Genomic DNA, 72089 nt, shown 5'->3' on the forward strand with positions numbered 1-72089 from the left:
GCCTCACCTCTTCCAAGCCCACCACCCAATTCACAAATCCGATCCCACATTTCATTCGGAACCGGCACAACGGCCAATAGCACGAGAGCTTATCAAATACTATAAAACTATTGTACAGTAGGTTTCTTCACCATAACAGAGTGAGAGAAGTGAAGAAGGTTCAATGGCTAGTCAAACCAAACCCAAACCAGCCCTTCCATGGAACGCCTACACCTTCTCCGTCAACACCTCTCGCCGCCCCAACGGCACCGTCAACCGCCGCCTCACCGCTCTCCTCGACCTCAAATCTCCTCCCTTCACCACCAAACCCATCCACGGCGTCACTATTTTATACATGAAGTTCATGATTGCTAATTGTAATTTGTGACTTCTATTAATTAGATTTAAATAATTAAAAAAAATTGTTGCATGCTACTGTTTGTTTTCCGAAGCACTGGAGCACCGAACCACCTGTAGCATATATGATATAGCCCACTGTTTCAATAGTATATGATTAGGGATTTACATTCATTTAAATATTAATATTTGATTTTGCATGTTGTTTGGTTCCAAAGAAATTTGAATTTTCTCTAGTTTATAAATGAACCCAAAGAAATTTGAATTTGAATTTGAATTTAAATCCAAAGAAAATTGGTTAAAATGAACCCAGAGAAATTTGAATTTTCTCTGGGTTGAACCCAGAGAAATTCTTTGGAGAGAAATTCTTTAGGAAGTCCAGAATTTCTCTGGATGAAATTTCAAATGAGCAATTCATTGAAAACAATGCCCACCAAGTGTTTTCAGAAAAGTACCAAAGCTGTGTTATCTGAAATTATGTCTTTAATTTTCTTTCAATGGACTGTTTGGCTTCTGAGAAAATCAGAATTTCTCTAGGAAGAGAATTTCTCTGGTGATGGATCCAAAATTTCTCGGGTGATGGCTTCTGAGAAAATCAAAATTTCTCTGGGAAGAGAATTTCTCTAGGATGTATCCAGAATTTCTCTGGGAACAAAATTTCTCTAAGATGGATCTAGAATTTCTATTTATTACAAATATGTGACGTATTCTCAACTGTGAATATGGATTGCTATGAGCGCTTGCCTTTTGGAAGTGCTTGAGCTCGTAGATTGGAAGGAAACTTTCTTTTGCATGCTAAGGTGGCTGCTTAGAGTGTAATTTGTGCTCTGCTATTGATATATCTACAAATAGGTTGCTGGAGTTGTGTCAAGTAACTCCTGCTGTTGTTGCTGTCAATGGTAGCCCAATTTTGAAGGTAATTAGGTTCCTGTCATTTTGTTTTGTAACCCAGTAGATAGGTGGCCCTCAAGACAACCTTGAATAGCTTGGGGTTTGCCCTTGTAGATTGTACTTTTTTTTCAACAAAATCGAAATTTCTCTGGAGAAAAACAGAGAATTTCTCTAGGTTGAAGAGAATTTTTCTGGACAGAATTTCTCTGGATAAAATTTCTCTGGACCAGAATTTCTCTGGATCAAATTGATGGACCTTAGACATTATAAAAATATTAGATGTCTTTTATACTATAAAGTCTTAATATCAGGGACCCTAAAACAAAAACCCCTAACCTTAAATCATAGTTTATTTGAAACTTTTCAGCTATTCAATTTAAAAATGAGCTTTTTATAAATTATAATTTCTATATATATATATATATTGCTAATTTGAGATCCTTAATTACCTCTCAATAAAAAAGTCTCATCTCATATTAACTTCGCAACCAAAGGAATTGCATTCCAGATCCTTCTCTCAGCTTTGTTAAAATTGTTTCCAACCCACCATTGCAGTAAACACTCCACTGAACCCGGCACAACCCATAATATAGCCCACCACTACAATAAACCAGCCCAAACCTTTCAAACCAATGGACAAGAAGTGAGAACATGCTCAACAAACTCATCCTCCGATTTACAAAAAACACACAAAGCAGATGCATTCTCTTCAAGAACTTCAATATTTTTTTGAAAGACAGAAGTTTTAACTTTATGTTTACAAGCTAGCCACCCAAAGAATTGGACTTTAGGTGGCAGATATTCAATCCACACCAATCTACTGGAACTAACACAATCCCCAAAATCCAATTCACACTGTCTGTATAGAGTTACAACAAATAACCGACCTGTTTGGGATGCTAACCACTTTGGTTTATCCTTGACACCCACTCTTAATGCTGGAGTTGCTCTTAACACATCTATGATTCTACTCTGCTCTTCAACCTCCCACTGGTGCAATGGCCTTCTAGACTTGAGATCCCATAACTCAGAATTCTCTTTAAAAGCAACATAAAACCTCAGTGTTCCATTTTTTATAGTAGAGAGTGAAAAGAGTCTAGGAAATTCATCTTTGAGACAAATATCACCACACCATTTATCATGCCAAAGGCTCACTCTACTTCCATCACCCACTTTAATCTACAGATTATTAGCATAAAATTGTAGCAGATTGTTTCTTTGCTCTGCCACGGTTAAAATATCACACCATATCTTAGAACATCTTATACCTGTAGTTAAATTTGGACCCAATGACCATCTTCCATTTTGTACTTATTGCATAATACCTTTTTCCACAATGCATCCTCTTCATTAGCAAACCTCCACCTCCACTTCATCAATAGGCAAGCATTTACCTCTCTAATTCTCCTAATCCCCAGCCCTCCTTGCTTAATACTCTTTGTTACCTCTTTTCATTACACTAAATGATTTTTTCTCTTTAAATCTGAGCCTCCCCACAAAAAGGAAGCTTGTAATATATCAATTTCCTTTGCTACTCCTTCTGGCATCCTGAATAGTGATAAATAATACACAAGTAAACAAGCTAGCACAGACTTAATTAATGTTAGTCTACCAGCAAAGGAAAGGAACCTCCTTTTCCACCCAGCAATCTGGAGTTTTAACTTATCAATGACAGGTTTCCAGGTCTTCTTTCTACTTGGAGAAGCTCCCAATGGCAGCCCAAGGTATTTCAATGGTAATTTTTGAGTTTTACAATTGAGCACGACAGCAAAATCCTTCAATGCAGCCTCAGAAATACCAATCCCACACACCATACTCTTATGGAAATTAATTTTAAGCCCTGATACCATTTCAAAGCATCTTAAGATTCTTTTCATATTCATCACCTCCACCCCCATCAACTTCACAAAAGAGCAATGAATCATCTGCAATTGAAGATGTGATACCACCATCCCACTGGTGCCAATTTTTCCCTTTGATCAATCCCATCTCCCTTGCTCTGAGCAATAGAACATTCAATCCTTCAGCAGCCAAAATAAATAGAAAAGGTGATACTGGGTCACCTTGTCTGAGCCCTTTTTGTGGACTAAATTCTTTAGTTGGCTATTCGTTCACTAGAACTGATAATCTAGCTGTTGAAATACACTTTTTTGTCCGAGAAATCCATTTTGGGCCAAAACCAAAATTTGATAGCATAGAAAACTAATAATCCCAGTTAATGGAGTCATATGCTTTCTCTAAATCAATTTTAAACAATGACCCCTTCTTCTTGGTTTTTTTTCCACCCATCCACTACTTCATTTGCAATCAAAACTCCATCCAATATATTTCTACCACCCAAGAAAGCTGATTATGTTTCACTAATTACTCCTAGGATCACTGACTTGAGCCTACTTACAAGGACCTTAGATAGAATCTTGTGCATTGACCCTATCAAGCTTATTGGCCTATACTCATTAAGATTGATTGCATTATCCTTCTTAGGGATTAGTGTGATAAAGGAACTATTCAACCTACTGGCCAGTTTGCCCAATCTATGAAACTCCATCATGAAGTTGATCACATCTTCTTTTAAGACCTTCCAGTTCTTTTGGAAGCACATAAAATTGAATCCATTTGGGCCTGGTGCCTTGTTCCCATTGCATTCTTTTACTACAGCCTCTATCTGTGCCTCAGAGAACTTTCCTTCCAACAGTTCAAAACTACTACTATATCTTACACTCTTGAATTCACCAATTAACACAGATCTATTCCTCTATTTTTTTCAAAAATGCCTTTTAAAATATGCCCATACCTCTTGCTTCACTAATTCTGGATCCTCCACCACCACCTCTCCAATTGAAATAGAGTTTATTGCATTCCTATTCTACCTACTGCTTGCCATGACATGAAAGAATCTGTTGTTCCTGTCCCCTTTTAGATTCCAATCCAACCTTGAATTTTGTAACCATGACCATTCTAACATTCTACTAAGTCTCCACAATACACAATTGGCCTCCCTTTTTAGCTTCAATTCTGCCTCCAGCAGTGGTCTATCTTCAGCCAATAAATCCAAAGAATTTAGTTCACTCTAAGCTTTTTTAATCTTTTCTGGAACATTTCCAAACACCTTCTTGTTCCATTTCTTTATTTCCATTTTCAATGCATGTAATTTCCTTTGCAATATGAAACTAGCCTTGCCATTTATTTGTGTCTATTTTCATACTTTCTCCAGGAAAGGGGCAAAGCTAGGATGCAGGAGCCAAGCATTTATAAACTTAAAAGGTTTGGGGCCCCAATCCCTTTCATCCTCCATCAAGACTAGTAGACAATGATCAAAGATGATTCTTGGTAGTCCGCAAAGTTTTAACTTAAACCTTTCAATCCACTCAGGGCTAATAAGAAATCTATCAATTTTACTCCATTTATTTCCATCCAAGGCATTACACCAGGTATACTTCCTACCCAGCATTTGTAATTCAGTCACCTCACATCTATCTATGAAGTCATTGAATTCTTTCATACCCTTTTCTCTTCTTGTGCGCCCAGCTCTTTCCCTCACATTTCTGATCTTATTGAAATCTCCACCTAAACACCAAGGCTTAGGAAAGTTTGCTTTCAACTTCAAAAGATTCTCCCATAATTTACCTCTCCTTCCAGTATCATTGGGAGCATATACATTAAGAATAACACAATCAAAAGATTTAAGAGCAGTACCTGATAGTAGAATGAATCCTCTATTACTACAGCATTCTGAGATCTAGAACACATTAGGATCCCATATGCAAAGCAACCCCCCTGCCCTTCCCTCAGCATCCACAACCATGAATTCCATGTTGTCTATGTACCAAAGACTTCGCACCTCCAAACTTGAGATACTTGCTTTTTTTGTTTCTTGAAATAGTGCCAGATCAATTTTTCTATCCAGCAAAACCTTCCTTATCTTTCTCTTTTTCTCAGGCTTACCAATTCCTCTGATATTCCAGCTTAATAATTTCATAACAACATCTTTTTAACTCTTTGATCCACCCTAGAGTAAGTACACATTATACTTCTCTACCTACCTGTGACAACCCAAACTTGTTAATCGTGATTTTAATTAATTAATCATGTGTTAATTCTAATTGAAATAAGTGCCTAGGAATTTAATTTGTGCATATATGTCCAAATTGAAAAATTACCTGTTAAGGTTACAACTTTGAAACTGAAATCGACAATCTTATTGGGTGCACAAATTGAAATTGAGTGCATGGATGGGCTCATGGGAATTTTTAAAGCCATTTGGAAAGTTTAATTTAAAATTGATTCAGTTTACTGAAATTGTCTGTGATTGAATTAATTGAGCCTTAATTGGAACTACTAATTATGTTCTTACATGTTAATTATGTGATTAAGTGCTATTGATTGTTATGAGATTTATTGACTTGCATTGTTTGAACAGATAGGTTAGAATGGAAATTAAACATGTCTGATTTGCTAATTTTAACAAGTTAAAATTAAATAATTTGATGGGAATTAACACCTAATTCACATCAGTATAATTTAATATAGTGTAATTGAGATTATAAGATGATGAGATTAATATAATTTGAGTTAATCGAATACAATTTAACCTAGGAAATGTATTATTATTAAATTAGAGTTGTTCTATTCATCTATCTAATAGGAAACAAAAGGAAGTAATGGATTTTGGTGAACATTAAAAAGACACACGTAGAGAGAGAAAAAGAGGAAGAGAGTTCTTGAGAGTTGAGTTCAAGAAGGAAAAAGAAAAGTAGGAGCTTGAGCTATATGTCAACAAATCACCAAATTAAGGTAAATTTCATCTCAAATTCATGAAATTGAAATGATACACTCCTAATTCCTTAGCATCTAAGTTCAAATAGAAAGGATTTATGGGTAATTAGGAGTTCTCACAGAAGAAATAAAGTTGAGAATCCATATATGATCATAAAAGTGGAAAATTGAAAGAGATAGTGTAATATATTCACATGCATGGCATAATTTTAGTGCAAACACCTATTAGTTTGCATGATCCTTACATGCATGTCATGTTTTCAAGAATCCATGAACAAAACAATTGTTTTCTTGCATAGTTTATGAACTTTAAGGAGGAAATCTCAAAATTTTTGAAAAAGAACATAATTTGTATATATATTGGTGATTTTATATTTGAATATGCTTGAGTCCAAGAAATTTGATCATCTCATGGACAAATTAATTTCATACACATGATCTCTTACTTGGTCTCTCATAATCTCAAAGAAATTCTCATTTAAAAGCTTGAATTGAAGCTTGAACTGAAGCTTGAACGTACATTTTATGATTTATAATTACTTTAAATATTTTCGGTAAATTGAACAATTGAATTTGGTTATAAACTTATGGTTTTTATTTGATGATTGAAAATTAAAATTCAAGATTGTTTTTGTGGATTTTGGGATTGAATTATACAAAGTAAAGAATGAAAGTTAGATTGAACGAGAGAAACCGAATAGAAATCAAGTAATCGAATTGAATAGAATTGTAAGAGTATGATTGTAATTGTGTTGTGCTTGACTTTATTTCTTTAGGTCGAATGCCTAACTATTCGCACGTGTTTCGAGGAGCCCACTGCGAGTAACACTGTTGTAAAGATATGTTCAATCGTATTTATTTTCTGATTGATAAATTATATTGTTTTCTGAAATGATATTTTTTATCGATTGAATGATGATCCTATTTTCTAAACTATATTCGTGGCATCCTTAGCATATTACTATTGTTATTGATATTGTTATCGCTGTTATTACAGAGATCTCTGTCAGTTCCAATTCTTGGAACGATTGTCTATTGTTTGATGGCCATCAACTGATTGCTCGGTCTTTAAGACCTATTGTATTGTTGCTATTGAATGTACCACGTATGACCTGTATGAATCTGATTGATTGAATTGAACGATTGATTGACAAAAAGATATTGATTAAAAATGTTCTATTGATAATCGATTGTTTCAAATACTGTAAGGACATCATTTTTAACCTCTTTACACAGTTGTTATTCATTGGACTCTAGCTCATTGTTTATTATATGTATGTAGGTGATCAAGCACCGGATCAGAGTTAGCGACGGTGACCCGAAACATGTTTTTGTCAAACCAACTATTGTGCCTCACTGCGAGATTCTGAGCTATTGCATGTCAGGGTTTTTTTTTTGGGGGAGGGGGGGATGATTCAGGTTCACCCTTTTGAGATAAGAATGTTTATTGAGTTTGGTTAACCATTTTTGGCAATGAGATTTAATTCCCTAACTTATGTTTTGTTTTGTGTGTAAGTGTTTTATGGACTTAAGTGTTTGTGTATATATATAAACATATGAGAGTTATTTTGTTCATTTAAATCCTCACAGCTCATTAGCTCATTGGACATTATTTTCTATTAGTGATTAGCTTTCACCAGCCCCCTATTATTGTGTTATTGCCATTATTGTTAAGCAAGCCCTCGGTAATTACAGATTACTGGCCGGTTACGATACTAAACCTATTGGGTCAGGTTTGGGTCGTGACACTACCCCTCATCCATCCTCTCTTTATCCAACTCCTCCATTTGGATCAGTTTCTAAAGCACTTCCTCATCTTGGCCCTTGTAATCAATCCCCAAGCTCTTACCCAATTGAAGTGTTATCTGTGCCTCTTGAAGTTTCCCTTTTCCGCAATTAGAATGTACTTTACCAGAAGATGCTTTTGACAGAGCAGCTACTGCAGATCTGAGCACTACCCTTTTGTAGTTACTTTTGCTTGCTCTAGCTCCTACTTGCCCTAATCTTCTAGTAAACCCAGAAAATCCACCTAATATCATATGATTTTTAGCTATCTCTTTTCTCTTCCATTTCTTTTTTCCTTTCTTGGTCTGAATGTTAACAGATTCACTGATAGATACACTAATAGTGTCACTGTCTTTTGACTCAAAGCCCACCACAATAGGCTCATGGTTAGCCCACATGTTGGGCTGAGATTTCCTTAGCCCATTGCTCTGAGTGGTGATGTGATCTTGGCCCAAGATGACTTCGAAATTTATGCCTGGCCTACCCTTTGGGGGATCCACTTAAAAAACCTGGTGTGAGAATCTGCCCATCTACTTTTTTTAGCCTCTTCATTACACAGCTACTACATGCTGCCTTTTTCCTTCATCGTTGTCTCTACCACGCATGTTTCTCTTCTATTTGATTTTCCAATGTTGTCTTCAGTCTCTTCGACTTCTGAGACCTCCTCCCAACTGCCAACTGCCTCCACCTCACCTCTCCCCAGCCTCCTAGCCGCCACTTCTCCTACTGCCAACTCATTTTTATCTTCCACATCATCAACCACCACATCTGCCATGTCATCCTCTTCTACCTCTGGTCTGGGATTATCAATGGGCTAAGAAACACCATTGGCATTGGAGCTAACATACTCCTCATCACTTGTGTTTGTGATACATTTATAGTCAGCTTTAACCTCATTCACAATCTGCTCTTCACAGACTCTTATTGGATATGATCTTCCTTTGCACTCTAGGATTAGGTTTGTGTTAATTAGCTACATAACTTTTGTGGAAATTTTCAACTCTCCACATTGAAATGATGCTGGATCACAGATAGGGGTGAGCAGCGGATATATCGATCCGCCAAAACCGACCGAACCGAACCGATCCGCCGCATTTTGGACGGATGCGTGATGACGAGCGGATGGTTGCGGATTGATTTTCTCCAATCCGCCAATCTGGCGGACGGATGACAGATTTGAGATTCCTTTGGCCGCAACTGAACCGCCAAACCGCGAACACCCCTAGTAATTTATAAGACTTTGTGTTTTCAGTTTGTTTAAATATTCTGTTTGTATTTTCAATTAAAAAAGAGTTTAAATATTCTGTTGAAAAAAAGTTTTCAACTTGAATATCTTTTTTGAATTGAAAAAACTGAATGTATTATTTATCTATATTTTTTTGTTTTTAAATCTATCTCTAAAAATAATAAATAGAAAATATGATATATGCTGGTTGGTTTTTGTTTTCAAAAACAGATATAGATGTAACAATGCAGAGACATACAATTTTTACTACTGCTCTGTTAATGGTTTTGATGGTTTGAATTGTTTTTATATTTTAAGAACCACAGATTGTAATACTTTGTGTGAATGAGGCATGCTGTGATTGTAGTATGTGGATGAAGCATGCAATGATTGTGATATTTTAAAATTTTAAATTTTCTTGCTTTGGATGAGACATGCAGTGATTGTAATATTTTTTTAAGTCATTAACTGTAATGTTTTTTTTTTTTTTGAGGAAGTGCACAAGTTAAATTATGTTAAAAATTTATAAAATTTCAAACCGCCAAACTGATTCGCATCCACCCGCCAAACCGCCAATCCGCTCAATCCACATCCGCCGGATTGGCGGACGGATGCGGATTGAAATCAATCCGCCAATCTGGCGGACGGATGGCGGATTGGAGGTTTCGTGGCTGCAACCGACCCGCGCCCACCCCTAATCACCATCGAAACAAATCACCTCCCCCCGTAATCTTCCACTCTTTCTGAAAGTATCAGTGTTGCATAAGTTTAGTGGTATTTCATAACAACTCAGCCACACAAACCTTTCTTTACTCAAAATAGAGGCCGGTTGACCATTCCTTTATATACTCACTCCCTTCCTGAAACCAATCATTAATCTTACTTCTACTGCGGATCTGAGCACTACCCTTTTGTAGTTACTCTCATACAACCAGCCATTACCTACCTCTTCCACATTAATAGTAGTATTTGACTTACCGACTAATTCCACACCCTTCGTGACCTCTGCAAACGTTCTTCTATCAATTCTTTGGTCCCAGCATTTTTGCTTAGCTCCTTCTATTTGGTTTTTATCCACAACTTTCTCCCTTTGTGCTGACTTAACCCAATTGATGTCCCCATAGTCCTTCCCATAGTTTGCACTTTTCACTGCCAATGCTCTATCATCTACCCATAAACCATTTGCTTTTTGTACAGCCACGTTTGCTGCATCCTTGCAATCAAAACTCACAAAGCCAAATCTTGTGTTTGTTGATTTCCTCCTCTTTTATGGAATGAACACATCCTTGACCACTCCAAACTTTATGAATAACTCATACAAACTTCTAGCCTCCATTGCTTCAGGTATATTGTCCACAAATAAACTGTACATACCCGATCTCCTTCCTGCATTCCAAACTCCTCAAATCCTAAATCTTCCTCTCTGCTTTAGTACTGGGATCCATCTTCTCGGCTGCCTTTGTTTAGTACTGGAATCCATCCTCTCTTTAGGATACTCAAATACCTTATGCTAGGTTATAACTAGTACATAAATAAATAAATAAAAAATAATCATGTGACAGCTTGTTTAATCGACAGTTCAACTTTCTTTTCATAAATTATCACCAAACAAAATCTTGAAGGATTATTTGATTAAACGGATTATAGCGTAAAATTTGAATTTATAATTTCACATTAAAATTTTATTGAACAAAATTAACTGATTTTTTAATTTTACAACCAATAATATAGAATGAATATATAATTGAAGTTAAATATTTTTACATATATATTTTAATATAAACGTGAATCATCTCATTATTAATTCTGTTAATCAAATAGGACCTAAGTTTAGACATTCTCCGCTCAAGGTAAATGTCTTCAAACATGAAGAGGAGAAATTACAAACACTTTTGCTGAAGTTTCTGATAGATACATTTGAATTCTAGCAAAATTAAATTCCAGAGTGTTTTTAGATATGCAATGTACTGAAGGTTTATGACCATATTAAAATCCATCAACAAATTTCAGGCACATGCCACACATATTCAAACAATTAGCAAACTCTTTTCTAAGGTTTCTTTCTATCTTTTTTTTCTTTTTAAATCGGAAAAATAAAATATTTATTGATGAAAAAAAGGCAGTACAAGTAATACAACAAAATTACATCAACAAAGATTCAAAGATAAAAGAAAAAATGCTTAAAAAGGCAAAAGCAACAAGCGAAATATAAGCAAATTTTGAACCAAGCCATGCAAGCCAAATTGGCAAACTGAAGGCATACTACATTCTCATCCTTTGCTTTGCAAGAACCAAATCTCAACTTCCTTCCTTCAAAGCCACCGCCTCCTTCACGACGGACTCTATAATCCAAAACACTGTTTTCCGAACTCTCTAAACCACAAAAATCCAAAGACAGCAACTTCTATGTTTAACCAGTTTGACCAAACAATAGCTGATTATTTTATTTGCTCTCATTAGCATACTCTTCTTGACTTTTTAAGGTTTCTAGCTATGTACTGTGCATGTATCTTAACTTAAACCTTCTCTGCCATATATGGTTGACGGAAAATTCTCTTAGTTACATATTTTTGTTGTATATATTATTTATTTTTATGATAAATATCACTTACTTTTTTAAGGGAGTAACAACAATTTAGGATTCAAAAATAAAATTAAATATTTTTGTGATAATAATATTACATTTTTTGTGATTAGAAAATATTTTGATGAAAAATCGTAGCATTATTAAAAAAAATAATGAAATACAAATTATCATAATTTTATTAAAATATTACGTAACATTACTATAAAAATACATAATTTCCCCCAAACAAGTACATACCAGAGTATACACCCTAACCTGACCAATATTTGACGAGTCCAAATAAACACCACCTAATTATTTGTTTTCATTAGTATACTGAAGCAGTAGATATATGATTCAATCGAAGACCGCTGTGAATGGTCCCCTTCGAAGTCTTGTGGAGGCACTACAGGAAATTGCACTTTTGCCGACCAAAAATTTAGTCAGCAAAAGTCCATTTTTAGTCGACAAAAGTTTTTCGTGACTAAATTTTTTGGTGGCCACTTTGGTCGCCAATGGAGGGTCGAGAAAAGTAATTAGCGATATAAAAAATTTTTAGTCAGGAAAATGTTCTATTTGCCGACTAAATTTTTAATCGCTAAATATATATTTGCTGCAACTAAATCATTTTGTAGCTAAAACACTTTAGTCGTCAAAAGTGATATTTTCCCAACTAAATATGTCAGTCGCTATTTGTACCATTCCCCGAACAAACATGTTAGTCGCCAAAAGTAATGTTTGCACGACTAAAACTTTAGTCGAAAATAGACCTATTTGCGACCAAACCCTTTGGTCGCCAAAATTAATAATTTTACTGACTAATTATTTAGTTGCCAAATGTACCCTTTTGCCTACTAACATTTTGGTCGCCAAATGTGAGTGGTCATACACCGACTAACAACTTTATTCAGCAAAAGTATTACTTACCTTTCCCAACTAATCACTTGGTCGCCAAAAGAGGAAAAACAAAACCAATTTTTGGTTGCCAATTCAATTCTTTTTGTTTATCAAAATATAATAATCCATCAAATCTATTCAATATAACCTATAATTCGCAAGAATCATTCAAACCAACATAATCAACTGAATCACGAACATCCAACAAAATACATAAATCATCAAATCCTTAACCTGTTTAATTGAAGTCATCAACTATTATAAGTTTTCATCCATAAGTAATTCCAAACTACATAATCGTCCAATTAAAAGTCATGTAATCTATATAATCATCCAAAATATAACTAGTAGTCTATCCAAATATTTTTCGTATACATCTATCCAAAAATATATAATCCTTCAAAAAATTTAACAAGTGCCAACTAGTCCTGTACAATTCAACTTCATGCACGAATTCATCCATCTGTAGCAAAGAAAAAGAGATAGTCAAGTAATTTTTTTATGAAAATATTTACACATCAAATGATTATTAAATTGGACAAAAAATGAAAAATGCTAATGGAAAGTAAAGGTAACATGAACAAATTAAATGACTATCAATACCATTTTGTAAATAAAACAACATTCATATGTATATATCCAATCAACATTACAATTTTATCAATATTTTTGGTAAATAAGCAACCTTTATTAGAAAGCATCAAGACGATGCAAAGAATATAGAATTAAGACCTACAAAAGGCCAAAAAAACTAACAAATCAAATCCTCCACAAAATCAACAAAAACCAAAACATTTGGATCGACTGTACCCTTAACCCAACTATGTAACACCAACAATAATCTACTTTCTAACCATAAAACAGAATGACACTCATCTTGAAACACGCGCCTATTCCGTTCCAACCAAAGCAAACAATGGAAAGAAAGCACCCAAGCCTTTCTGCGCCTCTTTCCCACCTGAGGCCCCCCTAACTTTGTAATACGCCTAACACCGAGGCCGGTTGCACCCACACCAAACCAAACAAAGCAACAACAAAATTCCAAAGCCTAGACACAAACGGACAATGAAGAAGCAAGTGATCCACCGTTTCCGCATCCCTACAACACATACAACACCAATTAATCAACACGTGTTGTCATTGAATCAAATTATCAATAATAAGAATACGACCCAAAGCCGCTGTCCAAACGAAAAAAGCCACCTTCATTGGAGAGCCCGACACCCAGACCTCCTGCCAAGGAAACCCACCAATAGTATCCCCTACAAGCGCAGTATAAAATGAAAACACAGAGAAAATGCCTTTAGACTTTCGAACATCCCACACTACAGAATCCACCCCTTCCCACCCCTGCGGCAACCCATATAAGAAGCCCATATTACAATTCTATCAATATCATCATTTCCAATGTTGTTTGGCGTCTAGTTTTAATACCTTCCACATTGGCCTCATCCCCGGACTTTTTCATTTGTGGTCTTTACTCAAATAAGGCTTCTTTTTATTATTCTTTATAGAAATGTCTATTTTTGTTACTATTTCAAGAACTATTTCAAAAAGGTGGTGTTTTGTTGCTCTCACAAGTTTATTTAATCTAGGCCGATGTGACCGTGATGATCTCAGGATTGTTTGGGAGCTGTTTCAAATTTTCGCCCCCACACAGCCCGTTTTTGCCATTTTCTCACATTTTTTTTGTCTAAATCTCTAACCGTGTGTCCTATCAATGCGCCGCTTGCTCTCACAAGTTTTTTAATCGAGGCCGAGGTGATCGTTATGATCTCAGTACGGTTTGAGGGCTGTTTCCAATTTTCACCCCCAAACAGCCCATTTTCTCTTTTTTCTCACATATTTTTTTTTCTAAATCTCTAACCGTGTGTCCTATCGATGCGCCGCTTGCTCTCACAGGTTTGTTTTGTAACGCCCTCAAAATAATACATAAAACCCATCACTTTAGACATGCATTGATATAAAAGAAACCAACCATTTCTATTTATCAGAGTAGTTCTTACAACAGTATTACATGTTAACAACAAAAGCAAATGCCCTAAGGGCTTACAGCTTTCCAAGTCAACACTTGGTTACACAAAAGAAGAGTATTAACTCTATACAAATAAGCCCTTGGCTTGATATACATGTAATACAATCAAAATAAACAAAAGAGTCTTCAACTCTCATCATCACCCAAGCTATGTCCTTGGAGGTGGCATACTACCTGTACCTGAAAAATAATGTCTCATATAGGGTGAGCCAACGCCCAGTAGAGATATGCTAAACACAATATGAGCAGTAACTAAGACATTAGCAATTGATAAATGTTTAATTTCCATAAATCAATTCTTAATCTATTACCATACATGACCACTATGTTCATGTTTCATTTCATTTTCCATTTCTTATCAATTTCACAATTTACATCAACGGCTCAGAACCTGGCCAACCATTTACATGAGATAAAGACTCATAATAAACTTCTCCCATTTCACATTAGATAAGCATACCAGCTATATTAACATTTCATCCGATAAACATATAAGCTACATCAACATCTCAATAGATAAGCATACAAGCTGTATCAGCATTTCAATAGATAAGCATATGAGCTATATCAACACTTCCATAGATAAGCATATAAGCTATATCAACACATTAACTGACAAACATATGAGCTGTATCAGCGGAGTCCATCCCCTATCTCCTCCCAAACAACATCTGGTTTAGAGGTCCATCCCCTATCTTCCCTTAAACTGTGGAGTATGTCCCCTATCTCCTCCCACACACACAACGTATATACACTTAGGTCATATACACAATCAATCAATACATAACATTAATGTATTCTATTAACCGTCATACTCTATGACATATCTAATTGATTAGTTTTAGTTTGCCTAATCATCATGCATTGTCTACAACAATCAAAACTACCCTCCACCGGTAGCCCAAGCAATTATTTCTAAACAGATAATAAAAGCTCCAACAGATAAAATATCAATGTTTCCAAAAATAAGCGATTAATAAATCCAACTTCACTAATCCATCCCATAATGAGCCAATTTCATTATTTCCAACTCAATCCCATATAGCCACAATTTTTCTAAATTAATTATACCAATTAATTTATACAACTGATTAGGGTTTTCTACCCCATTTCTCAATATTAACCCAATGGTTCAAATATCAACAACCAACAACAATAACACCATTTTGAAACCCAAAATACATATTTAAGAATCAAAATGACAAAACCCCCATTTATACTTTTTGAAAGCCTAAGTCCCAAAATCATTTCATCTAACAAAATGCCCAATAATCTAGGTTAAAACCCATAAGAGTGAGTAGGAATCCCTACCTCAAAAGTTGACACCCAACGAAGAAGATGAAGAAAACGGAAATGCTCCAAATCCCGAGATTCTTGGATCAAAAGATAGCCCTCGACGATCAACAACTTTTTTTGTAAAGGCCAAAGGTGAGGAGACAACTCCTACTAGATCAATACCTAGAGAGAATGCAAGGTTCTAGAGAGAGAGGCTCTAAAATGAAGTTTTTGGAAAAGTAAGAGAGAGAGTGAGGATGTAAAAGTGACTTAAAAATGCCAAACTGCCTTCTGATATACGACAGGTCCGCTCGAGCAGAAAACACAACGCTCGAGCGCCAAGAACAAAATGCTGAATTCGCTCGAGCGCAAGAAGTCCCGCTCGAGCTCCAAGACACAAGAATAAAGTACATCCGCTCGAGCGCAAAAACCAATCCACTCGAGCGTAGATTTCCCCCTCCCAGAACTTACACCAAAAATGTACTACCCGCTCGAGCGCCAACAAGCCCGCTCGAGCGCGACCTGCTCGAGCGCAGGAAATCCGCTCGAGCATAGAAATCAATCTCCGCTCGAGCGCTAGACGACCCGCTCGAGCGGAAAGACTGAAAACCTGGCAACAAGAAATTAGACCAAGGCTCAACCCACCTGCTCGAAACATGCCCAACACATCCTAAAACTCAATCAAATGGAATTAAAGGACGACAACAAGGTAGATATAACTACCAACTCCACGAAACCGAGTCTGGAATGCAACAAAACAGTAAAGGGAATACCAGAATCGCTATATGTTTAATCTAGGCTGAGATGGCCATAATGATCTCGAGACGATTTTGGGGCAGTTTACAATTTTCTTCCCCAAACGGCCGTTTTCGCCCTTTTCTCGCATTTTTTTTGTCTAAATCTCTAACCGTGTGTCCTATCGATGTGCCGCTTGCTCTCACAAGTTTTTTTAATCTAGGCCAAGGTCACCGTTATGATCTCTGGGCTGTTTGGGGGCTGTTTCCAATGTTCGCCCCCAAACGGTCCGTTTTTGCCTTTTTCTCTTACATTTATTTGTCTAAATCTCTAACCGTGCGTCCTATCGACATGCCACTTGCTCTTACAAGTTTGTTTAATCTAGGCTGAGGTGACCATGATAATCTCAGGACAATTTTGGGGCAGTTTCCAATTAACGGCCCGTTTTTGCCTTTTTCTCTCACATTTTTTTTGGTCTAAATCTCTAACCGTGTGCCTTATTGATGCGCCGCTTGCTCTCACAAGTTTTTTTAATCTAGGCCGAGGTAACCATTATGATCTCGGGGCTGTTTGGGGGCTGTTTCCAATGTTCGCCCCCAAACGGTCCGTTTTCGCCTTTTTCTCTCACATTTGTTTGTCTAAATCTCTAACCGTGCGTCCTATCGACATGTCACTTGCTCTCACAAGTTTGTTTAATCTATTTCAAGGTGACTTTGATGATCTCGGAACTGTTTCCAATTTTTGCCCCCAAACAGCATGTGTTCGCCTTTTTCTCACATTTTTTTGTCCAAATCTCTAGTTGTTGAATTTCTATTTGATTAATCAATGTGTGGTGTTCCAAATCCTCAAAAAAAATCAGGTGAACTAAGCCACCCTAAAAGGAAATATGAAATAATTAGTAGGTTATTTTTGTAATTGACTATTTTAGTTTGGCTAAATTAGTTGTGTTTGAAAAAATGATTGATTTTTTTGTAATTGGATGTGATATTTGTGAGAAAAAATGAAATAATTATGAATTTGATATAACATTTTATTTTATTAACTATTGTAACCTATTTTATCTTTTAATGCTATTTTAACCCAAAAAAACCAAAAAAAAAAAATCATCCCAAACACCCCTAAAATATCCAACTTCCCAACCAAAGCCACTATAAGCACACCCACACAGGATAACCAGAGTCCGATTTGGCATTTGCATAAGCAGCACAGAGAGACGTCCAGAGAGAAGCAACCATATCTACTAAAATTCTTCTTCCATTTTATTCCCACCCACCTTATACATACATATCTCATCAATACTAGTTTCTCGATAGTTTGATAGTTTTTAGAGAGAGAAAGTGGGTTTACTTCAATTTTGTGGTGGGTTTGGTAATGTTTAGAGAGAGAAAGTAAAAGAAGAAGAGGAAGTTGAAGAGAAAGGAGGTTTTGGTTTTTTTTTTTCATTTCTTTCTTTTTTATGGAGATTCAACACTCCAAACAAACTTCGGCATCTTCCCATTCGGCCAGCGAAGTGTAGCTCGACTTTTTCATGCCCCCTTTCGGGAGACGAATAAGCCCTATAGTATTGGACTCCCACAGTTCTGAATCTGATCTCACAAGTGCAATGTGAAATAGATAAACACAAAAGAGTCCCAATTCGGCAAATCTTTTGAAAAATTGATTTTGAATAAAAAAAAGGCCAAAAATTGACTGCTTTGCTAGATACAAAGTCGCTACCTAAATATTTTTGAAAAATTTAGGAAACCCATGATTCGTGCCAAAGGCCACGTATCTGTCTTCACCAAAATTGTCTCGGCTAGGGAACTTAGGTACAAGAGGGAAAGGTCATGAATTGAGCAACCCCGCTCGCCGGATCAAAGATCGGCATCTACTAATCATGATATGAATCTTATGTACATTATATGCTCTTGTTCCGGTTTATTAGGCTAACATTACTATGTGATGCGCACACACACAAGTATAGACTAACTTGCTAGAATTGGAACACTTGATTCATGTTTTTTTTTAAAAAAAATTGTTTCGAAATATGTACCACTTAAAAAAAGTGATCACATATAAACATTGCTCAAATTATTCCAATTCAAGAAATTAGCCTTCATCCACAGGCATTCAAAACAATTTATCATTTAAGCATTTATCCTCATGGCAAGCATACTAGACATGGCAACAATCACACATATGCGATATGCTAAAGCGAGTAAAGGCTCACCTAGTACTCCAAGCCAAAAAAGAAGAGAGAGTTAGAACAATGCATGATCCTAACTTATGCAATATGACTAATGCAACACATGCGATATGCAATTAATAGACTCGGCTACTTAACATGACATATGAATCAATTTGATAGCATGCAGTATAAGCATGTATTCAAAGAATGTTAAACTAACAATGCAAGTTAGAATGATGAATCGAACCTCGGTGCATGCAAGACAAGTGGATGCAAACATGAAGTATGCTAAACAAAACATGATGCTTTAATCTAACCATCATAAGCTGGTAAATAAAAGGGAGAAAGACGTGGGGTTAGAAGACATACACGTTATTACAACATTACGCCCTCACACAGGAGGGTCCAAATGAATAAACTAGCTAACTAGCTAACTAATTAAAGCTAAGCTAATTATTACAAAACAAATTAAATTAGCTAAACTACTTAACTAATTATTACAAACCGAATGGACTAATTACTTAACTAACTATTCTAGCTAATTAAAATAATTACAACACGGACAAATTAGCAATTCTAACTAATTAATTACAAAATCACTATGTTAAGCACAACACTAATATATACAACACGGATCCCGAGGATCGATTGAGGGCTCATTCATAAATGCAGTTTCCACCCGAAAAAGCTACTGTTTCTGCTGCTGAATGTCTCTGTTGCACAGTAGAACACTTGCATTGATTTCCACCTCCAGACCAACTTTGTTCTGCTTCAAAAGAACATTGTTGAATTTTGCACTGGTGGCCGGCAGAGGGCCTGCTATCCACTGATGATGGCCTGCCGGCCACTGTTGGCTAGGCTTTCTTGCTGCAACAGTAAGCAAATAGAGCAGAGACAGTGTATTCTCAAGGGTTTGTTTGCACAATTTACCCCTTCTTATCATTTGAACAGCTCAAAGGGGTAGTAAACTTGGTTCACAAACCATCAATCTATGCAATTTCATTGCATGATGGCCTATGAACGAAGGTGTGCAAGTTTAATAAGTGTAATGAAATAAGGCTCTCAAAACACCTTCCTATCATGAAAGATCAAGGGAAGTAGTTGACAATGAATCTTGAACTGTTTTCATCACTAATGAGTATGAAACGACTCAAGACTCAAGGGTTCAATTAACGTCTGATTGAACCCAAACAAGTTATTATCTTGCACCTTTTTTAGTCCTCATTTTATTACTTCTTTTAGATTACCATCCATTCTTTAATCAATTGAGTCCAAAAGGTAAATTTAAGTCTTCTAATGGAAAAAAGGCTCAAACCAAGTGTTGTGTTGGGCATGAAAGAGACATCATACCATTGGTAATGAACCCCCAAAGGGATTAAACCATTAAGCATGACATCTCAGTCTCATGCTTAAACAAACAAGTAGTTTGAAATCATTTTCAATGCAAAACAAAAGCCAAGAAAGAAGAGAGGTTGCAGAGGTGATAAAGAGTGATCACAAATATGGAAAGCCATAAATAAACACAATCAACTCAAATAAGATGGTGTCTAAGGCCTAAAACACCAAACTCATGAGGACAATTACACTACAAGCATGCAAAACAAAGCTCACATGCAACAAACACTTAGAGACAGCCTTAAACAGTCTAAAAATAGTCCTAAAACATGTTGAAATTAAGACAAAAATAGCTAGACTAATAAGCTAAAACATGGATCATGCTAGACTAGTAAGCAAGACACAATGAGGGGAGGCTAACCCCTCCAATTTTGGACTTCAAACCATGATTTTAGCCACTGAAATAACTCTGAAAATTAGTGTTTAAAAGCTCAAAAAAAAGATAGCGCAAAGGTGGGAAACACAATGGGAAAGGCCTTGAGAGCAAGGTGTAAACAAGGGTGAGCCACCCCTCAACCTTTATTGACCTTAAAACCCAAGTTTCAGTCCAAAAATACAGAGTTTTTACTACCCCAAAACAGTTGGAAAATAGCAAGAAAAAGAGTGAATAAAGCAAGTAAAGAGGCAAAGCTTTATTCCTCTGTAAGAGAAGACCAATTCTAGGCACCAAATCAAGACAAGCACACCCTTCTAGAGCTCAAACCAAGCTCAAAAATACCTCAACTCAAAGATGAGAAGGTTTGGTTTAGAGTGTATAGGCAAAGGTGATGAGTGTATAGGCAAAGGTTGAGAAATTTGTAAGAGAGAGAGGAAAAATTTTGCTCCAAAATTTTTTCTAACCCCAAAGCAATAAGGAAGGCTCTCTATATATAGAAAACATAAAATTCCCTCAAAAACATCCAACCATGCACGTGGGAGCAGATGCATGCATCTGTGCAAACAGCTGGCACAGCTATCACAAAATATCTGCAAAATACATTGGTGGCCGACAGGCCACATCAGTGACTGGCAACCAAGAGTGATGGCCAGCAGCCCAAAGAAGTGGCCAGCAGCCCACTAGGGGTTACAGGCTTGAAAATCCAAGGTTTGGTCCAAAAACAAGGTAACAAGGGTGCAAGGTTTGAAAGACTCAAAGTTGTGGCATTCCGCTGAGAACTTCAAGCACTTAACAAGCATATGCACTCATCATTGGGTATGCAAGCGATGATATCCAAGTCGTAAGAGCCGCCAAAAATGGGGTGTCTACATGAAGCCATCTTTAACGTCCTCTCTTCCTTTTCCTCCTTTGTTTCTCCTTCTCCTCTCTTTCTCTCGCCATCGCCTCGCCTCTCTGTTTGTTAGAGTTTGGTTCTCAAATGTTTGAGAGAGCAAAGAGAGGTAGAAGGAAAAAGAAAAGAAAAAAAAAGGGGGGGGTACCAAAACGACATCGTTTTGGCACCACTACTGGAATCATTACAAGGAATCACGATAGAGGATCCAGACTCCATTGATGCCAACACATTCGTGCCATTTGAGGCAACCAATTTCGAGCTATCCAGTAGAACTCTAAATAAAAAAAGCTGGCCTTGCTTAGGAAGAAGGTTGGGCTAAGACGAATTATCACATCCAATTTATAATAATTTATTTTTTCTCTCACAACCATCAAACCAATTATATAAATAAAATAAAATAAAAAGCTAACTAACTTCCCAAATACAAATTTTTTAGTCAGGCTAAAATTAGCTATTTTACTAAGTTATTTTTGTAGTTGACTATTTTAGCTTGGCTAAAATAGTTGTGTTTAGAAATATGACTGATTTTTTTGTAATTAGATGCGATATTTGTGAGAAAAAATAAAATAATTATGAATTTGATATGACATTTTATTTTGTTAATTATTTTAACCTATTTTATCTTTTAATGCTATCTTAACCTCAAAAAAAAAAAAAAAAAAAAATTCATCCCAAACACTCCTAAAATAGCCAACTTCCCAACCAAAGCCACTATAAGCACACCCAAACAGGATAGCCAGAGTCTGATTTGGCATTTGCATAAGCAGCATAGAGAGAGACGCCCAGAGAGAAGCAACCATATCTACTAAAATTCTTCTTCCATTTTACTCCCACCTACCTTATATATACATATCTCATTAACCCTAGTTTATTGATAGTTTTATAGTTTTTAGAGAGAGAGAAAATGGGTTTACTTCAATTTTGTGGTGGATTTGGTAGTTTTTAGATAAAGAAAGTAGAGGAAAAAGAAGAGAAAGCTGAAAAGAAAGGAGGTTCTAGTTTTTTCATTTCTTTCTTTTCTATGGAGATTCAACCCTGCAAACCTACTTCGGCATTTTCCCATTTGGCCGGTGAAGCCATCTCTAACATCCTCTCTTCCTCTTCCTCTTCTGTTGCTCCTTCTCCTCTCTTTCTTTCGCTGTCGCCTCTCCTTTCTGTTTGTTAGAGTTTGGTTCTCAAATGTTTGAGAGAGAAAAAAGAGGGAGAAGGCAAAAAAAGAAGAAAAAAAATGCACCAAAACGACGTCGTTTTGGCACCATTGCTAGAACCTTTGCGGGGAATCACGGCAAAGAATCCGGACCCCATTGATACCAACACATTCAAGCCATTCGGGGCAACCAATTTTCGAGCTACCCAGTAGAACTCTAAATAAAAAAACTGGCCTTGTTTGGGAAGAAGGTTGGGCTAAGCTAAAATAATCAATAAGACAAAATATTACATCCAATTTATAATAATTTATTTTTTCTCTCACAATTATCAAACCAATTACAAAAAAAGCCAACCAATTTTCCAAATATAACTTTTTTAATCAGGCTAAAATTAGGTATTTTAGTAGTTGACTATTTTAGCTTGGCTAAAATAGTTATGTTTGGAAAGATGATTGATTTTTTTATAATTGGATATGATATTTGTGAGAAAAAATGAAATAATTATGAATTTGATATAACATTTTATTTTATTAACTATTTTAACCTATTTTATCTTTTAAAACTATTTTAACCACAAAAAAAAAAAATCATCCCAAACACCCCTAAAATAGCCAACTTCCTAACCAAAGCCACTATAAGCGCACCCAAACAGGATAGCTAGATTCCGATTTGGCATCTGCATAAGTAGCATGGAGAGAGATGCCCAAAGAGAAGCAACCATATCTACTAAAATTTTTCTTTCATTTTATTCCCACCCACCTTATACATACATATCTCATCAACCCTAGTTTATCGATAGTTTGATAGTTTTTAGAGAGAGAAAGTGGGTTTACTTCAATTTTTTGGTGGATTTAGTAGTTTTTAGAGAGAGAAAGTAAAGGAAGAAAAAGAGGAAGTTGAAGAGAAAGGAAGTTCTGGTTTTTTCATTTCTTTCTTTTTTATGAGATTCAACACTGCTGTCACAACCCAAATCCGCCCCCATAGACTTAGCGTCATAACCGGCCAGTAATCCTAGGATTACCAAAGGCCTCTGACCTGAAAATCATATAAAAGAGGGACTGCGGAAGCAAATATACAAAATACAACGTCTATTGAGCTGTGTAGACATACATGAGACAAATAATAGTAAAACTTATATATAGACATATGACGCCAAAAATACACAAGTCATGCACCACCATACAGATATTATCAAAAGGGACTTAGCCTAGTGTACGGATAAATAAAAACAAAACAAAAACATCCTTAACATGATTCACAAAACTTGACTTCTTCAAACGGGAACCTCCCCGGGAGGCACGGTGATTGGTTGACCCAAACTCTCCATGCAGCAGTTTAGGCTTGGTCACGCGCCTACTCACCTACATACATAATATAAATAGTGAGCGAAAGCCTAGTGAATAATAACAGAATAAAGGGTTTAATGAACGATGTCCCATATCATATTCAAAAAGCAAAAATAGATTCATATTCTTATTAAAAGTTCATAAGCATGTACTTATTCAATTTCACAGAAGATCATATGTGGTATACCTATTAGCGCTAATAGATCAGATACAGAGCATTAAGGGTCACACTTGACCAGTTCCATAAAGGAACCTCCGGTACCGGGAACAGATAACATACTTAAGCCACGATATTGTTACCCCTAGGCGAAGGCCATAAGACCACTGTATTATTACCCCCAGGCAACGGCCTTGTGCTCATAGACCACAGTGTTGTTACCCTAGGGCAAAGGCCTTGTGCTACGGATGCCACAAATACTTTTCAATACATGGACAATCATTCATTGATACAGAACATAGCATTTCAATAAACAAATCATTTCTTGTCATATCAGATAGGAAAATACTTAAATGTAAACATAGCTTTACAAAGTTATTACTCAAAGTTGACTCTAAAAGCAGACAGATAGAGCAGACAAATCAAATAGCTTATAGCGTGAGACCTATACAAACATAGCAAATACACATATTGAAACACACACTTAGATAGTACTTAACTTATATCATTTCGTTCTTACTGTGTTTTAGTCCTGATCCTCATTATTATGTCTTAATCATGGCCTAAGAATGCCTAGAATGCAATGAGGATGCCAACACATGATGTTCAACACTTGGTCAAATTTGTTGAAAACAAGGTCCTCGCTCGAGCGTAGCTTCCTTTGCTCAAGCGGAGGGTTAAAAATAAGGGTGGTCACTCGAGTGCAACTTCCGTCGCTTGAGCAATCTATAACCTCTGCAAAAGTACTAGTTGCTTGATTTTTTCGCTCGATGCATGCTCGACGGTGGCTCGAGCGTAAGACTGAGGTTTTCGCTTAAGCGTAACTCTGTTCACTCGAGCGGTCTACAAAACTTATAAACTTCGGGGAGCATGCAGTTTACGCTCGAGCCAACTTTTGGTCGCTCAAGTGAAAGTGCCAAATAAAGAGTGGTCGCTCGAGTGTAGAAGTTGAATTCTGGAATTTTCAGATTTGCTTCCAAGCTTTAAAACTCGAATTCAAACCAACAAATCATGTTCTTTTGGGCCAAAAGCTTAAGGAAACATGTGTAAACTTGGAAAACATTGGGAATTCAAAATCATTTCGCAAAATCAAAGCCTAAAAGCATACCTATTGTTTAAAATCAAACTTGAAACTTGGAAACCACAACATGCATGCAATGGTATGAACTCCAACCTTCTAAAACATGATCAAATGACGTGAATTGATGGAAAACACGATAAATTCTCAAAACTAAGGTAGAATTGGGACATGCATATGAGAACTCTTAACAATTAAACTCAAAATGTAAGAAAATATGCATGTATGCATAGAATGTTCTTCCTTCTTACTTCATAAGCTCAATTCTTGCATTATTCCACTAAATTATTAGAATTCATGTCCTAGATATCATAATTATATTGTTTAAATTTTGAATCCTTACCTCTACTTCTCAACTATACTATAGGTGATGAATTCACTAAGATTCCAAGCCAAATCTTTGAATTCCCAAGCTAATTCCTTTGTTTAAACTCAATTCTCTCTTAGTCCCTCTCTCTACACGTTTGGAGTCTCAAAGATGGTAAATTGAGAATGTGAGTGATGCTTTACAATCAACTTAAGCCTTATATAGGCTTGGTTAGTGGTGATTAGTTAAAGCTAATCAAATAGACATTAATTATTATTCTAATTATTTCATTTCGAATCGAATTTCAATTAAACCTACCATAAAATTCTAAAAATTTCAAATAACACATAGATCAAATCAATTTCATGATCGGATGTCAATAAGGCTTTCAATTCGCAAAACAAAATAGAAACACAAATAGATCTTTCTACGATAAACAGATAAAAACACAAATAATGCAACACACATGCAATTAATTCAAAATTTCATCCTAATTACTTATTAGGCATCCTTAATCATGGTTTAACAGTTAATCATAGGTTGGGGTTGTTACAATTGTAAAACCACTTCGGCGTCTTTCCATTCGGCCAGTGAATCCATCTCTGACGTCACCTCTTCCTCCTCTGTTGCTCCTTCTCCTCTCTTTTTGTCACTGTCACCTCTCCCATCTGTTTGTTAGAGTTTGGTTCTCAAACGTTTGAGAGAGAAAAGAAAAGGGAAAGGAAAAAAAAAAAATGGGGCATTTCAAAATGATATCGTTTTGGCACCACTGCCAGAACCATTGCAGGGAATCACGGCAGAGGATGCGGACTCCATTGATGCCAACACATTCGAGCCATTCAAGGCAGCCAATTTTCTGCTAGCCAGCAAAACTCTAAGTAAAAAAAACTAGCCTTGATTGGGAATAAGGTTGGGTTAAGCTAAAATAATCAATATGACAAAATATCACATCAAATTTATAATTATTTTACATTTTTTCTCACAACTATCAAACCAATTACAAAAAAAAGCTAATAAATTTTCCAAATACAACATTTTTAGTCAAACTAAAATTAGCTATTTTAGTAAGTTATTTTTGTAGTTGACTATTTTAGCTTGACTAAAATAATTATGATTAGAAAGATGATTGAATTTTTTATAATTAAATATGATATTTGTGGAGAAAAAAAATTATTGATATGATATTTTATTTGTTTTTTTAATTATTTTAACTTATTTTAATTCCAAAAAATAAAAATCATTCCAAACACGTCTAAAATAACCACCTTTCCAACCTTGTTTGGCAAGAAGAGTTTTAACATGTTTTAGGCTAAAATTCACACACACACACACACACAAAAAAAAAAAAACGACTAAAATAGCTAATAACACAAGATATTATATCAAATTTATAATCATTTCACTTTTTCTTTCAAAAATATCACATTAAATTATAAAAAAATCCAATCATCTTCTCAAACATAAAGCCTGCGTTTGGTTGTATTTTGTAATTATTATTTGAGAGTATGAGTTGTATTTTGAGTTTGTGGGATTTGGAATTATGATTTGAGTGTAGAAAATTTGTTTGGTAAAGAGTTTTGAAAAGAGTTTTGATTTGAGTGGAGAATTATTGATGTGACATTTGATATTTAATCCAAAAATTTACAACTAACTAAACATACAACTCAAAATTATTTTAAAGCACGTAAAAAATTTTAAAAATTTCAAAAAATATTTTTTTCGATTATATAAAATTAACATATCAATTGCAAAAAAAAAAAAAAAAAATCATTATGCCGGTTAACCGGCCGGACATCCCGTCAGGTAAAATTTTCAAAAAAAAAATTTTGAAAAGTGCAACTGAGAAAGTGGTTAAGACAGAACTCTCCGCAGAACTTTCGAAACGTGATTTTAAAATATTAAACAACCATCATATTCAAATTGTGGTGTAAAAAACTAGTGTGAAAACATAAACAAACATAACTCACTAAAATAACTAAAAACTAACATACTCTACTAAAATAACAGTTTCCAAACACGCACACTAAGCGCACCCAAACAGGATAGCCAGAGTCCGATTTGGCTTTTGCATAAGCAGCGCGGAGAGAGACGCCCAGAGAGAAGCAGCCATATCTGCTAAAATTCTTCTTCCATTTCATTACCACCCACCTTATACATACATATCTCATCAACCCTAGTTTATCGATACATATATATATATACAGAGAGGGGGTGCAATGTTTTGAGAGGGTTTCGCGCAAACCCTAGACCACCAAAAGAAGGAGAAGGCGGATCCTCTTCAGAGGGGACAAACCAAATCTAAGCGAAGATGAGGATTATGATAAAGGGTGGGGTGTGGAAGAACACCGAAGATGAGATCCTGAAGGCGGCTGTCATGAAGTATGGCAAGAATCAGTGGGCTCGAATCTCTTCCCTCCTCGTTCGCAAGTCCGCCAAGCAGTGCAAGGCTCGCTGGTACGAGTGGCTCGATCCTTCTATCAAAAAGGTATGTCTTTCTTCTCTTTCTTTCCCCAATTCCACTTGTGTTACTTGTTATCGATCTGTTTGTTTGGTTGCTCAGAAAATGGAAAATTAGTGAACGAAATATAGATTTAAATCTCATATTTGTGTGAGAAAAAAAAAATACTTAATAGTATGCCATTAACATTGTTGCTGCTGGACCTTTTTGTTGATTATCACTTCTTGTTGTTTGTGTTAAATTTGTGGGTTTACTGTTCCAATTTTGTTGGCGTGCTGCTGGAAATTTGAAGATTTTGCTTATGTGATTGCAATAATGCTCTGCTTAGTGGTGTGTCATGTGTACGAGAGTAATGAGGAGTCCTTGGATCACTTGTTTTAGCAGTGCCATTTGGGTTCAATTGGAAGATATTTATTGGGTGATTCTGGCCTAAGAAGCACGGATATTTCTAAGGCAGTGGCTTGTTCGTGTGACGTGACACTCATCACACGCGTATTTTTAAATTTTGTAATTCAAACATGCTTTGAACATTTGGGGATATCTATGTCCATTGCTTAAATACATGAAACACATTAAAAGTTTGAATAAAATGACTGAAAAAGGATACTCTGATAAAACAAAAACAATCACTCTGTTTGGTTTTTGGTTTTTAAAAACAACTTTTGAGTTTTCAACTTGTATTTTTTGCATTTATTAAAATTTTAAAGATTTTTCACCAATATTTACTTTTTAAGTGTACTTAGATTAAGTGGATCTAAAAAGCTAAAAAAAATGATTAAAATATTAAAAAGATTCACTAAATACAAAAAAATAAAGATTGAAAACTCAAACTATTTTTGAAAACTATAAAACCAGAGTGAATATTCTTTAAACTTTGGGAATTAGTACTATGTTATATTTTAAATTTTAATTGCCTTTGAATGAAATATTCATAAATGACATAATAAATTCATGAAACTATATATTCTGTGTGTATATCACATGGTAGTGTCTTGTATTTTTTGCAATTTTTTGTGTTGGCTTGTCCATGTTGCAACTGTGTCGTGTCATGCCATATGTTAGTGCTTCTTAGGTTCTGGCTACTTGATCCCAAATGTTTTTCATTGTTTTTTTTGGGGAATGGTTACAAAAGCTTTGCGGACTTGTGCTAATTTTTTCCCCTTCACTTTTTGGGTTAGGCTGGACTGAAATGCAATGATTTTTTAGGATAAGTATGTTTAGAGGATAAGTTTGAGGACATTGACTCTCTATGAGGATATAGTGGTATTTATTTATTTTTATTCTTTTTGGGCTTTTGTTCTAATTTTTTTTAGGAGTATTCCATTATTTGTGGTTTCTGGAGATTAGAGGTGGTGTGTGATATGTAGTTTTGAATATGTTTTCTTTTGTATTTTTCCTTGGTGGGCTTCTGGTCCTCCGATCTTCTTGTCCTCTGTTTCTTTTGTAATTATATTTCTTTTGTTGCTGATCAAAAAATAAAGAACTGTATAATCAAAGAAAAGAAAGTGAAGTTTTATAACTACTATTTCAGTGTGTTGCATTAAATTACTAGTAGGCATTGTTGCACACTTGATGTGTGTGTGTGTGTGTGTGTGTGAGAGAGAGAGTGAGAGTGAGAGAGTACAAAACTGAATTAGTTTTGGGTTCATTAGGTATTGTGTTTGTGTAAGGTTCAGCTTTTGCCCTTTTAGTTATTGAAAGCAAAACTGTACTGATGATGGGTTGGGGGTTGGGTTTTTAAGTAGCTTTTTGGCCTTGTTAGTTAATGCATTTGGGAAGTTGCTAAAAAAAATCATTTTTCGTGAGTGAAAAAGTTGATGTAACTGTTAACATTTGGAATTTTTAGCTGATGGCAAACGATTTTGGTGGCATTTGGCTTTTTTAGTATGTTTCACTGAGTTGTGAAATTGTGTCTTTGTTTTGAGCAATTTTGGAATGTAAAAAATGTTGTACAACTTCAGTTTTTGTTCACACCAAATTGAATGCTCACATTATATAGCAGTATAGATAATACTAGCCGTCATCCTTGCTTACAAGCTCTATAAACCACACTTATCATAGTTGTTGGCCTTTCTATCAATCTGTGATTATCACTTGTTTTGTTTTGTTTTGTTTCTTTCTTCTTCTTCTTCTTCTTCTTGGGTTTAATGTTGCCAATCTTGTTGGGATATTTCTAGAAAATGTGAGCTTTTGCTTAAGAGACTTCAGTACAGTAGTTTGTTGGTTGCTGAGAAATATTGAAAAAAGGAAAAGAAAGTAAACCTTTGAATGTATTGTTTGAGAGAATAAGCCATAGTTTTGAATAGTTCATTATCATATTTGATCTTGTCTAGGAAGCACGGGTGCAGGCAGTGTTTTTAAAGGCGAAAGCGCAAGGCAAGGCATTTTACCCTTGTTGAGGCGAGGCGTAAGGCTCGAGGAGTAAGCTTTTTGAATTTTGATTTTTTTTATTTTTATAAAATACAAAATTAATTAAATATAGTATAAAAAGAGTAAAAAAAAAAAAGAATTACCAAATAAAATTCTTAAAAGCCATTCTAATCATAAAACCAAAATTAATTAATAATTTCAAGTATTATAAGAGCTTTCTAAGTCATTCTCATTAATACTATAATAAAAAAATAACTTAAGTGATGGTCAAAATAAGTGAAACTCTAATTGTTCAATAAACAAAATAATTTAAACTCTAATACTCTATAAATAAAGAAATAAATAAATAATAGGTCACTCTAAGTCATCCTCATTAATATTGTCATCATCTTCATCTGCTATATCTATAATGGAATAGGTTCCATCATCTATTCCACCAAGTTCTTCCAACTCCGTATCTTCATCCACAAGGGTGCATCTTGCTGCCTTGCCTTTTCCTCTATCATTTCCTATACAAGAAATAGGATTTCAAGTTAATTAAATAGGCACATATAATAATATATATGCAACTAATCCATAATTGTTTAACAACTTACTTGAACCTTCACCAACTTTTCTTTTCTTTGCATTCAAAGATGAGTCAACATTAATCGTAGTCGTAGTTGATCGATTCTCCACACTTCTATCATAGGTAGGGATAGGCACAGCCCTAATTGCTTCAACATCGAACAATTCTTCTTCATCAAGTCAAGAAGCATCAAGGGGAAGGACATGATCTTCTTTTTCAGCAATCCATTCATCATCCGAATCAATTTCATCAATTAGTATGGAATTGATGTTTTGTCTTCTTCTAATACTCCTCTCTCTTAGTTTAAAGCATTCAAATGCTTGTGCTCAAGCCTATTCCTCTTTTTTATATGAATCTAATATAATAATATAAGAAACGAAATATAACAAGTTGGAAACATGTATATTTTATTTTATGCATAAGAAAGTTTAGGAAAGAAAGATATATTACTGACTCAAAAGTGCTCCAATTTCTCTCACATCCCGAAGCACTACAAGTTAGACTAAGTATTCGAATAGCAAATTTTGTTAACTCTGGTGTTTTGCTCCCAAAACGAATCCACCAATTAGCTACATAATTTGAAAAATGCACAAATGATTTCAATCTCGTATTTTAATTTTAAAGAATGTAATTGGAAAATTATTTTCATATTAGTTTCTTACCGGGAGAGCGTATCGCTCTAGAATCAATTGCAACACGACTTCCAAATTCCCCTTTTGCTTGATCATAATAGTCCAATTGGATATTAGCCTTGAGACACTCATCATAACTCAACATTCTATCCATGCACTGATACAATCCTTGCCTCACCTCCTCAACATTGGAGAAGATATCTCGATAGCGCAACTGAGAGTTTAGATAATAACAGCAGCATGTAAAGGTCTATGAAGTTGTGGTGTCCACCTTGCATTTATCTTATTCTAAATTGGTCCGTACTTCCTAACATTTCCTCCATAATTGAAAGCAATATTTTCTTTAGCCGAATCCATCAACTCATAAATGTAACCTATAGCAAGCCTCTCCTCTGAATCAACTTCTCGCAAAGCACTAACTGAAGATATTGTGCTTTTGATACAAAAAGTAACATTAGGCCAAAATTTTGGATCAAACAACACAGTTGCACGAGCCTTTACCCCTTCAACCTTTCTTGCCTAACTACTAGAAGCCCACTTTTTTAAAGAAAACATAGCTTGGAGTGGTTGCTTTTGTTTGTAAAGACTTTGGAGAGTAAGATAAGCAGTGGCAAACTGTGTTACTGTTGGACGGAGTAGTTCACTGTTTTTTGTAAATGATCTCATCATTGAAAGAACCCAACAATGTCTATATATAAACTTGACCACTTGCCTAGCTAACGAGAAAGTTTGGTCGTAGACTTTCAATTTCCCAATGTCCTCCAACATTAAATCAATGCAATTTGCAGCACATGGAGTCCAATACAACTTCTTCCTCTTCTCCGTATGTCTCGACCCGGCATTGACATAGTTTGAAGCATTATCAGTAATAACCTGAACAACATTATCTTCCCCAATTTCATCTACGACACTATCAAAATAGTTAAACATCAACACCCATTTTTTATAGTATCAGATTCATCAATTGATTTTAAAAACCAAGTTCTAACAGGGCTATTCCCAAGAAAATTAATAATAACTCTACTTTTCCCATCTGTCCAGCCATCAGACTTAATTGAACATCCATATTGTTGCCATGCTTTCTTATGTTCCTCCATCATGACATTTATATCTTCTACTTCTACTTTAAGAATCCAAGTCCTCAATTTATGCATAGAAGGGGGTTTGAAACCAGGTCCATAATTTGCAATTCCATCAACTGCAGTTACCCAATATGGATCATTCACTAAATTAAATGGTAGAGCTTTACAATATATAAAACGCTCAATCTTTCGGCACACATCTTTTCTTTCTTCTGGTTTCTATTTGGAGTTAAGTGTAGATTGTCGTGCTTGAGAAGTAGCAAATTTATCCATTGGACCCCTCGGTTTTGGTGGTTGTGTCATACCACAAGTATCGCCTTCAATAGATTGAGAAGCATCACTCTCACCTTTTGCTCCAGCACCCATCCCAATTTCATATAATATCTCATTACGGGTACTTTTTTGCTCAAAGAATTTTTTATTGCGTGTTGGCATTCCAACTTTACATCTTCAGGAACTTTTAAACACGGTTTAATGCCTTTATACGTGCCGGTTAGATGATTTTTAAATTGACTTACAGTACTACTACAAGTTTGATCACAAAATTTACATCTAAAATACTTTTTCCCATCAACTTCTTTTACATACTTCTAAACAAAATCTTTTCTTTGGCCTATGGGTTCAGTCATCGTTTTTTTTTTCCGCAAACTTATCAACAATAGCACTGTATAAAAATAAACAAATAAAAACAAAAAAGATACTGGTTAGGTGGGATTGCAAAAAAAAAGAATAGAATATTAACAATAATAATAATAAATTAAAGTCTATCATAATAATTGTAATAATAATAAATGAAAGATGGAGAAACTAAGTTATAATAATAATAATTATATATTTTTCTACAATGTAGATAAGTACAACAGAGTTGTTTGTACAGGAAACAGAGAGATAGATATATTATATTATATATACATCACAGTCGGATAGATATATTATATATACATCATAGTCAGAGTCAAAGAACCAACGCGATAAGAGAGATAGAGAAGTGATGCAGAAAACAAAACGAGAGAGAGAGACGACGCAGAGACGATGCAGAAAACAGGAAGAGAGAGAGAGAGACTCAACTTGAGTACCTTGAAAACCCTAGTTCGTTGAAGAAGATTAGAAGACTGATTCGAAGTTGTTTGGACTCTGATTTGAAGAAGGTCAACTTACATAGTATTTATATCTTCTTCTTGAGCAATTTATGTTTCAATCGAAGTCGTTTATAGCAATTTTCCATCAACGACTCTATCATTTCCCTTTTTTGATTTTTGAAATCGAACTCCTCAAAGGCTTGCGCCTCGCTGTCGAAAGCGTGAAAAGCGCATAAAGCGCGACAGATGCTTACGCCTCTGCTTGTGACACGTACGCATAGCTGGTGTCTTGCCCGAAAAAGAACGCATCTGTGCGTTTTCTGTACGCCTCGCCTTAAGTCGCGCCTCGTACACGCCTTTGAAAACCTTGGGTGCAGGTATGCCGATATGGAAAAACTAAAAAAAGTAGGGTAGAGGTGTGGTCCGCTACGTTTATAAAAAATATACTATAATTTGCACTAGTACATGACATATAATAATTAAAAAATCAAATGTAAAAAATAATTAAAATATTTTTGTAACAGCCAAAAAAAAAAATTCTAAGTATTTTTTATATTTTTGATAATCATAAAAATACTCTATATTTTAAAGTTTTTAACAATAAGCATGTCAGATACGTATTTTGCATACATGGTTCGTGTGCAGCTGTACTAGGACACATACCCATACCGCCAGATAAGTACCCGGTACTCGAACAATAACATTTTTGGAGTACCCGTGCTTCATAGGATCTTGTCTTAATTGTTGTTGTTGTTGTTTGGGTTTTTGGGAGTGGGTTTGGGGGGCGGGTTTAGTATTTGGGCCCAAATTTGTTTGTTTTGTCGATTGCTTTGTTCTTTGCTGAAAGATGTTGAACTTTTAGGACTGCAACCATGCTGTTTCTGGTTTTTGAGCTTATGAAAGGGAAAAAAAAAAAAAAAAGTTTTGAATGTTTACCTTTGACAGATTAATAAACATGTCCTTACAGCCTGAACACTAGTGTTTTCAGTTCATTTAATTATATTTCTTTGTTGTTTGGTTGTTGTTCAGTTTTTTGTTTGATGTTAAATAGTTCTGCCTTTTGGGCTTCCTGGAAAACAGTTTTCTTGGTTCTTTGGGGGGATTTCAGGGTGCTGTTGTTGTGACAGCCAGCATACCATATCTATACGGCGAGGAACATGAGGAAAAGGATAAAATTCAATGTGGCTTTTTAAAAGATAAAAAAATAAAAAATTGATTTGCGTTTTGTCTTTTGATGTAGAGTAGGCAATTTAGCTTTAGTACTTATTTATCTTTATTTTATGGCATGAACCTAGACAGATTATTCTAGTTGTTTGATCTTAGTGTTTTATGCTTTGTCTTTGTGGTTTATCATGAAATATTTTTTTGAGGGGATCTTTTTCTTGGTTTCTTGTTGAGAAATGTAAGGTTGTCCGTAAGACTGCAATGATGGTGTGATAAGTTTTATACCTCTCTCTAAAAGAAATATTTTGTTTCAAATGCAATATAAATACTTTTAGTATGCTATCAATGCCCAATGTTTTTTTGTTGTTCCAACGTGTGGATACATGAGAAACTCATCTAAAACAAGCTTAAGGTTTGATGTGCTAATTTCTTTGCTTATCCTTAATTTTAAGCTATCCCTTCAATTTATTGTTTGGTTTGTAACGTATAAGCATTTTTATTAAGGTAAATGAGTTTTTTGATTGACTTTGTTCAAGGGCCTAGCTTTTCCTAAATTTAAATATATACATTCACTTTATTGAGAGTAATTGGGCATTCCTGTGTATGTTGCTTTGATTTAAATTTAAATTACCTGCAATTGACTGCTACAAACTTTGTCTTAGAGGTGAGGAGTTTTGATTGTTTTCTTGTTTTAGTTTTCATATATTGAAAAACTTAAAGAAACCGGACTAATAACATTTCATGGAGCACATCCCCATGGTTCCTCAGTCAGTTGATTTATCAGAAAAAATATGAGATTCAAAATTATATTTATTTTCTTCCCACATTCTTTTGTCCACAAATATTTTACTTTTCCATATTGCATTGAGAAAGAAAGTTGGCGGTTTTAAAGTATTAGCTTGCTATATTATTTCTTTTCCTTTCTCCTATTTTTTTGCTGCTATGCACTAAAGGATGTCAGTTGACTCTTCTGACATTTTATTTGTCTTATTAAGTTCTGGTCTATGTCACTATGCAGTCAACTTTTTGTACATGAGAAAAATAAAATTAAGTTGTACTTATTGTAGACTGAGTGGACCAGAGAAGAAGATGAGAAATTGCTTCATCTTGCTAAGCTTATGCCTACACAATGGAGGACAATTGCCCCGATCGTGGGTCGTACTCCATCTCAATGCCTTGAGCGTTATGAGAAACTCCTTGATGCAGCCTGTGCTAAGGATGATAACTATGAAGCGGGTGATGATCCACGGAAATTGCGTCCTGGAGAGATTGATCCCAACCCAGAATCAAAGCCTGCACGTCCAGATCCTGTTGATATGGATGAGGATGAGAAGGAAATGCTTTCAGAAGCACGAGCTCGGTTAGCCAACACCAGGGGCAAGAAAGCAAAAAGGAAAGCCAGGGAGAAGCAGCTTGAAGAGGCTAGGAGGCTTGCTTCTTTGCAGAAAAGGAGAGAACTGAAGGCAGCTGGAATTCAAACCAGGCAAAGGAAGAGGAAGAGGAAGGGGATTGACTATAATGCTGAAATCCCTTTTGAGAAGAAGCCTCCTCCAGGCTTTTTTGATGTCACTGATGAAGATCAAACAGTGGAACAGCCTAAGTTCCCTACTACCATTGAAGAACTTGAGGGTGAAAAAAGAACTGATAAGGAAGCACGATTGAGAAAGCAGGATATTGCAAGGAATAAAATTGCACAGAGGCAGGATGCCCCATCAGCAATACTGCAAGCGAACAAACTTAATGATCCAGAAACAGTTCGGAAGAGGTCAAAACTGATGCTTCCTTCACCACAGATTTCGGACCATGAATTGGAGGAAATTGCAAAGATGGGTTATGCTAGTGATCTACTTGCAGGGAGTGACGAACTCACAGAAGGGAGTGGTGCAACACGTGCCCTTCTTGCAAATTATTCCCAGACACCACGGCAAGGAATGACCCCGCTGCGAACTCCTCAGAGAACACCTGCAGGTAAGGGTGATGCTATTATGATGGAAGCAGAAAACCTGGCCAGGATGAGAGAATCCCAGACACCATTACTAGGAGGAGAAAATCCAGAATTGCATCCTTCAGATTTTTCTGGGGTCACTCCTAAGAAAAAGGAGATCCAAACACCAAACCCGATGTTGACTCCTTCAGCAACTCCTGGAGGTGCTGCAGGCATGACACCAAAACTTGGCATGACCCCAAGACTTGGCATGACCCCATCAAGGGATGGCTATTCTTTTAGTATGACTCCAAAAGGAACTCCTGTAAGGGATGAGCTTCACATTAATGAGGAAATGGAAATGCATGATAGTGCTAAACTTGAGCTCCGAAGGCAAGCTGATTTGAGAAGGAACTTGCGCTCTGGTTTGAGCAACCTTCCTCAGCCCAAGAACGAGTACCAGGTAGTTATCCAACCAGTCCCTGAAGATAATGAAGAACCAGAGGAGAAGATTGAGGAAGACATGTCTGACAGGATAGCTAGAGAAAGAGCTGAGGAAGAAGCGAGGCTACAAGCATTACTTAAGAAGAGATCAAAAGTGCTGCAGAGGGAGCTCCCTAGACCTCCTGCCGCGTCACTGGAACTTATTAAAGATTCTTTGATAAGAGCTGATGAAGACAAAAGCTCCTTTGTTCCTCCCACTTTGATTGAGCAGGCTGATGAAATGATAAGGAAAGAGCTTGTATCCCTACTAGACCATGATAATGCAAAATATCCACTCGAAGAAAAAATGGAGAAGCAGAAAAAGAAAGCAAATGGAAAATCTGGTTTTGTCCCTGAGATTGAAGACTTTGAAGAAGATGAGCTGAAGGAGGTATGCTTTTGCTACATCTCTGTTCCATTACTGCCATTACTTGTTCTTACTGTCATGAAATCTTCGTTTCTGCATTTTGTTATGTTGGTTTAATATCTAAGCAGCTTTGTTCAGTCCATGGTACTAAATTTATATTGCAAATTTTGCTTTCTGATCAGAGTTGGGCATATTTGTGATATATCCATAAAACTTCACAATAAGTTATTATTTTAACTTCACAAAGTGTTTCAAATTATAAAAAATTAGTGATGCTACTCGCATGATGCCACAATTTCATTATCTAAATTATGAAATTTCATATAAATAATCTAATTTCCTTATTGTGAAAGTTCATTCAGTTCTGAAAATGCCAGCTAGTTTAGCTGGTAAATGATGCTGGTGATATCACATGATTGGATTTGAATCTCCTAAAGAGTTTGACTACGGTCTTCACCCCTTTGCTTGCCACTTTCAAAGGAATTTTTTCAGTTACAGAAATTATCAGCAGTGTATTAAAATCAATATTTAGATGCAAGGTTCTGCATGCCGTCACAAATTCACGTGGGCAATTGGTTGTTGCCTTACGTTATCTGTGGATGTTGAGTTTCATCATGATATGCCATTTTGTTTAATTCTTGTTACTCTTTGGATCTCTATCCTTTGTAGCTGACAAGTTCTTGATTCTTTAGTCATTTTCATGTTGGTGATTCTTTTACCGGATGGGATGTAAGTTATTTAGGAAGAAGTAAGATGACTATGAAGCAATTAAAATAGTATTTTCTTTGTTACTTTCTACATATATTTCACACCTTTTCCATCTTATTTGAAGTTTCTTTAAAAATTCCATGTTACAATTTTCAAATACATGGACAGTTCATTTGTATCCTTGTGTCCTGAGTTTTTGAGATGAGATGGGTTGACATGGAAATGTACACGTGCAACCGATATTCCTACTACTTGTGTCTATGTCACATAGTCCTCAAGTATTATTCTACAACTGTGTAGGATACGATAAGTTTGGAACATTGAAGCAAGAATAAAATTTGGCAATTCCTTCTCTCTTCAGGAGATTTAAGAATCTGTAGGCTATTGGATTTAGGTGTCTGCAGTTTGAATTCCAGGTTTTGTGCATTAAGAAAACTATTTAAAGTGGAATCCCATAATTTATGAAATTCTGCAACAGAAATCTCTACCTAGAGGATATCTGCATACTCTCCTGAATTTCTGATGGTTAGTCATCAATGGATTAATCACCTGGGAAGAGAGAGCATGGTGGCTATTGATGGCAGAAATTCAATTACTTTTGATATCTTGGGATTAAAATAAACCTCAGCAGGAAAGGCCCTGCCTTGAACTATCCATTCCTAGAGTGATATGATGGGGTTTGTAATTAAAAAAAAAAAAAAAAAAAAGAGAGAGAGAGAGAGAGTGATAGGATGGGGTGTAGCTCTTGGGATTATTGTCAAATTGCAATTCGAATCGCAAAGTCACTTTATTTAGCATAATATATAATTTGATATGTATATACATGTAAAAAATTGTATATATGTATATACATATAAAATCATGTATATCAATATAATTAGGGGTGAGCATGGTCCGGATTGGGGTAAAATCAGGACCAATCTATTATGTACGGTTTCTAAAAAATTGGAGTTAATCCAATCCGTTTAAATCGTGAAACAAATCCGAACCAATCAATTTAAATACGAATTGGATCGGTTTAAGATCACGGATTCACATAACTAAATAACAAAAAAAAAAAAAATTATAGAACATTTTAATTTTATAAATTTATAAACGTAGCATCATATTAGTTTTAGAATAACATGTTTTTTCATAATAACGACATACTGTTTTAGAATTTAAACAACCATAAGAAAACTGGTTCCACCATAAGTATTTAGACCATTACAAATTAAAATTAAAAATCAACAAACAAAAGTAATAAAAGAAGATACTACGTGAATTTAGGTTGGGTTTAGGTTTTGTATGGAATAAGAGAAGATACTATGCAAGAGGGTGTATAATATAAATATAGGCTATTTGTATAGGTCCGGATCAGTTCCAATCTGGAACCGTGAGGTTCAATCCGGAACCGATTCGTGGACTACGGTTTTTTAATTTTTTAATCTGGAACCGAACTACGAATTTAAAAAATCAATCCAAACCTACCGGATTGGACTAGACCGGATCGGATTACGGATTTCACAGATTCCTTACTTTGCCATAAATATAATTAGTTGATTTTTTTATATTTATATATTGTGAAAATGACGTCGTTTCATGCATTATGCAAACATAACCGAATCACTTGAATCGCGTATCGTAGTGGATAGCAATTTTTGGATCAACCAATCTTGTAACCCAATTATATAACATCATAAGCAACCGTCTCTCCAACTAAGGAACTGAATGAGACACCGCTTGAAAAACCCACCTATTGCGCTCCAACCAAAGAAGCCATATTAAACAATGAGAAGCTATCATCCATGCTTTCCGACGCCTCCGCGTAACCCTATCCCCAGCCTGACTTTGTAAAACCACCAACATAGTGCGTTGCTATACCCATTCCAAGCCAAAAGTCGTAACAAGAAGCATCCACTGCCTAGAAGCAACTGGGTAGTGAATAAGCAAATAATCTACCGACTCGGCATCGCCATGACATAAACAGCACCAATTTACTATAATATGTCCACGCCGCCTTAAATTATCAATGGTCAGAATATGGCCTAAAGTCGCCGTCTAGACAAAAGAAAGCTACCTTGGAAGGCGTGCCAGAGACCTACACGCATTTCTAAGGGAAGAGATCCGTGTCAACATGTAGAAAATTTAATATATAAAGAGAAATAGAGAATTGTATTATTGATTGATTTATATTGATATCTATTACAATGATTCATGATTTCTATATATAGAAGAGGGTGAGTGTGTAGTAGGTAAGGAGTAGGTGAAGTGGAGGTGGTAGTGGTGTAGTGGGTTAGGTTTAGTGGAGTAGGTGAGGTGGTAGTGGTGTAGTGGGTTAGGTTTAGTGGAGTAGGTTTAAGTGGGTGAAGTAGGTGGAGAGTGGGTGAAGTAGTGGGTTAGGTTTAGTGGAGTAGGTTTAAGTGGGTGAAGTAGGTGGAGAGTAGGTGAATTTTAACAGCCCCCCGCAAACTCAAGGGGGATAGGAACTAACCAACTTGAGTTTGGAGAGAGTAACAAAACAAGAAAATACATAAAAATAAAAGAGGATAAGAGACACTGTATGGTCGTGGCAGACCATTGGTGAAGACACTGGATGGTGGTGTCATAACGTTGTAGAGGACACTGTATGGGGGTGTCATAACCATGTAGAGGACACTGTATGGTGGTGTCATAACGGTGTAGAAGACACTGGATGATTGTGTCAGACCAATGTAGAAGACAGTTTATGGGGTCATGTCGGACCGTTGTAGCAGACAATGTTGTGACAGTTTACAGAGTCTTGTTGGACCCTTGTAGAAACTAACCGGAATCAATGTCGGGACAGTTTACAGAGTCTTGTCGGACCCATAAAGGAGCTAACCGGAATCAATGTCGGGACAGTTTACAGAGTCTTGTCGGACCCATAAAGGAGCTAACCGGAATTAATGTCGGGACAGTTTACAGAGTCTTGTCGGACCCATAAAGGAGCTAACCGGAATCAATGTCGAGACAGTTTACAGAGTCTTGTCGGACCCATGAAGGAGCTAACCGGAATCAATGTCGGAACAGTTTACAGAGTCTTGTTGGACCCCTCATAAAGTCGCACCCTCAAAAGGTGTGCCCAATCTTTCAAAAGGCGTGCCCAATCCATAAAAAGGCGTGCCATCAAAAGGCGTGCCCAATCCATAAAAAGGCGTGCCATCAAAAGGTGCGCCAGACACGCGGCGATGCACGTGATCGACAGAACGCGTGTCGGCCTCTTTGTCATGGTCTTTATAAACCGAAGCGGAGGCTGAGGCTTGGAAGCAGAGACAAAAACCTGCTAGAAAAACTCTGAAAAACTCTTCGTTTTCTGAGAGAGATTTCTGAGAGAGATACTCTGTAACACTCTGTTTTCTGAGAGAGATTTCTGAGAGAGATACTCTGTAACACTCTGTTGTCTGAGAGAGATTTCTGAGAGAGATACTCTGTAACACTCTGTTTTTTGAGAGAGATTTCTGAGAGAGACACTCTGTAACACTCTGTTGTCCAGAAAATGGCTTCGTCTTCCCGTGGTCTGCTCACTCTCTTTCCAGACCTTAATGAGTCAACAAGAGAGATAACTGGTGCGAGGGCCAGTGAACCTCAACCAAGCGCCCCAGGGTTTGCTCCGTTGAACTTTCCTATGCGGTCTGTGGAGCAAAAAATGGCAGTGCAAACTGACATTGAAGCCAATCAGTATACTTTGAAGTCCTGTGTGGAGACGATGACGGCAGTCACAAACTTGTCGCACCGGCTGCAGAGTAGGACAAATGAGGTGCAGCATTTAAACGGCCAATTGGCTCTGCTTCAGCGCATGTATAAGGATGCGCGAGCAGAGATAAGTGTGCTGAAGGCGGAAAACAAGGAGCTGAAGCGGAAGGCTACCGTGATGTTCCGATTTGGAGGTCTACCATATGCTGTAGTGGAGGAGCAGGGTGGAGTGAACGTGCTCGGTGGAGTGGGTAGTATGGAGGCAGCGCCGGTAAGGGACACCCAAGAGAAAAGCAAGAAGAAGAGACCTGCAGCAGAGTAGAGAAGAAAAATCCCACTGTGGGTGCGGGTGTGTTGTGGTGGTTTGTTTGTTTGTTGGTTTTTCTTTTTTTTTTTTTTTTTTTTTTTTGTGTGTGTGTAAAATTGTGATCGGGGTTGATCCCTGAGATGAATAAAATATGATTTGGTGTGCAAAGGTATATGGTATGAAGGGAATTGGAAAAAGATTAAAAAGAATGTGAAAGAAAAATAAAGAAAAAATAATAAAAATATATTTGAAATCAAAAAATGAAAGATGGAGGAAATGAGGAAAGTGGTTTGGAGAAAATAAATAAAAATAAAAATAATGGAGTTGGAAATCAAACGGAGGAGAGATGAAGATTTTTTTTTTTTTTTTAATATAATATAATAAAAAGAGATATATATATATATATATATATAATAAAGAAAGTGGGGAACAAGAGTGTAAAGAAAAGAAAAAGTATAGGTTGCATCGTGGGTCACATGGGTGAGTAAAAGAAAACAATAAAGAAATGAGTGGGTGCCCCCCATGTGCAAGGATAGTGCTGGCACTTCAATAGGTGGTACAGCCTGCTGAGCATCAGCTTTGACAGGAGCTGCCTTTGGACCTTTTCTCTAATAAATGCGTCAAACTGTTGTTGTTGGTGTTATCAAGAATGTGGAGAAGAGGAGGCTTGTCTGATGGCCTCTTGGGCTGTGTAATCATATCGAGGTTGGTGGACCTCTCAATCATGTTGTCACCCTCAAAACCAGAGATGGGGACAAAAGGAATTTTGTCAGGGTTGTAACCAACCTTCTTCAGATAGGAAGAGACTTCCTGCACAATTTCATCATACCTTGCTTTTGAGTACTTAGGAGTGGTAGCATCCATCTTGTTACAGCAGCAAATCATCTGCCTCACTCCAAGAGTAAAAGGAAGGAGAACATGTTCACGGAAGAACTTGGGCTCCTTCTCAATCTCCTTGCCAGATCGACGATCAATCTCAGCAAACTTGACAGCAATGTGGGAGGTGTGGCAGTCAAGAACTGGAGCATACCCATTACCAATCTGACCCGGGTGATTCATAATAATAACCTGGGAGGTGAAATTTGCAGCTTCCTTGGCTGGATCATCCTTTGAGTTGGATGCAACAAAACCACGCTTGAGATCCTTCACTGCAACATTGTAGATGAAGACGATCGAGACGGTGGTGTATGGGAGGACAACAGTGAGAGGAGAGGCAGTGGTGGTGGACTCGAAGAAATTTCAAGGTATGTGTAGAAAATTCTAGCAGATTAGGTTGAGGTCCGGCGGGCGGCCAAGGCGAGGTTGCCGCCCGCCGGTGAAGCGAAAAATACTAAGTGCTTAACCTTGCTCTGATACCATGTAGAAAATTTAATGTATAAAGAGAAATAGAGAATTGTATTATTGATTGATTTATATTGATATCTATTACAATGATTCATGATTTCTATATATAGAAGAGGGTGAGTGTGTAGTAGGTAAGGAGTAGGTGAAGTGGAGGTGGTAGTGGTGTAGTGGGTTAGGTTTAGTGGAGTAGGTGAGGTGGTAGTGGTGTAGTGGGTTAGGTTTAGTGGAGTAGGTGAGGTGGTAGTGGTGTAGTGGGTTAGGTTTAGTGGAGTAGGTTTAAGTGGGTGAAGTAGGTGGAGAGTGGGTGAAGTAGTGGGTTAGGTTTAGTGGAGTAGGTTTAAGTGGGTGAAGTAGGTGGAGAGTAGGTGGATTTTAACACAACATGAACAAGCGCACCATAGATTGAAGACACAGAAAATAGTCCTTTGGAACTTGGGCAAGTCCAAGCCATCGAATCCTTCGCTACACCCCTATCGCGCAACCCATATAACAGCTCCACTAACTGATCCTTTGCCCAATCTTGAACAGAACGGTACAACCGTACATTCCAAACAATCTCCTATACCTGGCCAATCCGAACATCCCCCACCATGACCTCACAATCCTCTGCAATCCCAAAAATCAACGGGAACAGCTGGTCTAATGGAATGTCACCACACCACCTGTCACACCAAAAAGTGCACTCTATCCCCCACTCCGATCTTCAACCGAACCCGCCACTAAAACTCCTCCCAACCCAACCAAATACCTTTCCAAACACCCCGACCATGAGTCAGTCCCACCATTCCTGAACACCACCCTCCTCTACCCAATCCATACTTGCCACGACCACCTTCCTCCATAAATGCTCCCTCTCTCTCACAAAACGCCACAACCACTTACCCAACAAAGCCAAGTTAAATAAGACCAACCGCCTAATCTCCAAACACCCTATCTCCTTTAGAACACACACCCGATCCCAAACCACCAAATGGGAATAAGAAACCACCCCCTCATTACTCCATAAAAAGTCTCACTGCAGCTTTTCAATCCTCTTTGCCATTGCCACCGGAATCACATGAATAGACATAAAATAAGTCAGGATATTCGATAAGAGACTCTTAATTAAGGTAAGCCGCCCTTCTTTTGACAAGTATTGTCGCTTCCATCCCGTTAACTTCTGTTGCACCCGTTCTACCACTCCATCCCATACCCCTCGTGCCTTGAAAGAAGCTCCCAATGGAAGACCAAGATATGACACTGGCAGTGAAACCACTTTACACTCCAGAATTGCTGCCAAAACTGGCAACCGTGTCACCTTCCTAACCAGGATCAATGCAAACATTGAAAGATTAACCCTCAATCCTAACACAGCCTCAAAACACAGCAATACACATCGAAAATGTCCAATCTGGTCTACATCCGCATCACAAAATATAAGAGCATCATCTGCATAGAAAATATGTGAAACCAGTAATGACGAAGGGCCCGAACCCACCTTAAAGCCCTGCAACGAACCTCCATGTGCCGTCTTGGACAACAAACGTCTCAAAGCCTCTATAACCAGAATGAACAACAGCAAGGATAAAGGATCACCATGCCGCAAACCTCGATAAGTAGGAAAGAATCCTGTTGGAGAACCATTGACTAAAACAGACATCTGCACAGTCGAAATACAATAATGAATCCACCGTCTCCAAGTAACCCCAAAACCCATTGTATCCAACACATAAAGCAAGAAACCCCAGTTAACATTGTCACATGCCTTCTCAATATCTAATTTGCAAATGACCCCCTCCTCTTGCCTCAGCCTCAAATCCATACACTCGTTGGCTACCAAGACCAAATCCAAGATATGCCTGCCACCTACAAAAGCATTCTGAGACTCTGAAATCACCCGTCCAACACCCCTCAAAGTCGATTTGCTAGTACCTTCATCAACAACTTATACATACTCCCCAAAAGACTTATAGGTCGAAAGTTTCGAATATCCTCTGCCCCACCCTTCTTTGGGATCAACGCTATAAAAGTGGCATTCAAACTCTTCTCTAATTGTCCCGTCTGATGCAATTGCTCAAAAATAGCCATAATATCCTCTTTGACCACACCCTAACAATGCTGGAAAAAAGATATGGAGAAACTGTCTGGACTATGCGCCTTATCTCTAGGCATACTCTGCAACGCTGCAAACACCTTTTCTTCTGTGAATGCCCTCTCCAGCACAGTGCAATCCACCTCAGAGATGGCGTCAAACACAACTCCATCCAACCGCGGCCTCCAAACTTCCCTATCCAATCGAAAGAGATGCTCATAGAAGCCCATTATAGCCCCTCTGATCTCCTCTTACGATGAAAACTCCACCTTATTTACCCGTATCTTCCTCACATGATTCACCCGTCGATGCGCATTAGCCATACGGTGAAAGAATCTCGTGTTTCAATCTCCATCCCTCAGCCACAAGCATCTAGACTTTTGGCGATAGCTGATCTCCTCGATACGAGCCACCTACCCAAAGTCCTTGCAAGCCACAACCTGACGAGCCATATCCTCTCCTGACAAGAAACCCACTTGTACTTTCGCATCCAGTCCCTGTATAACTGCTAAGGCGTTTGCTTTCTGAGTCTCCAGCCACCCAAACACCTCCCTGTTCCACTGTTTCAAATTGGACTTCAGGAGCTTCAACTTCTGTGCAAGGCGGGAACTAGGATCTCCAAGCACCTTATAACTGCTCCACCACCGTCAGACTTTCTTGCCAAACCCTTCTGCCTCAAGCCACATTTTCTCAAATCAAAACGGCGTCGGATCACTCCTAATCCCTTCACTATCCAATAAAACTGGCCGGTGATCTGAAACAAGCCGATGCATCCTCGATTGTGTCACCAGTGAGAAATGCTCCTCCCAATCTCCAGTAACCAAGAATTTATCTATATGTGACATTGCCCTTCCCCTAGACCAAGTATAACCATCCCACTGTAACGGTAAATCCACCAAATCCAACTCATCAACAAACGAAGAGAAAGTCTATATGGAGCCTGAAACTGATGTAGCCCCCTTCTTCTCCGCCATAAAGTGAACTGCATTAAAATCACCCCCTACACACCAATAAACCCCCCTATCGAAAAGCAACACATTGCAACTCCAAAAAACTAGCCCGTTCCACCCCCCTTACAGGCCCATATACCTCGATGAAGGCCCGACGGTAATCATCCGCAACACTACGAAACAAACAAGATATCGAAAAAGCCCCCATCTCCTCATCCTCCTCTTCTACCACCCGCCGATCCTAGCAGAGAAGAACACCCCTAGCCACCCCCACCGCTGGCAAGAAAGTTCAATCCATGAAATGCCCCTCCCCCCCCCCCCATAGCTCCCTGACAGTCTCGCCCCCAATGCACTCCAACTTTGTTTCTTGAATACACATCACATCCGCCTTAGTACTTCTCAATAGAGCTTGAACCAAAACCCTCTTCTCCCTATCATTCAAACCACGCACATTCCATGATAAGATTTTTAACCGCATGGCAACAACAATTGATCTCCTTGAATCTTTTTGACACCACAAATGTCCCATCCTTTGTGCCGATCATAATTTATCGAACACTCTAATTTACGCAGCTCCCTAGAATTCTTTATTTTTTGTCCTCCCGATGGCATCTCCGTTTTCAATGGAGCACCCCCTCTCCAAGATTCCTTTATGGCCGAAAATAGTTTTAGAGCCTCATTTTCATAACCCTCAAAGGAAACACCCAAGAGTTGACTAACCTCATTGATGCGAGATAACACCCAGGCTGAGACCTCCTCAAGCTACGGAAGAACATCACCCTGAAAATCCACCTCTATCTCAAGGTCATCAAATTCATCCCCAGCATACACTGTATCTGTCTCAATAATCTCTACCTCTGGCCGAACCACCAGTGCCAACTCCTTTGTCAAACATGCCTAACAAGTTGTCTTCCACTTCTATTGCGGTATCCTTCTCTCGACAATCCGGCACCTCCAGAAGGTGCTTGCCCACTGTCGGCGACCCATATCGCGGCAAACCCCCCAAATCAGTAGTGTCGTTGGCTTGTCGGAGATCAGACGAAGACCACCCTGCACACCCCGCCAGTTCTCGCATTGCCGACGTGGATCTTACCCCTCGATCAATCGACTGTCGAAGCCCAGACCCGTCGTTCCGCACCACTGACACAAAAGGGTCCGCTGAGCTGTTATGGTTCTTGTCGGAATGACTAGACCCACTGCTTGACCCACCAACCTGGCCTAGATGGCCCAAAACATTAAGCCCACTGTTCACCACTTTATTTCCTTTTGTGATAGCCCAACATTGTTGACCCACATTTTGGCCCACAACAGTTTGGGCCAATGGTTGGCCAGAAAACCAGCAATCTCCCAACTAGGCCCCTCTCGGGTTGGCTTGCCCTCACCCTTAAATTCTTGCCCAAATCTTTGAAGATAATCACTCACCCTCAATTTTCGCACTCTATCCCCCTGATATCACCTCAAATCACGGGGTCCCAAACCAGACCCGTCGCCCTCATGCAACTCTACCGACAACACCACACTCCACCGACGACTTGACCTCCACCCACACTGGTAGAGTGAACTGCCACGATCTCCACCGAACCAAAATTTGTGGTGTTGTAGATGCAGAGCTCCATACTCGTAGCCGAATACAACCTAGATCAGTCGTTGACTCATCAACTGCCACAAAGCCACCACACCGGTCGCCAATATCACGGTACACCTTTTTGCTGCGAAGATGTACAGGTAGGCCCATCGCACGAAGCTAGACACTCTTCTTCGAAGCCGGCGTTTGACTAGAAGCGCGAAGAGCCAAAGGCGACCACCACTTCAAATTCAAATCGCTTCCCTCAATAGTCCACCATTGCCTCATCAGTCTTTGCCTCACGCCTTGTTGAGAGCACAAACAAGAAAGCCTGGTTCCCTAACGATTGTACCTCCACCTTGCCTAAAGACTTCCACCTCCGATTGACCCATGCACACATAGCCCTCAAACCCACTCGTCCCTCCACCGTACCCACCAAAGATCTATCGAGCAACCGGAACCACCCCACTTTCGTATAAGGTTTCGCGAAGTCCTCGTCAGAAACGACCTTACCAAGTGGAGCTTCCAACTGTGCCTCCTTCACCATCGCTATCTTGCCCTTCAAACCAGCAGATCATTTCACCCATCCATCCCCCATTTTGAAGCCCTCCAGAACCAAGGCCAATCCCTCGCAACCATCCCCATAAGCTGACATAGGAAGGAAGACTTGCTCCCTTCGAACCCCCACAGTCACGACTATTTGGACAGAAGACCCTTCTCCGGCCTCCCCACAAACCCACACTGCTAAGCTCCGTCTACCTCCACTAAGGTGACCCAGATACTTCAAATGACCTGGTTCTTGCGATACCATCCTTAGTTTCGTCACAATCCAACATATTTCAAAACTGACTAGAACAACAGCCCAGCAGAGCCCCTGTCCTCCCTCCACAATCAACAAGCTTCAGCAGCCTATGGAATCCACCGACGACTCCTCTAACTCGAACGTGTGACCACTGAGGAAGAGGATCCGCTGGCGCAAGCCGGTTTCTCTCGCCGCACAGAACATCAGGTGAAACCTTAAAGCCTAGAACTTGCTATCTTCATCATAGTGGATAGCAATTGAATCATAAGGTTCACTCAATTTAATATTCAACTGTGCAATTGAATTGTTTTTCTTGAAGCTTGTATCGAACCGTATGACAATCATGAATTGTAAGATTCTAACTACCATGGCTCCCGGTTAATCAGCATTCCAGGGAAAATAAAAGAGATTTTTTGCCCCTTTATCACCACCCTCCAAATAGTGTTTGTTGTTTGTCATATAACTTTCCTTGTGAGTGCTTTCATTATTATACTATTAACTAGTGATTTATTACCTAAGCCCTCTTCTTTTTTGAAAGAGAGGCAGTTTGCCGATCTACCTAGTGATGTGACTTGATTGATCTTATATTTGGCGGAAATTCCCCTGCATTCTTCTGACCTTGTAGTATACACACATTACTTTTGTAAACAAAGGGTGTAAAGCACCTTTGGTTCTTCAAATAGGTTTTTGAAGCATACTTGATATCAGTTTTCTCTTGTATATTGCACCACGTTGGTGCCTCTTTATTAAAATATTTTGCTTACCAAGAGAAATCAAAGGCTAAGTGACTTGTGGAGATCAGACAAAAAAATATTTCTGCTAAGCTACTTTTCCCTGTTGGGATATGTATAAATTCTTCTAGGATTGCAATTCCTTGACAATAGTCCCACCTTTACCTTTACAAGGGAGTGTGTGTAATCTTATTTTCCAGTGAATGTGTGATTGTGGAGTTTAAAAAGAACAAGGTATTTTTGGAGGGAAGCCAAACGTGTAAATTATTCTTTTATTTTTCTGTTTCAAATGACATAAAATGATGTTTACATGCACTAGAAAGAAGTAACCATGAGACTTAACATATGTGGATTATTAACGCAATTTCTAACTTCTTCCGGTTGAAGTGTTACTCTGGAAAGGTATCTTTCCAGTCTTCATGGTGAGCTTGCCGTACAAATTCTAACTTCTTCCTCCCCACATCCTTCAGATAGATCATATGTGTTCCACCTGACTATTGGATTTTCTGAGACCATTGTTCTGTGTTATCATAAGATGTGGGCACTTTGATAACCATTCTTTGATGCATTGGTAGAACCTCAAGATTATTCTATTCAATGAATCCATCCCAAATGATTTTTTGCCGTTATTGGGGGCAAAATGAAAATTCCACCCTTTGTCACATGGTTTGTATTTGGACAACTCCATCCTGGGGAAAAGGAATCTGACACATGGTCTGTATTTGGACTGCTCCACCCTTTGTCACTCCTGAAGTGCTGTTGTATTCTTTTGCTGAATCTGAGCCTAATGAGTGTGGTCTTGGTGGTCATTTGAAGTTTGTCGTCCATTTATAGATGTATGCTAAAGGGAAATGATATTTACACACCACTTTCACACTCCCCTTTTGGGAGGCTAAAAGACAAAAAAAAAAAAATTTGGAGTGTGGGTGGCTTAAAGTGGAGTGCAAATATTATTCCCCCAAAGCAAAATCCCCTTTTCAATTATCAAATGTGCACAATGTGCCATTGTAACATGCATTTATAATGACCGAGTGGTAAAGACTTGAGGATAAATCCAATGTCTCGAGTTCGAATCTCCTAAGGGGCCACTGGAGGTTTATCTAGCCGTTAACTTCAGGGCCTCTAGGGATTAGTTCTTGGCTGTCCAGATACGAGATAACTCAGACCAATTGGGCTGGGCTGGGTGGGACACCTGGATTATCACAAAAAATATATATATAACAAACATATGGCTCAAGTTGCCCTTGATAATGAATGTTGGAACATGGTTTAATGGAGGCTAGAATAATTGCTATACCTTTGGGCTTGTGAAACGAAGGCAAGTGGTGCTAAATGACATAGAATTAGAAGCAGTTTATGGTTTTTAGTTTTTTTTGGTGCTAAATTGACACTCGCAAACCTAAAAGTAGGGTCTTAAATGTCTGGTAAGCAAAAAGAAATAACCAGCTTCTTGTGTTTTTGCAGGCTGATTATTTGATTGAGGAAGAATGTCAGTTTCTTCGTGTGACAATGGGGCATGAGAATGAGTCCCTTGATGAATTTGTTGAAGCACATAAAACATGTTTAAATGATATCATGTACTTCCCTACACGTAATGGTTACGGTCTATCTAGTGTTGCTGGAAACATGGAAAAGCTTGCTGCCTTGCAGAATGAATTTGAGAATGTAAAGAAAAGGATGGATGATGATACTAAGAAGGCACAACGCCTTGAGCAGAAGATAAAACTTCTTACTAATGGATATCAGGTATGCAGAGAAATTCTTGGTTGGCTTTTAATTAACAATATTAGTATTATTAGCTCTCTTTATGTTATAACTTAAAACATAATAGTAAATTTGCACGCATTGACATTTTCTTTTTGTATTTAAGTGGTATTTGTGTGTTACATCCACAGCTTTGCAGCACATTAATTTGTTCTCTCTCTCTCTCTCTCTCTCTCTCTCTGATTTTCAAAGAGCTGTATGTTGTTTCTTTTGTTTTTTTTTTCCCCCATTCGTTGAAGTACTATTTTGCTTTTCATTTCTTTGTTCAGCAGACACATTAGGGTTTTAAGTTTGCACAATTTTCACAGGTGATTTAATAAAGTTTTGTTGCATGTTCTGACTACTGTAGGTTAAGTGAGTAGGTATCAAGTTTGATTGTATGCAATGAAGCTATTATAATTAACAAGCATGCCAAGGAAACTCTCTCTCTCTCTCTCTCTCATTACATCCAAGTGCACAGGGAAAAACACACATGCGCACTCATACACACAAAATTAAATCAAATTAAATCCGTGTATTTTATACAAACAAATTTGAAATCCCTCTATAGCTGTGTCATAGCTGTTTGTTAGTTTGATTAAGATTCAAACTGTACTAGTTTCTAATTGATGGACATGGTGAATGATCAGATGCGAGCTGGAAAGCTTTGGTCACAAATCGAGGCAACCTTCAAGCAGACAGACACTGCGGGAACAGAACTTGAGTGCTTCCAAGCCTTACAAAAACAAGAGCAGCTAGCTGCATCGCACAGGATCAATGGCCTCTGGGAAGAAGTTCAAAAGCAGAAGGTGCTTGAGCAAACCTTGCAGAAACGCTATGGAGATCTTACATCAGAGCAAGAAAGAATCCAAAGCCTCATGGATGCTTACAGACTACAAGAAGAGGTTGCAGCAAAAAATCGTGCTCTTGAGTTGGCCAATGCTGCAACAAACGAAACTGTTCCAATCTCTAAAACTCCTGAGCCTGTTGTTGCAGATGAGCTTGGGAACTCAATGATGGTTGACCAATCTTGTGACGAAATTCGAAGCCAAGAAATGGATACTGATAAAATGCAAACTCATGCCAGCCCAAAACATGTCAATTCATCTGACGACATTCCTGCTACTGCCGAGTTTGCAAGAGCAGAAGGTAATAGCTATGAAGGTTCTGTTTCTGCTGATACTACTGGGCTTAACAGTGTGGATGAAAATCACTCTAGTGATACTCCAGTTCAGAATTCTCCTGTCAAATTTGATTCTAACTGTGTCCTTGCTGATGGAGAAGATATTAAGATGGTTGATGACGACTCTGTCAATGCCACCGTTAGTGAGAATTTAGTTGGTGTAGAAGTTGCTAAGGAGGATTTAGTAACTAAGAGCCAGCAGAATGTCCTAGAAGACAAAACGGAGGATGATACTGTCCGAGAAACAGGTGAAGATGGCCGTCCTAATGAGAAGGATATGCAAGATTCTAGCAATGTGGAGGATGGTGTAAACTTGCAAGATGCATAAAAATCTTGATGTCAATAATCACAGTAACCTTTGGGAGCCCTGATGAAACCACCTTGTCTAAGTGTGCTTGCTTCTTGTTGACGTGCTGATTGAGGAGGCGGTTTGGAATTACCATTTATAATCTGTTTGCACTCTGTTTATTTTTGCCAATTACGTAATACAAGAATGAGGAAGGACGCCTTTGCTGATCTAGTTTGGAGATACATTTCTTCACTTGTATTTCTGGAAAAAAAGAGAAGAAACACCCACCCCCCCCCCCCCCCCCATCTGATAGACCCCAAATCATGTTGTGTACGGTATAAATGTCATTTCATTGAGGAACTGTAATAGTATGTTCTTTTTTTAAGGAGAACAGTGTTGAGTTACTATTTTCAATTTCATGAGATTAAAGTTCTGGATTGTATTTGTTGGTTTTCTAGTGGTACCAATTGGTGTTCTGGGTCGGTTGTGACTCATGTGATTTCTCTTCATGTTTTCCATTCTATATGCTTAGGCCTTGTTTGGGATGTTATTAAATTAGCCAATTAGTCAAAAAGTTACTAAATTAGCCAATTAGTCATACCAAAAAGTCAACAATTACGGCCTCTCTCTACTTTTTGCCCAGCTTTTCGTAATTAATCAAAAAGTCATCACAAACATACAAGTTTTTTGCTTACTTTTTTAGCCAATTAGCTAAAAAGTTACTAAATTAGCCTGTTTCCAAACGAGGTTTTAATGCCCTGGACAACGGTAGTAGTAGTATGTGTTCTTTCTGAATGGGTTTATTCTTGTTGGAGATTGTGACTAATATGCCAAAGGAATTAAGAGACTTGAAGTATTTAATGAGAAGCTCAATGCTTTGCCATTGCTGGTGGTGCATTGCTATCACTACCTCTTCTCTGTGAATTATATGTTTCTCTTTTTCAGTCTTGGTGTGATTCATTCTCTGTGGCTCTCTCTCACACACACGCTAACACAGCCACCTCTACTCCCAACTGTGAAGTTTTTTAGGGAATTGTCCAAAATGCAGTGTTTGTAACTCACATTCCATAACGATGAATTGGCACTATATTACCATGATGAATTTCATCATTGTATTTTGTGTATTTCTTTATTATGCAAAAATAAATAAAAAATTATGTTTGTAGTATTATTGGTTCAAATTTCCATTTGTCTAGAGTTTCACTCCCATAGTCTCTAATAGTGATAAATAAGAACCTCTCTAACAATGTTCTTTAATTTTTTTAATTATTTTGTATAATAAGGAGAATATCTTATTTTTAAAAAAAAAGGAGTTATTTTTTTGAATTGAGAAATCTAACAATGCTAAATATAATTTGTAAGAAAGAAATTGAACACATTGAAGTGAATTTTGAAGATTTTGGCTCTCTGCAAGCAAGGTGGGACAACAGAGAGACTCATAATTGGTTCAGTTTCACTACCTTTAGAAGGAGTTCATTATATGGCTTTTTATTGTTGATGGGTATAAATGTAAGATTTTAAAATTGACAAGAGTAAGTTGATATTTAGTGAGAGTTATGGGGGGTGAAGTAATTAACTCTAAAAATTATTGTCGCAGTGTCTATTAGGACATATAATTTATATGAAATGCTAAACACTACTTATTGAGCGTGATTGATGTTGATATATGTGTTAAAAATGTATTAAAAATATAAAAAATGTAGGGTAAATTACATTTACCTCTCCTGAGGTTTCTGACAAATACAGGGACCTCCCCTGTGGTTTGAATAATTACAGTAACACCCCCTACTTTACCTGACAATGTCAAGTTTCCCCCAAAAGTTGACAGCCGTTTAAACCCCTAACAGACCCTGCCTATGTCATCAAATGTAAACAATAAAATGCCCATAATACCCTCAACCCATCTATATATAGCAAATGCTAGAGTCTCTCCAGCTTCACTTCAGTAAATCCAAGTGGAAGAGAAAAATTTAGAGAGGCAACCAAAACTAAAGAACAACAAAAAGAAGAAAGGGCCAAGCACAAACACAGGTATGTTCCCAGTCACATTAACTATTTAAAAAAAAAAAAATTGCATATGAAAATGCATTATAACTATGCCCATTATTGAGAAATGAAGCACAAGCACAACACATATGTTCCCAGTCACATTAACTATTTAAAAAAAAAAATTGCATCTGAAAATGCATTATAACTATGATCCATTGTTGAGAAATGAAGCACAAACACAAGTATGTCCCATGAATATATGTCCTGAAAATGCATTATAACTATGATCCATTATTGAGAAATGAAACACAAACACAGGTATGTCCCATCAATATATGTCCTGGAAATGCATTAAAACTCTCACATTTCATGAATGTAGGTTCACTGGATGGATATATCATCATCAAGTAATGGAGGAGGGGTGATGAAATATGGAAGCAAGATCTGTTACTGTGGGAGCAAAGCAACAATTAAAGTCACTGAATCTGAAAAAAACAGAGGCAAATTGTATTATTTATGCCCAAATGGGAAATGCGGATTCTGGGAGTGGTGCAAACCAGTAAACTCATCTATTGGAGGAGAAATGATGATGGAAGACACTCAAACAACTGTTAACAGACACACTTTATCCTATGAAGAAGAAAGTCCTGCAACGAATTTAATGAACCAAATGGGGGCTATGCAAACAAGGATGCAAGTACTTGAAGCAAACATGGGGTTTATAAAGATGATAATGATCATGAATTTTGTGATGTGTTTGATTTCCCTAATGGTTGCTCTAAAAATGTAATGGTAATGATTCACCTACTGTTTTGTAATGGCCCTGTAATGGCCCTTTTGTAATGGCCCTTATGTAAGGTTTTGTAATATTTGGTAATAGACGTTATGTTTGTAATGCAATATGTTTTGTAATGGACCATATATAAATATGATGAAGTTATTTCAGCATTATGTAAATATGCACATCTCATTTGAATAACATAATGACCTGTAAACATAATCTAAACAGCAAGTAAAACCATTCCATAAATATGCACCTGTTTATTTACATCATGATTGTTGTAAAATATGTTCAAGTAGTTTACTTACATCATTCCTATCAGATATGTTCAGTTACATCATCAGTTATAAAATACTTCATGGCCACATCATCATATTGCTATTCTTAGCATTGCATGTCCACTACAAAAATACAAAAAAGTGGAACATAATCCTCACTAACTATACAGTCAAGCAACATATATTTTATACCTTCAACCTATGTTAATCCTTGTACCCAAAATATCAACAACTTAGCTAAGTCATCTGCAAAAAAAGTCAAACAAACAAGCAAACAAATAAATTGATGTTGTCTGACCTGTGTCACAAACAAACAAATATCAACAACTTAGCTAATTTCATTGTAACTTCATAAGTAAGTTCATAACTAACATGATGTTGTGTGACCTGTGTCACACATTCAGCAGGCATTGGGGGGGTCCCTCTTGGAATATCCTAAATTGAAAACCAAAGTAAGGTAATAAATATGCATATCAATATCATAAATTGATAGAAAACAAATAAAAATCACAAATGAAAAGGCAAAACAAATACAAAAAACTTACTTGTGCATGGTTGGCCTTGCCCTTGCCTCTCACTTGTGCATGGTTGGCCTTGCCCTTGCCTCTCCCACTTGAACTTCCCTTCCCAGCTGAACTTCCTCTTGTAGTTGTATTTCCCCTCCCAGCTGAACTGTCCCCCCCACTTGAGTTGCCTCTACCACTTGCATTGTCCCTCTTAGCTGAACTACCTCTCCCACTTGAATTGTCTCTACCTCTGCCCCTATTCACAGATCTGCCACTGCCCCTACCAGCAGTTTTGGCACTGCCTCTACCACTGGATGTGCCATCAGTTTTGCCACTGCCTCTACCACTGGATGTGCCACTGCCCCTACCAGCAGCAGATGCTTCACCTCTGACTGGACCTCTTTGGCAAGTTCTCTTGTTGTGTCCAAATTGCATGCACCATTTGCATCTCAAGGTACTAGACCTTTTGGTCCGACTTGTTCCAGCTGGTGGCTCATGAGCAGCTCTCTTTCTTGAAGTCCTTGGCCTTCCTGGCAATCTTTTCAGTGGTGGGGGTTGTAAAGGGTCCCCAGGTATAAGTGTCCACATGCTATGGTGTAAGATGGGATGTATCATTCCACCATTGGCTCTCAAGTAAGTTGCCTTAGAATAGTAGGGGTGGACAAAATCTTCTATGTTTAACCTACTGTGAGAAATTGCAGCCACAGCATGCTTACATGGAAGACCAGATATTTCCCACTGTCTACATACACAAGTCATTGCCCCAATATGGACAATGTGATTAACCCCCTCATTATCCTTCACCTCATACTCATTGCCTCCTACATACTCCACTGTGCAAGTCCTTGACCATTTCTGTGTGACCTCAAGCTGTTTCTTCACATTCAATGTGACATTAGATTTCCATTGCATTGCCTTTTGGTACCTCATCTGAAACTTACCCATCAACTTGCACCTTATGCCCTCTAACATAGTTAAAATTGGCTGAGTTCTCAAATTTCCTAACCAATTGTTGAAGGACTCTGTCATGTTATTTGTGATGTGATCACTTCTAATCCTACCATCAAATGCATGCCTAGACCTTCCTTCAACTGGAACCTTCTGCAACCAAATGCAAGCATCATTGTTCAGGTCCTTAATGGCTTGCATAGCCTTATCATACTCCATCTGATTGTAAGCCCTTGCTGCTCTCCAAAATTGCTTCCTCGGAATTAAACCCGGAAATTTGGCTCTGAAATTGTTATATAGGTGCATGCAACATCTTCTATGAGTTGCCTCCGGTATAATGTCACTCACAATCTTATCAAGGCCCTGCATATAAAAACAATGAAACATTACTAAGCATTACAAGTTTAAAATTAGAGAATCATTTGTAATTATGTAAGTAAAGTAGTTGTTGAATATGTCAGTAAAGTACCTTTTGTTGATCAGACATGATGGTCCATGGTCTAGAAGGTAGTGCATCTTCTATGATTGTTCTCAAGTTGTGCAAGAAAAAAGACCAACTGTCCTTGCATTCACCCTCTACTATTGCTAATGCCAATGGAAACAAGCCATTATTTCCATCCAAGGCAACTGCTGAAATTAAAACACAACCATAGGGACCCTTCAAGTGACACCTATCTACCCCTATGAATGGCCTACATCCATTAATGAACCCTGCTTTCATTGCATCAAATGATATGAAAATTCTTTGGAACAATGGATATTGAGGAATGGTAGGGTCTGGTTGTTCTCCATCTTCTGAGACTGGGGTAGAGGGTGTGTCATAATTTATGACAACCAAGCTACCAGGGTTTGTTTTGTTGATTTGACTAGCATATGTTGGCAACAACACATATTGGCTCCCATGATCACCCTCCAGCTCCTCCTTGCACCTCCTTTTGGCTCTATACAGTTGCATTCTTGAAGCCTCAATCCCAAACATTTTATTCAGTTTCATTTGCATGGTATCTAAGCCCATGTGTGGATTGTCCTTAAAACTTTCAACCATTTTTTTAGCAATCCAAGCTGATGTAGCTTCAGTGTTTGTGTTCATCCTGCTACATGTGTGAGTAGGTACTAAGGTTTTAATCTTGTAGGTGATCCCATCGGAAGTGGAGATGCATGAATTCTTTAAGGGCAGCCCTCAGCAGCACAATGGGCTGTTACTCTAGACTTCTCATTTTTGTCTCTTACTATCTTGAAACCAGTTTGCACTGTATAGTCCCTTAATGTAGCCCTAAAAGTATTCACTTCTGGAAAAATCATCCCTTCTTCCAACACAACTTCTCCATCTTGATTCATATATGGCTCCTTCCCATTGTAGGTACCATCATACTTCATGCCTGGAAACCTCATCTCTTCATCATCTAGACAGTCTGCTTCATCATCATAATCATCATCAGTAGTAGAATATGGCACTTCATCATCACCAGATTGGTAATCACTAAGTTCAGCATCATCACTTGAGCACTCATTATCATCATCACTCAAAATCTCATTGGCATCTGATTGGTTTTCATCCTCAGCAGTTGCATTCCAATCCCTATCCTCATCACTAAACCCATAAACATTGTCCTGATGGTACTCTTCATCTACATCTACAGTATGGTAGTCTTGCTCTACATCTACAGCATCTACTCCATGATTTTCATTTCCAACATTACTTTTATGTCCACCATCACTCATTCCAATGGAATATTCTATGTTTACATACAAGTTAATTGTTTTACTCCTTCCTTGCACATAAAACATGTCTAGCACATCAAGATCATTTTCTACTAATCTCCTTCTGTCAGTACCAAGCATATCACAATGCAATGTGATTGCTATTGCTTCACTATAAGAAATGTGAGGCAGGACTGTTGCAGTTACATCCTTCAAGGCATCAATGTAGCAATACATATTTGGGTCCACATCAAACACTCTTCCCACTTTTCCTTTGTAGTTGATGATTAAATCAAAATAAGGAAATGCAGCCATACTGTAATCATAATGATGTACCAATTATAAAATAAAATAAGCAAGCCCATACAATGACAATATGCAAACATGAAGAAATCCGTAAATTACACTATAATTATACTAATATTAAACAATCATAAGTAAAACCCAACAAATCAGAAATTCATTCTAAACATACATCTCCTGAATAACACCCAGAAAATCATAAATTCATAAATTTTCAACAAATTCCCTGTATTCGAATCAGAAATTTTGCAAATCAAATAAAAGCCCTCAACATTGCAAATCAAATAAAAGCCCTAAACATTGCAAATCAAATAAAAGCCCTAAACATACATCTCATAAATAAAATAAAAAAAATCAGAAATTTATATTAAATCCCTACATTACACTATTATTATAGTAATATTCAACAAATTCCTTTTTTCCAGTCAGAAATTTTGCAAATAAAATATAAACTCTAAATATATATTTTCGAAGAAAACCATTTTCACATACATTTCATCAAATCAAACACAGAATACAGACAAATTTGTAAGAAAAAAGATGGAAAAAAATATTCGAAAATCATCAACACACATTTTAAAACACTATTCGAAGCTTACAGAGTTCGAAATCTTACCTGGAAGCCGTAACAGCAACTTCTCACCGATGAAACTCTTTTACATTGTGTACTGGCAACGACGATCGGTTCAAAACCTCAAGCTTTTTCGTCTTCTTCACAATCGACGATCAGTTCACGACGATCGCCTCCCTCTCTCTTTTCTTTCTCTGAACAATTCGATTTGTATTGTGAGTGTATTGATTAGGGATTTTGTGAACAAAGGGCTTTTTGGTCTTTTTGCAAGAAAAAGCAAGGGTCACATGGTCATTTTCTATTGGATACTAACGTCGTTTGGGCAAAATAGACGGAATGGGGGAAACTTGACTTTGTCAGGTAAAGTAGGGAGTGTTACTGTAATTATTCAAACCACAGGGGAGGTCCCTGTATTTGTCAGAAATCTCAGGGGAGGTAAATATAATTTACCCAAAAATGTATGAAAATATGTGTACATGTGTACTGAAATTTAAATTTTTTTGACATTATTTAGTTGTTAACATTACCCAATGGGTTGTCATTAGTAGGTTCCATATTTTATTATAATTTTTTTTTTTTGTTAATTAGTGACCTGAGGATACTTGTTTGATATTAAAAATAATTCTATATTCTTTATAAAAATAGGAGTCATAAAAAGTGCACATTTAAAACAAAATCAATCAAAATTCTTAGAGCACTTGTAGTAAAAATTAGAGGGAATTTCAAAAAAAAAGGAGGGTAATCAAAATAATTTCAAAATGATGAAGTACAAGTGGTTTATGCATAAATTTATGCAATAAAAACTTTTCCTATCATTACTTTGAAACTATTTTTTTTTCTACCCTCAACTTTTTTGATATTCCTCCAAAAAATAATGACCGGCCTTGAAAGGGATCCAAAACCATTTTTCATGGAAATTACAACAAAGCAATTCTCTGACTGTAAATTGAAGGCCCTTTAAATTGGAATTTTTTCCCAGCAATTTAAAGCCCTTTTAATTTTTGGAACATTTATACACAACTTCTAATTTATAAACTTATACTCCATTAAATTTTAATTAAGATTTTTGGACCTTCGAGTCTCAATTAAATTTTTAATAGTTGATTTGCCCTTCAAACAATGATATTTGTTCATCATTTATAATTATCTATAAAAAGACATGATGATTTGACATTTATTTGATTCAAAACTTTAAAATATCAACTTTCAAATTAAAAAAACTAAAAAAAATTATGTGCAAAAAAAAAAAAATTGAAAAAACTGAATTTTGTTTTCGTGCAAAACTGAAAATTGTGTCTATAAAGAAGCATGATGATGGAACATTGATGTAAAAAATAATAATAATAATTTAAAATGGTAAAAAAATGATAATGTTTTTAGTTTTAAAATTAGAAAAAACTAATAATTTTCTCGGTTTTATTAGATAGTTGAATCAAACCAATAAGTAAAAGGGCAAAAAGGTCTAATCTCATACTTTGTTTTCTTTTTCATCAGTTAGTGAAATAATTATCTAGAATATTATTATGCAAAATTAATAATGTTCGTAGTTTTAAAAATTGGAAAAAACTAATCAGTGTGTTTAGTCGGAGTTTTCTGGATTACGTTTTTTAAAAACTGAATTTTTTGGTTTTCGTGTTTTTTGGTTTTTAGTGAACATTTTTTAAATTTTAAACATTTTTTTTAACTTTTTTAGATGCACCTTACTTAGATGTATCTAAAAAGTAAAAAAATTGTGAAAAAATATTTTAAAAAATTAATAAATACATAAAAATATAAAAAAAATGTACTAAATTCTTGTTTTTTTTTTATATATTTTTGGTATTTAGTGAATTTTTTAAAAAAAAATTACAATTTTTTTACTTTTTAGGTGTATTTATGTTAGGTGTGTTTAAAAACTAAAAAAATTGTTTAAAATATTAAAAAAATTCAGTAAAAACAAAAAAAAAACAAAGAAAATAAGAAAGTAGAATTTTCTGAAAAGTGTTTTTGGAACAATGGAACCGAGCAATCTGAATAATATTCTTAGTTTTACTAAATATGACTTATTGGTTGAAAAAAATCTTCAATTAGACCTGAGCGATCATAATATTTGTAAATAGGACTTTTATGTAATTAACTATTAATTTGTAACCTTTTAATGTTAGAAGGCCCTTTCATAATTTTAGCCGGGGGATTCTATTTACACCAAAAAAATATTTAAGTAAGTTCAATTTTTCAGTACACCTTACTAAATTATTTAAGGTTATAATTTATTCTTAGTACACTATTTTTCCCAAATTATCCTTTTGAGGTACACCCAAATAAAACAAATTAAAAAAATTCAAATTACTTTTGAAAAACCTTTCTCTTGTTTACGTACATACATGAAATCCAATAAAAAAACCCGGCATTGGCGAAGAAGGACGACGAAGGAGAAGGAGAACGGCGAAGGATGATAACGAATATTTAGCCTGTTTTTCGTTATTATTGTTCGGACTTTGATTTTTGAAAGTTCGAACAATAATAACGAAAAACAGGCTGAATATTCGCCTTTATGTATAAAAAAAGAGATAGAAATCAATAATTGTATTTTAATATTTATATAAATACTTATCTCTTCTTTGATGGGTTGTTTCAAAAAATTATTTTGATTATTACTCCCATCCATTATTTAATTTTGTTCAAACTTTCTTTTATTTGCAAGTAATAAAAAATAATAATGTTGATGATAATAGTAAGTTTTAGTAGGGTGGATTAGAGTTTTGGAGTGAGGAAGAAGAAGAGAAAATAATTAAAACTTGGAAAAGGTAATGAAGAGATTTGAATATGAAAAATACGTATAATTGATTAGGGTGTACCATGAGGGAAAAAAATATTTTATTTTAATATTTAATATGTTGTCCTTTTTAGTAAATTCACAATAAGGTATAATAAGAATTAAAATTTAAAAATTTGAGTCATATGTAGTGCGATAATTTTTAGGTTCAAATAAAATGACCATTTTTAGCCTTTTAAGTGTAAATTGAAGGCCCTTTCATTTTATGCTTTATTAGTATTTTTCTTTTAAAAAATTATAGTATTTTTACAAAATAATTACATGTTTATAGAAAAATTTAAGACTAATTATTTATATTTATAAAAGTTATCACTAATTTAAAATTATTTTTAAAAACCTACAATGAATTATAAATTTCATTTTTCCTTTACCCTTTGTAGGGAAGTATTTTAAGAATGACACCACGTGGCCAATGTGTCTTCAAGATGTTGGCCGAGGTGCCATGTGGGCGAGTCATGTTTGCTAAGGTGATTATAGCATTGCTGAGGTTCACTGTGGTAATGTCGAAATCTGAGATATTCAGATAAAGGACAAGAGTCCTAGATAACATCAAGCTACCTATTTAGATAGAAATGGAACTCTTGAGAAAGTTCATCTTAATCTAAATAGTGTGAGTTATGATAGATGTTATCTTTATAAAGGATAAAGTCACGTGAAGTAAGATTTATAGGAGAAGTTGGATATTGATCATTATAAAAGTAAGACACCCCTGTGGGTCTAAGGTATGCTTTTATTGGTGATACTTTTGATTGTGAATTGTGTACTTGTGTGATATCTTTGAGAGATTATTTGACCGACTTGATCGTCGGAGTGCTCCCAAGTGAATGAACCACCGCGATATTCTCATTTTCTTGTTGGTAGGTGGTTGGCTTAATCTATTTTACCACGTGCGCTCCAGCTAAGTTTCTTATTTGGTTGTGTGGTCAAAAATCGTCTATGAGAATTTAGTTAGAATAGATGGCCATCATCATGCAAGATCAACGTGTCGGCAACAACGAGTTCAGCAAAGATAGAGAATATGTCAACATTGACGGAATGTAGACCCTTCTAGAAGGGATGAATGCAAAAATAAGGGGGCATGAGCTCTCCCAAGGATATGAAAACGACCTTCAAGTAGAAAAGACATTAGCCTAGGTGAAGCAGATCCAAAATGGAAAAGCATGGCTTAGGTGGAGCAAATCCCAGATGGAAAAGCATGGCCTAGATGAAGCAGATCCGAAATCTAGAAGACAAGAGCTTAGCCTAAGTGAATAGGTCCTGGATCTTAGATCCCAGAAGACAAGATCTCAGCCTAGATGAGTAGGTCCGAGAAGACAAGAACTCAACCTATATAAGCAGATCCTAGATCCGATAAGGCAAGATCTCAGCCTAGATGAGTAGGTCTGAGAAGACAAGAGCTTAGCCTAAGTGAGCAAATTCTAGATTCCAGAAGACAAGATCTCGCCCTAGATGAGTAGGTCCAAGAAGACAAGAGCTCAACCTAAGTGAGTAGATTCCAGATCCCAAAAGACGAGATCTCAATCTAGATGAATAGGTCTGAAAAGACAAGAGCTTGGCCTAAGTGAGCAGATCACAGATTCCAGAAGACATGATCTCGACCTAGATGAGTAGGTCTGAGAAAATAAGAGCTCAACCTAAGTGAGCAAATCCCAGATCCAGAAGACAAGATCTCGGTCTAGATGAGTAGGTCCGAAAAGATAAGAGCTCAGCCTAAGTGAGCAGAACCCAGATCCTAGGAGACAAGATCTCGCCTAGATGAATAGGTCCAAAAAGCCAAGAGCTTAGCCTAAGTGAGTAGATCCCAAATCCCAAAAGACAAGATTTCAACCTAGATTATTAGGTCCGAGAAGACAAAAGCTCAGTCTAAGTGAGCAGATCCCAGATACAGAAGACAAGATCTCGGCCTAGATGAGTAAGTCCGAGAATATAAGAGTTCGACCTAGGTGAACAATTTTGAAAAGATCAGAACTTACCAAAGGTGAACAGAGTTGAGATAAAACAAAGCTTACTTGAGATTAGAAGATCTTGACGGTAAGAGATTGTTGAGGCCTTGGAATATGGCTTGACGAAATTTGGAGCTCGGCTCTAATGGTGTCAATAACCTCAGCCGAAGTATTAATAAAATACTAGTATCGACTTTGTTCATTACAAAATGTTGTGTATGATTGTGAGATAAGACTGAAAAAGTCTTAAGGCGATGTTCCCGTGGTGAACAAGGTGATTAACTTAGACTTTCCATGATGGTAAAGTTGAACTAAGTATCAGGCGATGTTCCTGTGATGAACAAGGCGATTAACTTAGACTTGCCATGATGGCAGAGTTGAACTAAGTATCAAGCGATGTTCTTGTGGTGAACATGACGATTAATTTAGACTTGCCATGACAATTGAGTTAAACTAAGTACAAGGCGATGTTCCTGACGATTAACTTAGACTTGTTATGATAGCAGAGTTAAACTAAGTGTAAGATGATGTTTCAAAATGGAACAAGGCGAAACTATCCATGTTTTGGTCGGTTTGTACGAAAAGCTGAAGTAGATAGTAATCTCGGTACACTAAGGTCAAACCTTAAGTGTTTAGTTTGGGCGAGCCAAACACGATGACCTCGGTCATGGATGCCTAAGTTAGACTTAGGCAAGAATCAGGCGATGCGTCCTTACTGTGAACATAAGGGACACTTAGGTTCACATCAGGGGGCATGAAGCATGAATGAATATAACACTTGTGAAATTTTTTTGAAAAACGTAACAAGTTGAAGTTATCTGAGATGATAAACAGAAGTTCTATTAGAGGCATGATAATCCGAGATGATTAATTATCCGAAGTGTTCTGATCTGAAATGATTCATTACTATCTGAAGTGTTTCAGCCCGAGACGAATGTTCAAATTATGCTACTTAGAAAGACGAGAAAAAGTCCAAGTATGGAAAACATACAAGGCATAAAGAAAAGGCAGTAAGCATACAGAAGTAGCATTCAACACTCAGACAAAAAGAGGAATTGCATTAAAGGAAGAACTTGTTCCATTACAAAAGAAGGCACATCGGCCCGACATGTCAAAAATTGTTCTACAGAAAGGATTATAACTGTTCAAAGGAAAAAAAAAAAAAAAGTACAAATGGAAAGAAAAAAAAAATCCTAAGTATCAGGAGCATTATTCTCTGATTGATCGACTTACGCATTTGGCGTTATGTCTGTTATGGCAATCAATGCATTCTTTTCAGCCGCTATCTCAGCGTCAATTTCTAGCATGTTGACCCTTGAGTGGGAAACGACCCCTGAGCAAGTTAACTTGGGCTTGCCAAGAAAGTAGAGCGGAAACTAAGTTAAAGTGATGTTCTAACAAGGAACTGTGCATTTAACTTAAGCTAGTCGGGAAGACAGAGTTGCACTAAGTTAAAGAGATGTTTCAAAAAGAAACAAAGTGAAACCAGCCATGATCTTGCTAGTTTGTACGACAAGCTAAAGGGGCAGAGAACAGAGATGAGTGAAGATTGAGTCAATGATTTGAAAGTGATACTTGGTGAAATTTTCAAAAAACTTTGAGTCTTGGCCTTCTTGATAGGCCTTAGCGTCTTCTCCTTGTTGGTTAGTGCCTTTGCTAGTTTCTTCTCAACTTCTACAACTTTCTTTTTAGCAGCCTTAGCAATGGCCTCGGCTTTGGTAGCAGTAACTTGGTCCTTTTGTTTCATGTGCTTTTCTTTCGAGATGTTGAATTGCTGGAGGCATAAGAATGTTGGATTGACTATAAAGAGATAGAGGTGATTGCACAGTTGTGACATCAAAGGTGTCAACAAGAAGGTCTTCTACGACAAGAGTTCGATGAGACATGTCATCATTGGTTACGATGATGGTTACTCGCAGATAGGGTGATTAGAGGATTATCAAGGTCTGAGACAGGGAGCTTCGGACCTCGGTCTTTCCTATTCCTGGTCCTAGTTACAAGATTGTCGTTATGTCGGTATTTGCACTGCCATTAAGACGGTGGGTTGATGCGTGGAACAGCTGATGAAGTGCTTGGCTGCTAGTCTGGTTCAGCTAGTAGAGTTTGAACCTTAGGCACGAATGGAGTATTCATAGTAATGATTGAAGAACATCGATGATGGTTTGCAGAGGCCAAGAGAGAGAGAGAGAGAGAGTTTGGGGACACAAAGAAAGATGAAATGGGAAAGGGGAAAGGTTTTGCTAGAATGAAATTCAAGTTTCTTAGGAGACGTGTGATGGTTGTGATGACCGGGAGCGCTACTAGTTTTGTTTTCCTTGTTAACTAATTGGGTTTGTTGCATTCCGAAGTTTTCCTCAAAATTTTTTGCTCTTGTTTATTCCAGGGTTGAATTTCATTCATTTCGGAGGGTACTCAGTCGAGTCCAGAATGTTGGGAATCGAACCAGAAAAATTCTGGGCTGGAGGATCAGGGCCGCACGTGCGGGGGATGAGGCCGCATGTACAGGAAAGTGTGTCTTTTTCAGCTTGCACACTTCATAAAAGGTAGGTGCGAAGTGAGGTGTGGGGAGGGGCCACCGCACGTGCGGGGATGAAGGCCGCACGTGCGGGAAGATACTCCACACGTGCGGGAGTGGGCGCCGCACATGAGAGCCTCTGGGCAGTCCGAAATCTCTATTTGTTTTTCTCTTTTGAGCTGTGTGTGTATCACTTTTAGCTCATCTCTCTCTCTCTAAAAATCATTTCCTCTCCCTTCTCTCTACTTTTCCTACACCAGAGCTTCTAAAACATTTGATATCTTGCAATCCATTAGAATCTTGACTCAACATTCTTTACAAATATTGGAAAGCTAAGCTAGAAATCCTCTTTGTGCAGTGGAGATCGAAGTTCTACACTTTTGAATCCTAGGGTTTCATCTCATCTCTTCAACAAGATTGAGGTAGGGATTTCTTTGAGTTATATATATATGTTTTGCAAGTTTGATGTGGGTTTTGGGTTTTTTTTGGGGGGGAGGGGGGTATTATGAAGGTTTGATTGGCTCAAGAATGTAGGGATTCTCAAAAGTGGGTTTTAAAATCTCAAATCTTTCTAAGATCATATCTTGAGGGTTGAAATCATCTTGGCCAAGGAAATGGTGTCTTCTTTAGGGTTTCTTTCAAGTGTTTAGGGTGTGTGTGTTATTGTAAAGAAGAAATCTAGAAATTTAGGGTTTTCCTTAAATGAATATGAGGGTTCATGGTTGATATTATATATATATATATATATATATATATGTATATGTATATACATACATTGTTGTGTGGCATGATAAGTAAAGAAAATGGAGAATTTCTTGTTTTTATGCAAATGCATATATATTGATGATGGGTTGCTTAACATATGAGAATTGTTGTGATTGGAAGTTGTTGTCCAAATATTGCTGTAGCTTTGAAATGATTAAAATGATGGAAGTGCACGAATTGTGGACATATTGTTATATATTGATAATCGGTAGCAAACGTTTGGCTATTTGTTGGAATGGCATTGAAAAGAGAAAATGGGAATTTTGATCTTTATGGAATATTTGTTGGAGTTATGTTGAAAGTGGAGAAACATGATGTAGTATAGATAACTGTTGCATTGGCTTTTCTAAAACCTTACGTGTCATGAACATTAAATTGGGAATTGGAACTTTCACTAGGAATGAACTATTGTGAAATGAAATCATGGAAATGTTTATGGGATAAATACGTTGGTAAGTCCGAATAGGAGGTGTAGATGGAATTGATAAGTTGGCCTAAGTGTCCGGGGTGAAAGACCGAAAACAAGCGCGGAGGAGGTACCACTTCCCTTCCGGTTAGCATCCGGTAAAGTGGGGTTTTTGGTAGTGCTTGTTAAGCCTACTGGCAGACACCAACCTAAGGATTACCTGAGTCGTATTTACCGCCCCCATTGAATAAAATGGTAAATTTCGAATTTGTTAAGATTTCAAACTGTTGTTGAACATGGTGACTTTTTTAAAGGCATGTAAATGAAATACTCTTTTAATTGGCATTGCATGGCATTTGCATTTTATATTGGAAATCTTACATAACTATATATATACTTTGTTAAGGATTCTCTACTGAGCTTTATGCTCACCCCTATGGGATTTTGATATACGAAAAGATGTGGTGATCCCGCCGAGTTGACGGCATTAACATATTTTGTGAAGAGTAAATGACTCTATTTTTGTTGTGATTTATTTTGCTAGCCAAGTGCTATAAATGTATGGTTTCGTGAAGCCATTTTGTGTAACCAGGCTCAAGCCTTGGAATATGTAAGTCCTTGAGGGCATTTTATTTATTTTTGGAATTTGATGTTCTACATGCTATAGATTCAAGTATTTCTATATCATTGAATGTATAATTCGCATGTGGAACTTTTGTACAAACCTTATTGATTAATGAATGTTGGTTAATGTACTTAATTGGTGTTGGGTTATTTTGGGGCGTTACAGCTGATGTTAGGTGACGTCTAATGATGAGGTGTGTGTCAATTATGGGATGTATTGGGAACTAATGAAGAGGTGACACGTCACGATATTGGTATGACGGTTGAGACGACAAATTTCGAATCTTGATGTTATTGAACTAGAGAGTTATGACCTCAGCTAGTAATACGATCTCGATTGAGATGATGATCTTAGTTGAGAAGTGCGATCTCGGTTGAGATGATGATCTTCGTTGAGAAGTACAATCTCAATTGAGATGTTGATCTTGATAGCGATGACGATCTCGGTTAAGATGGTGATCTCGGTTGAGATGTTGATCTTGGTTGAGATGATAATTTCAGTTGAGATGTTGAATTTGAATGGGATGAAACTTGTGTGTTCTTAGTTCCTGATGAGTTGATATTAGGATCTTGATGTTTTGAACTAGCAAGTCATGATCTCTGCTAGTAGTATGATCTCTATCGAGATGTTGGACCTAGATGAGATAGAACATGATAGTTCTTGGTTCTTAATTCTTGATTCTTGATTCTTGACTCTTGACGAATGGACATTTGAGTCCTTGTTTCTTTATGCTGGCGAGTCATGATCTCGGTCGAAGGAGTATTTCTAGCATGTTGTCTAGCTGACATGTTGGAAGATCAGACGATATAGGTTCCATCACTTTAAGTTGCCGAGGTAATAGAATCTAAGGGGCAGTTTTTGATAATGACGCCACGTGGCCAAAGTGCCTTCAAGATGTCAGCCGAGGTGCCATGTGAGCGAGTCATGTTTGCTGAGGTGATTGCGGCGTTGCTGAGATTTGGTGCAGTAATGCCAGAATCTGAGATATTCGAATAGAGGACAAGAGTCTTATATGACATCAAACTACCTATTTAGATAGAGATGAGACTCTTGAGGAAGTTCATCTTAATCTGAATAGTGTGAGATGTGATAAATGTTATCCTTGTAAATGATCGAGTCCCATGAAATAAGACTTATAGGAGAAGTTGGACATTGATCATTATAAAAGTAAGGCACCCTCGTGGGTCTAAGGTATGCTTTTATTGGTGATGTTTTTTATTGTGAATTGTGTACTTGTATGATATCTTTGAGAGATTATTTGACTGACTTGATCGTCTAGGTGCCCCCGGGTGAATGAATCACCGCGGTATTTTCATCTTCTTGTTGGCAGGTGGTTGACTTAATCTATTCTACCGCGTGCTCTTTACCTAAGTTCTCTATATAATTGCATGGTCAAAAATCAACACCCACAACCTTTAATTATTTTTATCAGTTTTCAAAATCAATTTGAAATGCAATAAACAAAATCAACTTTTTCTTCATCCAACTATGATTATACATATGGTTCTCAAAAAATACTATGATATACATATATAATATTCGGGTAATTTTAGAATACATACTCTCAGTATATATCATTTATAAGTTATGATATTTATAGTATTGATTATCACAAATATTATAATTAAATCTTTTTTAATTATAACTAAAAAAAATAACGAGTCATAATCAAACATTGCATAAAGTATAATCAATTTTTATTATTATTATTATAACTAAAGTAATAATCATAATAGATTATAAGCAATTTCGCAATGAGTCGTAACTAATTTATAATTAATATCATAATAGATCATAATCAAATACTACAAACATCATAACTTAGGACATATGGGCAATGCGATTCTAACTAAAAAATATGATTCACTTTTCAAATTTAATGATGTGACTGACTAGTAAAATATTTATATCTTTCTTAATCATCAACCAATTATACGTTAAGGCCCATTTTGGAAAGGTTAGTTTTTTTAATTTTTTTGTCTTTTTTGCTTTTTTGGGTCACATTATCTCTCTATTTTATTGCACATTTTTTCAAAAAAAAACTAAAAGAAACCAAAAAAACTAACTTCCTAGAATATTCCTAAATCTAAAAAATAAATTTAAGAAGTGAACTTTTAAATCATTTTACTTCCTCTAATATTCAAGCCGTCATGGAATTTCTGCAACCCTCCTTTCCTGGAAACAAACTCAAAATTGGGCTTGAATCAACATCCATTTACACACATGTGACACCAAAATGCAATATAAAACAGCCTTTACCTAACCCACAACTTTAGTTTATGTGTTGAGTTTGCCGTGGGTGCCAAGTTAACTACAGTTAGCTGTTTTGTAAAACACAATTTGTCTACGTGTTGTCTACAAATATTCCATACATAGCTATCCCCTGTTTGGCTTCTTCTTGTAGAAGATAGTCATACCACGTCAATTTGATCAACTCAGTTTCATAATTGACAAGTAACTATTTATTCTTAAATAATTTTGTCTCCGTTTGAGAAGTGGGTTGACTTTTTGACTTTTTAATTTTTTTAGCTATTTTAGCCTGGGCTTAAAAGCTTGGTTTGAGAAGGGCTTTTTGGTTTTTTTGAGTTTTTTTATGAGAGAAGAATGTAATGATTATGGGTTGGGTGTGATGTTTTGTTTGTTATTGCTAAAATAGCCTATTTTATTTTTTGTGGCTAAAATAGCCAAAAAAGCCCAAACCATGGCTTCCCAAACGAACTTTACACACATGTATAATGGGTTGGTCAAACTTATATGATATTTGTTATTGAATGAAAAATTAATATGATGACGTGATATTATTGTAAAAAAAATATATAAATTTAGTTTTGTTCATTTTTAAGTTTTTTTTGGATAATTATAGGAATCTTTTCTTAATTTCCTCCCTTCTAAATATGCTATTATCTTGTTTAGTTAATTATTAATTTTATAATTGACAAGAGAGGATTAGGAGAAAGGAAAGCTATATAAGGTAAACGATTTAGTTTTTTTCAAATTCAAATATGAATTTAATTGTCATGTTCGAGTTCGTAGGATCTACT

The 72089-nt window shown here is 36.8% G+C and overlaps 2 protein-coding genes across 2 annotated transcripts; one reads left to right on the plus strand and one right to left on the minus strand.

Annotated features, from left to right (window-relative positions):
- The first annotated feature begins 27309 nt into the window (after positions 1–27309).
- Positions 27310–53344, plus strand: LOC114273988 (cell division cycle 5-like protein). The gene is made up of 4 exons (XM_028215821.2): positions 27310–27875; positions 35811–37541; positions 51152–51433; positions 52081–53344. Exons 1-4 carry the CDS (start codon positions 27699–27701, stop codon positions 52939–52941), a joined length of 3051 nt encoding a protein of 1016 aa, XP_028071622.2. The 5' UTR covers positions 27310–27698; the 3' UTR covers positions 52942–53344.
- A 2695-nt stretch (positions 53345–56039) lies between these two features.
- On the minus strand, positions 56040–57623 carry LOC145798032 (uncharacterized). The gene is made up of 3 exons (XM_082885481.1): positions 56496–57623; positions 56323–56385; positions 56040–56196 (listed from the first exon to the last, which is right to left on the minus strand). The coding sequence occupies exons 1-3, from the start codon at positions 57621–57623 to the stop codon at positions 56188–56190; spliced, it is 1200 nt and encodes a 399-aa protein (XP_082741607.1). The 3' UTR covers positions 56040–56187.
- Between the last annotated feature and the right edge of the window lie 14466 nt (positions 57624–72089).

This window comes from Camellia sinensis, chromosome 8 (genome assembly GCF_055761805.1).
Source record: "Camellia sinensis isolate YWXY chromosome 8, ASM5576180v1, whole genome shotgun sequence".
Classification (NCBI taxonomy): domain Eukaryota; kingdom Viridiplantae; phylum Streptophyta; class Magnoliopsida; order Ericales; family Theaceae; genus Camellia; species Camellia sinensis.

What these genes read in the sequence shown, in the direction of transcription:
- LOC114273988 (XM_028215821.2), top strand. Translation starts at nt 27,699, where the DNA reads ATGAGGATTATGATAAAGGGTGGGGTGTGGAAGAACACCGAAGATGAG. An exon ending in AAGAAGATGAGCTGAAGGAG is followed by an intron (nt 37,542 to 51,151) that starts GTATGCTTTTGC and finishes GTGTTTTTGCAG; the next exon opens with GCTGATTATTTGATTGAGGA. An exon ending in TTCTTACTAATGGATATCAG is followed by an intron (nt 51,434 to 52,080) that starts GTATGCAGAGAA and finishes GTGAATGATCAG; the next exon opens with ATGCGAGCTGGAAAGCTTTG.
- LOC145798032 (XM_082885481.1), bottom strand. Translation starts at nt 57,623, where the DNA reads ATGGAGTATGATAAGGCTATGCAAGCCATTAAGGACCTGAACAATGAT. An exon ending in GCAAGGCCAACCATGCACAA is followed by an intron (nt 56,386 to 56,495) that starts GTAAGTTTTTTG and finishes TTTTCAATTTAG; the next exon opens with GATATTCCAAGAGGGACCCC.